Here is a 72,089-nt window from a genome sequence, read left to right on the forward strand (position 1 = left end):
CTTGGTATTTCGAGCCGAGTATATCTCGCCTATCTATATCTCGAAATGTGCGATTGGTAAGCGTTTCGCTTCGACCATGTTTTCTTTACCAAGTGACGCAAGTCATGTATGTTTCGATCATCTTGAAAATTGCTTTGACGAGAAATAGTGCAACAACTATATAACGTCCTCTAAGAATGTTTCAATGATTGGAATAAGAGTTTAGATTACATAACCATGTATTCCTTGAACCGAAGTTTTCCAACTTTGTTGATCAAGAGAAATCGGTAGGATTGTGGAATTGTCTTTTCCAAGTCTTCGAACCCAGTCTGCGAACTCAGTTCGCGAACTGACACAAGTTATCGACCGAAAATTTATGCTGGGATTTCCAAAAACTCGTTTGTGTGCTAAGTCCACGAACTCAGTCCGCGAACCTAGTCCACGAACTCAGTCCGCGAACCTAGTCCACGAACTGGCGGAAGTTCTCGACCCGAGAATTTCTGCTGAGTTGGGAAAACTCAACCGATTGAACTTAAGTTCACGAACTTGTTTGTAAGCTTAAAAGTTTATGATCTAAAGATGAGTTTTGAACATGAGTATTAAATTACTAAGGAATGCTTTATGCAAACCGTGGCTACAATGTTCATGAGCCAATTCAATCGAATCGAATCATCTTTGCTTCAATTGTGTCTTGTGTAGTACATGAGATTTCCTTGCAATTGAAAAACTCTTTAACTAGTTCATTTCAGCCAATTGAACTAGTTATGATGAAGACGAAGAAGGTTAATATGAAAATCTCATATGGTTAAACTTTTGGTTACTATGTTGAACCAACATACACGTACACGTTTGGGCACGGTTTCACAAACCCAGTAAACGTGTATGTCAATTGTGTATGACAAGTTAAGTTTTCGATCTAACGGTTGAGAAATATTAGCTTGAATTTAAATCAGGTTTTCATCTAACGGTGAATATGGATTGCTTTGTAACTAACGAAAAACCCCTGATTTGAAGACTATATATAGGGGACATCTAGCTTTGAGCAAAACTAATCCCCACACGTCTTGTGTGATACTAGTGCGCTCGCTAGAGTTGATCTCCATTAACCTTTGATTTTCTTCTCTAAAATCAGGTTAACGACTTAAAGACTTCATTGGGATTGTGAAGTCAGACCGATACTACTTTATCGTAGTTATGTGATATGATCTTGCATCTTCTATCGTACGAGTACAACCTTTGATTGGCTTGAGATCGTGAGAGTTCTCCGGTAGGCAAGATAAAGAGATCACAAACATCTTCGTCTCTCTGTTTGTGATTCCTTCACAAACTGCCTGTGTAGTCAGGAAGGATTGTTGAGAGGTGATTGATTAATCTAGGCTGTTCTCCGGGAATATAAGACCGGATTATCAATTGGTTTCTGTTCAACTTGATTTCATATAAAAAGACGGAACAAAATTTAGGGTTTATATGTGGGATACAGATTTATCCATTGATAGACTTTTCTGTGGGAGAAAGATTTGTTTATTGTTAAAGCCTGCGAATTTCGGTGTCGTAGCAGCTCTTAGTTGTGAGTGAGATCATCTAAGGGAATCAAGTACGTAGCATCCTTCTTGGATCAGAGGCGTAGGAGCATAATTGTACCTTGTATCAGTGGGAGATTGATAGGGGTTCAACTATAGGCTAGTCTGAAGTTAGTTTGTAGTAGGCTAGTGTCTGTAGAGGCTTAATACAGTGTATGTTCAATCTGGACTAGTCCCGGGGGTTTTCTGCATTTGTGGTTTCCTCGTTAACAAAACTTCTGGTGTCTGTGTTATTTCTTTTACGCATTATATTTGTTATATAATAGAAATAATACAGGTTGTGCGTTAAGATCATCAATTGGAAATCCAACCTTTGGTTGTTGATTGATATTGATTGATCCTTGGACATTGGTCTTTGGTACCTTCCAAGTTATTCCTTGTGTTTGATTTAAGACTCGCTATTGTTTTAGCTTGAGTAAATCAAAACAAGTGAGAGATATTAACTTCTTGAGATACTTTAATCTAAATTGAGTCTGGCAGTCTAGTTGATTCTCTAGCAAAGATATCGGAGTTAGTCCATACAGATTGCTAATCGAATTATTGGGTGGTGTTTTTAGACCACCGCTTTTTCAATAAATAAAAACATACTGCATTGGATTAAACAACCACATCATACATGAGAATAAAATAAATACATTAGATTAAAACAACTACTATATAGGCGTCAATTCTCGTCGGATGGTGGAATTCCTAGGACGATGTAGGGATCGTATCTGTTGAGCACCCTGTGAATGTTGAAACAAGCTTGGAAGTCGAAAGGACGTCCGCTGTGAGATACTTCCCACATCGCTAGTGTTCTGGGTTCCACTTCATGTACAACCTCACCGTTGAGTTTATTTTTATGATTGTGCACTAATACAGCTACAAATTCCGATACATGACAACTAATTACACTAAACGATACGACAATCCGTGAGAATCACACCCATAATTGTTCCCCGTTTCAGCGGCGAACATTCTATAAACTTTCTCCCAGAAACACAACGTCGATTCGGCTACATTCCTATCGACAACATCTTGTGTGTGAAAAACAAAGGCTCTACAGATAGCTAAATTCTCTTGTTGAGTGAATCTAACACCACGAACTGTGCGAGGCATTTTTGTAGATGATTTGATAGTGAAGGATTTAGAATGTGTGAATTTGGAGTTGAAATGAGGAGTATTTATAGAACCCAAAATTCTAGCCGTTGGATCACAAGAGTTTTCAGACGTCCATATTTCGTCGTTGGCGGTTTTGGATCACACGCTGAAGAATTCACCACAGACGCTGGTGTGTGAAGTAAAAACTGGCGGTTTTGGGTCACACGCCAGCGTTTGTGATTCACACGCCAGCGTGTTTGGTTGAACCACCCGGTTTTCTATCAAGCGCGCGTCTGTTCTTCAGTCTCACTCAACAAACCAACAATTTTGTTGGTTTGCCTATCCGTTTTTCATGTTTGTTGAGTCCATAATGGGAGCAAAATGAACAAACTACAAGTTTGTTGAGTCCACAGGAACTGCTCTTAGAAATAAAAAAATTTGCATCCACCAATATTGCACCAGCAAACCAAACATGAGGCATCACAGCATAATTAATACTAGTCGGTGGACTCCAATTAATCTGAGTTTTGTGAGTCAAAGAATTGCTAGTGATAATATCATATTTTCTCGCCATTATACTGCCAGTGGTAGCATCCATGAACTGTCCACTTGAACAACTCCAAGTGGGTATAGTTTAATATCTTGAAATATGCATCTACATCTTGCTTTCCAAATTACCATGTTGTATTATCCATTTTAACAACCCAGACTTCATCAATATTGCAAAAATCATTTGTATACCAATATCTGATCTAATCCCGCACAAAAATGTTTGTAGTCTGCATATTTCTCCTTGCATCAGGGATGGAAACCAAAACACCCCTAAAGAAAGGACATTCACGGATAATGTGTATTGTTGTCTCTATTTTCTGCTCAGACATCTTATAAATATCCCCAGTATCCCATTAATCTTCCCATACGCTCATTCGATGGCACTATATCAGAAACATACTTCCAGATGAAGTGTTTTATTCTTGGGAGAGTCTTTAGTTCCACAGTTTCTTCCATAACTTTTTTGTAACCTGATCTTCAGTTAAGATGGCATTGCACTTGAGATCAACATAATGTAAGTTGCTTTAAACGTGAATTATCCATTTTTTATCAGGGTCCATACCAATATATTATTTTTTGAATTATATTGACCTTCCATGATTTAGTTTTGATCAATGACATCAAAAACAACGTTGAAAGCTTAAACATCATCAATTTCTATAGCAGGAATTGGAGGAGTCTGTATACCAAGAATCCAATTATCCTTCTAAGTGAGAATATTTCACTAATTTCCTAAAACCCAAAAATTATATTTTTGAACAAAACTCATATTCCCTTGTATACTCTGCCATGCCCATTTGGAGTTTTTCTTCTTTTTTACATGCAAGACGGTTATATTTGGATGTATTTCTTTTTTAATGTCGAAGACCGTAATTGGTTTAAGGAATGACATAGCCTCCCCGCATCTTGTGCTAGTAAAGATCGATTGAAATGGTTATAGGACCCGATGACTTCTTCTTACATACTTTCATCCATGAAGTTAAGTAGAAACTCGGACCTTCATGCTTATTCCACAAAGTATTCTAGTGAACTATGTCCACATCTTTGATGGTATTCTGAAAATACCCATATTGTGCGAGGGAATTGTATTATATACACTCTTCACTATCATTGATATTCCTCCATTTGATTTATAAACTTCCCTTTCCATCTTGTAAGCTTCGTTTTCATGTTATCTGAAAAGGCGGGGTATAACAACCACACCCCAATAATTCGTTCGACAATCTGTATGGACTAAACTCCAATATAATTCCGAGAGAACCAACTTAAAAGTGAGACTCAATCAAGAAATATATCAAAGAGATTCATCTCTTTCTCTATACAATAAGCAAAACAAACAGATAGAAATCAATGAGCCTGATTGATATGAGAAATAACTTGGATGGTACCAAAGACCAATGCCCAAGTGTCAATCAAGTTTTATCCAACAATCAAGGTGGGATTTATCAACTGATTGAACTACGCACAACCTGTGATATTTCAATTATATAAACATATATAATGCAAAAAGAAATAACACAGACACCAGAAATTTTGTTAACGAGGAAACCGCAAATGCAGAAAACCCCCGGCACCTAGTCCAGATTTGAACACCATAGTGTATTAAGCCGCTACAGATTCTATCCTACTACAAGTTAACTTCGGACTGGAATGTAGTTTAGCGCTAACCAAGTCTGACACCGATTAAGGTATAGTCGCGTTCTTTATGCCTCTAGAACCACGCCGGATTTTATGCACTTGATTCCCTTAGATGATCTCACCCACAACTAAGAGTTGCTACGATCCAAAGTCGAAGACTTATGAACAAATCTGTCTCCCACAGATATGTCTATCCTTTATTCTTTTTGTTCCGTCTTTTGATACAAATATCAAGGTGAACAGAAACCAACTAATAATCTGATCTTATACTCCCGAAGAGCATCTTAGAAATATTAGTCACCTCACAATAACCTAACTGATTAATAGAAGAAGTTATTGCGAAATCACAAGAGTCTGAGACGAAGAACTGTTGTGATTACTTTTTATATCTTACCTATCGGAGATAAATCTCGAGTAAATCTTAGAGAAGATAAAACTCAATAGATAAAACAAGTAAGATCAGAATACGCAACTATAGAGAAAATAGTTAGATTTGGCTTCACGAATCCCAAATGAAGTCTTCAAGTCGTTAACTTAATAATGGTTTTGGAAAACCTAGGTTAAAGGAGAATTGTCTCTAGTTTGCAACTAGGACACACATAAGTGTTGGGATTAGGTTTCCCAGATGCTAGAGTTCTCCCTTATATAGTATTTCAAATCAGGGTTGCTTACAATCAAAGCTAATATAGCTTAGTAACAAAGCATTCAATATTATTGTTAGATGAACTCCTGATTTAAGATTCAAGCTAAGTCTGCTTAGAAATTAAGCAATTAATCTCCACCGTTAGATGGTCTTATCTTGTTACACATAAATGAAATATACTTGTATTTAGATATGGGTAGCCATACCTAAACGTGTATATTGGGTTGGCTCAATAAAAGTTAACCGAAGTTAGCCATATGAACACTTTTAACTTAGTCATATTCATCTAACACTTCTAGATCAAATATGATGATCAATCAATAATGATAGATAATAAAATGAATCTAATTTTGCTTCAAATAGAGTTGTTCAATTGTTCACTATCTCGTAGAAATATCCATGAACAAATTGAAACGAAATCGATTTTCTTCGTGATTGTACAAAGTACTTATACAAGAATCAATTAATGAACATTAAGCTACGACTTGCAAAGTTAATTTTCATTCCTTATATCATAAATGCTTTAGTTCATGATTATAAGAATCATGCATTACCGATTTTATAACTTAACCACTGTGTGCAAACTGGGTACGCGAACAACAGCTTTGGACCTTGGCCTAGTCAAGCGGTTCGCAAACCCGGTTCGCGAACAACCGTTCCGGACCCAACTCAGGTAAACCCGTTTGCATACTAGGTACGCAAATAAGAGTTCCGGACCTTCTCAGGTAAATCTGTTCGCATACTAGGTACGCAAACAAGAGTTCCGGAACTGAATCATCACAATACAATTCGCATATTGGGTATGCATACCGTGTTGTATCCAGTCATGGGTAATTGTTCTAAACTCTTATTTTAATCATTGAAACATCCTTAGAAGACGACAATATCAATCTTACACATACCATTAGCTTCAAGTAATTTTCAAGTGATCAAACGATCAATACGGAACTTCCCGAGCTAACATCGAATGACTCTCTCACACAAATCATATAAGATGTTCAAGCTAATTTTCACATTATCATCTTTTGACTTAATATTTAGTTTCCAACAAATAAATTGTTTCCAATTAAACTTGTCAAGAATACGATGAACATAACTAAAGCAAAAATCTTCCAACACGTATTTCAAATGTGTATAATGTAAAAGTCGATACAGTTATACGACTTAGTCTCATTAGAAAATAGAATAGAATAGACTTCTGAGTGATACATAAGTTTTAGTCTCCACATACCTTTTGTTAATGAAGTTCCTCAAGCTCCTCAGTAGATCTTCTTCTTCAATCGGTGAACGCCTTGAAGTCTAACGCTCAACTACACATTCTATCCTAATCCGAGACATAGCTATAAGTAGAATAGAAATCAAGTATATATTTTTGATCAAATAAACTTGACAAACAAGATTAAGATAGCAACGCTTGCGAGTTCGACCGAGCAGTGCTCTAACATTATCAACCAAACTAGTGAAAGAAGTGGTTTTCCTTCTGTTTATACAAAGTGATATTCTCATATATTTATCCTCTATGCTCATATTTTTCCTTTTAATAGTCTCCATAAATGAATAATTCCTAAGACGGATATGTTTAGAGAAGGAAACTACTGATTTGTGAAAGTTTATCTGCTGCCCGGAGATATCACTGAAAGAATTAATGAGGTTATCAACATTATGGATGTCTGCTTTGGAAAAAAATAAGACAATAATCGGAGTATAGTGAGTGGGTTAGTTGTGTTCCATTCTTTATTATTTTCATACCTTGTATTTTACCATTTTTTTTTTGCTTGTGAAAGATCCATAGTGAAGACTTCCATTGTAAGTAGGAAAATATACGGTGAAATTCGATCATCTTGTCAAATGCCACTAGTTAAAGGCTTGACAAGGTGAACCATTTAGCAACACTTGAAATTCAGATGTACTAACATACTCATATATAAAGTTGCACCACGTATTGTTGATTCCCAGTTTCTTTATAATATTATCCAAAAATGACCACTCTACACGTTCGAAAGCTTTCGACATGTCGAGTTTTAAAGCCATGTAAGTTTTCTTCCTTTTCATATAGTGGGTTAATTCTTGAGATAAAATGATATTGTCAGCAATTTGTCTTCCTAGTACATACGCTTCTAGCATAGGGGAAATGAGTTTGTCCAGATGGGATTTCACACGATAAGCTAGTATCTTTGAATAACTTGTAGAGTTGCAGAGAGTTATCGTCCTATAATCTTATGGTGATTGTTGGAGTATGCATTTAGGGATCAAGCAGAGGTTTCCTCCATAAGTAAAGAATCTCTGAATCATTCTAATAACTTCCTCTTTAACTGTGGGCCATTGAGCTTGAAAAAAACACTGATGAAAACCATTTGGGCCTGGTACTTTACATGGTTGCATCATCTTTAGAGTTGCAGTGACCTTATCTTAATCTGTTATCTTAGTGAGAGCCTTATTATCTGCATCATTGATGCATCCTAGTGTAGGATCAAAATCTCGCAACGACAATATTTCAGCGAAATTATCAACAACACAATACAACAGCGTCGCAGAACAGTTTCAGGAAGAATATAATAAATGACGTCAGCTAAGATCACGATAAAGATATGATAGTCCTGCGAAAATTAGAGAGCTTGCGAAATTAATTTTTGTAAGGTTGCGACAATGTCGCAAATCATACCCGAAAATAAAGGACAGATTAGCTGTCATCCACTATGTATTTCCCTATAAATAGTCGTTCAAGTTTTAAAGAAAGGGGAAGATCTTTTTTGAGTAAGAAACAAGTAAATAGGATAGAGAAAGTCTAGAGCAAAGGTGATTCTTGATTTCTTTATCTTTTCTTGTAAGAACATTCAAAGATTGATCAATAAAATTAAGAGTGTAAACCTAAAAATGAGTTGATTAATAATGAAATCATATGAGGGGTGTAGTGTAGGATTTCCTGCAACTACATAATGGCGCTAGAAACAGGGACTTTGAAGATTGAAAGTTGAAGATTGTTGTTGAGAATATTCAAATCAAGAAAGTGATTAAATAAATCAGTGAACCAGTTAAAAGAAAGATGAATAGAATTAATGAAGATGACAAAAGATTGGAGTGTAATATGATAACAAAAAAGATGGTTAATGAATTCCATGAAAACATCAAAGGAAGAATACATAAACGAAATTTTGAAGGAAGGAAGGTTATGGCGGTAGAAAAGACATCACCCTTGAAAGATTGGGAAAAGCAAAAAATTACATTCATGGCGGCAGAAATACCAAAAGAAAATTTGAACCACACATCTCCATTGGTTATCACAGTGCCTATTACGAAAAAGAAGGAGAAACGAAAATCCACAGGAGAATGGATATTGAACAGAACTTTAATCGATACAGGAAGTTCAGTGGATATAATATTTTATCACGCATTCCGGGGAATGGGATTTAAAGATGAAGAAATGTCCAGTTCAACATATTTGTTCACGGCTTTGGAAAATCCACAACAAAACCTAAAGGAGAGATAGTGGTACGAATTCCACTTGGAGAAATCGAAACACATGTAACGTGTGCGTGGTGGATATGGAATCGCCATATAATATGTTATTAGGAAGACCATGGATACATGCGATAAAAGCTGTAGTATCAACGTTGCATCAATGTATTAAATTCCCACACCAAATGGAATAGGTGAAATCAGAGGAGATGTTGACAATGCGAAATTATGTCATCAAATTGAAGTAAAGCATTATGAAGGACAAGCAAAAAGAAACAATTTCGCAGAAAGTTGGCAAAGGAAGCAAAGAAAGAAGAAGAATTTAGAGTATATATGATAAGGGCAAAAGAAGGCAAAGGAATACCCAGCGAAATTTCGGAAGAAGGAGAAGGACCTATGAAAACAATAAAAGAACCAACACCAATGGGAGAACCTAAACCCAGTTACACTGCGCGCAACCAACAAAAGAAATAAACGTTGGGACTATAGAAGAACCTCTAATATTGAGAATTGGAACCAAAATGGATGTGGAAGAAGAAGAAAGAACTGTTAACTTGTTGCGAGAATATAAAGATGTTTTCGCAGGAAGCATGGATGAGATACCGGGATAGATCCATCAATTGCATGCCACAAGTTGGAGATTAACAAAAATGTGAGACCATTTAAACAGAGAATAAGAAAAATTGCAACAACTTACCATTCCCAAATAGAAGAAGAACTACAGAAAATGCTTGATGCGGGAATCATAAGAGAAGCTAAATACCCAGAATGGATAGCGAATATGGTCATTGTCCCAAAGAAAAACAAAGGAATCAGGATTTGCATAGATTTCACTGATTTAAACAAAGCTTGCCCCAAAGATAGTTTTCCGTTACCAGATATTCCTCAAATGGTGGAATCCGCAGCGGGAAACGATAGGTATCGTCTTTAGATGGGTACAAAGGGTATAACCAAATCCCTCTCGCTGAAGAAGATCAAGAACATACTGCTTTCTTTGCCCCTAGAGGTTTATATTGTTACACGAAAATGCCATTTGGTTTGCGAAATGCGGGAGAGACATACCAAAGAATGGTAGAGAAGGTGTTCGCAAAATGGATACACAAAACATTAGAAGTATACGTGGATGACATGTTAGTAAAGAGTAAAGAAGCTAAAGACCATGTACAAGACCTGAGGGAGATTTTTGAACAAATGCGGCAGTATAACATTAAATTGAATCCTGAGAAGTGTACTATTGGAGTTGCATCGGGAAAATTTTAGGCTACATTGTATCAAAGGAAGGAATACAGGTTGATCCAGAAAAAGTGCAAGCAGTTCGTGACATGCCAACACCAGCAACAATAAAATGTACAAAGTTGAATGGGCTTCTAGCTTCGCTGGGGAGATTCATTTCGCGATCATCAGACAAAAAATATTTTTTCGATATACTCAAGAAGGGTGCGAAATTTAAATGGACTGATGAATGTGAAAAAGCTTTTCAAGGATCAAAGAACATCTTATGAATACAACTATTTTACAAAAAGCAGAATCAGGAGAAGAATTATTGATCTATCTTGCGACGACGTCGCATGCATTAAGTGTTGTGTTATTGCGAGTAGACGCAGGAGTGGAGAAACCCATTTATTACATTAGCAAAACTTTTAATACTGCCGAGAAGAATTACTCAAAGATTGAAAGTTAATCTTAGCATTAGTTTATGCATCATTTAAGCTCCGCATATACTTTCAAGCGCACAAGATAAAGGTATTAACAAAAGTACCAATTGAATCAGTGATGAAGAATTCTAAAAGATCAGGAAGAGTGGAGAGATGGAATGCACAAGTAGGCCACTTTGATATTAAATATGAAATTTTGTCTTCACCAAAATCACAAGTTGTTGCAGATTTCTTGGCAGAATTTCCTTTAGAAGAAGATGAAGCAGTAGAAGAAATGATGGATGTAGAAGAACAGGAGATCCAAAAGATTTATTAACAGAACCAAATAGATGGGAGATATTGGTAGATGGATCATCAAATGGAGAAGGAAATGGAGTTGGAATTGTTTTAATTTCGCCAGAAGGAATAAGATGGCTTTTTCATTCAGATTGGAATTTGCATCCACTAATAATGAAACAGAATATGAAGCTGTGATACATGCCTTAAAATTCGCAATAGAAATGAAACTAGAAAATGCCAGGATCACTAGTGATTCGCAGCTAGTTATTCGCCAAATAAAGGGAGAGTATACTACAAATGAACCATCCTTGAAGAAATACAAGAAGCTGGTTGAAGAATTGTCAGCGAAAATCCCAAAAAAAATGGAGGCACATTTCAAGAAAGGATAACAGACTCGCAGACGCTTTTGCTTTCATCTCAAGCATGATGACAGATCCAACTGCGAGATGCATAAAAATACAAACACTTCTGTCACCATCAATCAATAAAGAAGAAGAAGACGTGGATGTGATGATAATAGACAATGAAGAAGAAGAACAAATGAACAATATCGCAGACTGGAGAATGGAACTTCATGCATATTTGGCGAAAGGAGAAACACCAAGAAATAGATTGGAAACACACAAGTTAAAAAGTCGTGCAACGAATTATGAATTAAGAGATGGGTTGATATACCGAAAATCCTTTAACGAACCATCACTCAGATGTTTGACACGAGAGGAAGGAGAAAAAGTGCTAAAAATGTTACATAGTGGGGATGTTGGCAATCATAGCGGAGGAAGATCTTTGGCACATAGAGAAAAAACGCAAGGTTATTACTGTCCATACATGCACGAAGATGCAAAACGAATATCAAGACGTTGCGAAGATTGTCAGCGGCATGGAAAGAAAATACATGCACCTGGAGCACCACTATCATCTTCAACCAGTGTGTAGCCTTTTGGAAAGTGGGGCTTAGATATTGTGGGACCATTTTTACCAGGTTCTGGACAAAGAAGATATTTAATAGTCGCAACAGATTATTTCACAAAATGGACAGAAGTGAAGGCAGTACAACATATTCGCGACAAAGATATCTTTACATTCATATTCGAAAATATCATTTGCAGATTCGGAATTCCTGCACAGTTGGTAACTGATAATGGGAAAAAATTTGAAGGACAGAATATAGAAATGCTACTTAATGCATTCAAGATAAAATGTGGAAAGTCTACTCCTTTGTATCCACAAGCTAATGGGAAGCTAGAAACAACAAACAAAACAATTGCAGATATATTAAAGAAGAAATTGGAAGGACATCACAGATCATGGTGCGAACAAGTACATAATGCAGTATGGGCGTATAATACAACTAGAAGAGAAGCTACTGGAATGTCACCTTTTTGTTTAACATACGGAGTTGAAGCGGTGTTACCAACAGAAGTTGTTATTCCGACAACAAAAAGAGAAGCTTGGGAGAAAAATCTTAGTGCAGGCTTGATTTTAAATAAACTTGATGAATTAGAAGAAAGAAGAGAAAAATCTTTACAACATATGGAGAATTATCAGCGAAGATTAGCCCGAGAGTATAATAAACGTGTCAAAATACGCGAATTTCAACCAGGAGATTTAGTTCTGCGAGAAACACCAATATATCAGCGGGAAAATGGTGGAAAATTAGCGAAAAATGGAATGGACTTACATCATTAAGGAGATAGTTGGAACAGAAGCTTATAGATTAATGGATCCAGAGGGAAGAGATGTTGGTCATAGATTAGATAGACCATGGAACAGGTTGTACTTAAAAAGATATTATCCGTAAGAAGCTTTGAGAAGTTATGGATTTCGAAAGAATAATTGGAAGATTACTCATATTAAAACAAGATCATGATGTGCGAAATTTTCGCAGAGATAATCACAGAACAATGACATAAAAGAAAGGGGCGAACCTTTATGGCGTACACCCTAGTTCGCGAATAAAATTTCGCAAGAGGCAAATGTAAGACCTAAAGTACGTCATATTAGGGGGTACCTGTTGCATGGCTCAGGGAAAGGCTACACCGCCACCGGAACCTGAGTCATGGAGATTTGGGGTCAATAAAGCCCATCTGGGAGAGGCACCTTGGATTCTTAGCTTAAGCATATGACTTGGGTTGGGCGACTAAGGTAATAAGGACTCTCCCAACGAGTGAAGATATGATCAAGGCGCCGAGGTACACGGTTGAGTCAAGAGTGCCAGGGACGTTTGAAGCGTACCTTGCCATTCTTGACAAGTCTTGGCTTATACTGCACTCGGCCAAAGAAAACCCCACTTAGGGTGCAGTCTCGTAACCATAAACCCTATAGGTAAAAGGGATAAGAGGCTGCGAAAACAACTGGTTGTTGTTAAGACTGGATGGGAGGAGCTAACCTTGTATGGTAGAAGTACGCCTCCTTGAAGGGGCAACCAGGGGGAAGATAAGGGCCGCACCCTCCATTAGGGAGCTGATAAGTGTCTTAAGACGCAAATGTCATGAGGCTTTCTATTCGCAAGAATATTAAGGCTTGTCATATTTGTGCAACAATCCTGAAGAGGCAATAATACAAAAGAAAAAGATAAGATGAGATCAATGGGTTTTCATATGAAAGTGCGAAGACATCTTGCGATTTCGTCGCAAGACAGCAATGTCATGGGGCTTTATTTTCGCAAGAATATTTAGGCCTGTCATATTGTCGCAGCATTCCTGAAGAGGCCATAATACAAAAGAAAAAGTTAAGGAAAGATCAATGGGTTTTTGCATGAAAGTTCAAGGACGTCCTCCGATTTTGTCGCAATGACAAGAGGTGGCATAATAAGACCTTTAATTAGGAAGGAAAAATAAGACCACATGATAAAACAAAATATTTATAAGTATTCGTAACAGATTATTTTTTGCAAGAAAGATAATGAGAGGCAAGTATGGGAATCAATACACAAGAAGCATTATCTTTCTCGTCAACAAAATATTAAAAGGAAAAGTTGATTCCAAAGTTGGTTGAAAAGTGTAACTCGCAGAAGTGATAAAAATAAGACAGTTCAAGAAGACAAAGCTAGATAAGAAGCTCAAGCTTCAGTATTAATCTCAGTAACAGGAGATAACAGAAATTCTTTGCCAATATTCTCATTATCACAAGCTTCTCCTTTATTTCGGTTCTGATCTTCGCCTTGACTAGCATCTTGATTATCTCCAGCAATTACCTCTTCAGGAGAAATTTCTTTCTCATTTTGATTAACACCAGCAGATGCTTCTTTAGAAAGAATTTCTTCTTCATCTTCCAAGAAATTATCCTTTGCACCGCTTTCGTAATCATAATCACTATCAGCAGGGCGAGGAACTTCATCATCATCTATTTCTAAAGGTTCAATTGATGTAGGAGGAAGAGATTTGGACAATAAAATGTCATTTACAAGGACCTACGGCTAAAGCAAGAAATCCTGTCATGACGTGTAGGATAGATATTTAGGATCGAAATTTAAGAATTGAATTGAACAAGGATTTATTCCTTTTTCCAAAGGACCCACCTGCAACACATGATGCGACATTTAATTTAACTTAATTAGCAGGAAATTGGGAAGTTTCTTTAGTATTGAAAATTGAAGTTTTAACGACAAAAGTTAGGAAATGGATTACAATTTGAATTACATGCTTATCTGCATGACCAAAATATGCAGCCAAGCATCCAATAACCACAGTCGGCATGGGCACTAAAGCCCGATATCCAGTATAAACTTGGCTTCTCATTTATCTGCACACACAGCAAATCAATATTTTTCTCAATTTCTTTCTTATTTGAAGAAAACTGCTATCAAAAAATAAAATTCTTGCCGACCCCTTCAGTTGTGAAGACATATTATGGTTGCTGCTGCACTCATAAATCCAACGATTATTGAATGCGATAAGGAATCCACCAGTATTACTAATGTGCAGAAATTAATCGCATTAAAGAAGCCACAGGGATGAAGGCAGCAAGGCATGGATTTTTACCTAAGAAATCCCAGCGCGAATTGGAAATTTCCAGTGAATGCAGCAGTGAAAACCAAACGAAGTTTATAAAGATGGATTTTCCAACCAATCAGATTGAACACCTACATGTTAAGTGAATTTGTTTGTAATTTTTATCCAACATGTTAGGAAATTGCATCTCTTTGAATATTTATCTTTCAAAATTAAAAGAAGAATGACCTTAGAGGTTCTTTGTTTTGATTTACGAAATGCTATCAAGTGAAGAGCTCGATTAACAGGAAGCAGCCTCGTATCAGGGACTTTTTGAAGCCGCCTAGGAAATTATTGACACGATAAATGATAAATATTCTTCTTCATTGTTCTCCATGAATTCGATCTTCCTAGTATATATACATGAACCCAACACCAATATTTATCGCCATTTTGCCAGAGACACCACTTTGAAGTTATCAATCTTGCGGCCATAACTACATCTATATTGGTAAGACAAACTGCTTACAATATGGATTTATTTAGAAATACAGAAGTGATGACTTCAAAGTAGTGTCTCTAGCTCGTAATGACGACAAATACTGGTGTCACGCTCATGTAAATACACTAAAAGGATCGAATTCATGAAGAGAATTCCTCATAATCTACCGTGTCAAGAATTCCCCCGGAGGGCTTCAAGAAGTACCCGATATGGGGAGGCTTCCGGTTAATAAAGCTCTTCACTGGATAGCATTTTGTAAATCAGGACAAGGAACCTCTAAAGTCATTCTTTCTTTCAATTAAACAAGTAGTCTAGAGATAACATGTTGGATGAAAGATTTTAAACGAATTACTATATATGCAGGTGTGCAATCTAGAGAAGTTGGATAGATATCATCCGACCGGAGACATCATGCATACTCACAACTTCTCACGCACTTGTCTCAATTGCGGTGAAGCAGTATTCATCACCAAAATACTTGTTAGAAGAGAGTTTGCTTCAAGCAGTCCATTTCCAATACTCTCCACTTGACATAAGTGATGCCATCAATTTCACTCATGCCATCTTTTCCTGCACGTAGATCAACAACAGGTTATAGCAAGTGATGAATTACTACGGTTTTACTCAAACAAACAGATACCAAAATACCAACTGACAAAAGATTTTTAGTGGATATAAGTACAAGCATATGTTAAGTATCAAATGCGTTACATTTCCTCTCAAAAACTGAATAGTCGGAGAGAAAAGATAATTTCACAGGAACTTAGTTTGTAACGAGAAAACTTCTAATATCCATTATCCACATACATTTGTTCCTTGGATTCAGATGTTGAACAGTTTTCATGACTCTTAGCTGACACTCATTTTCTAGAAACGAATTATCTGTGTATTCCCAGGTTTTGTTTTGTCTTACATTCTAGTGATACAAATCCAATCAAAAGCCAAATACCAGGAAACAAAATCATGCTATTGTACCTTATCTGAACATTCTTCACGTGCTTTTATAGAAAGCCTAAGTAGATCGGACGAGTAAGAAATAATTGCCAATTTGAGGTGATACACAGCTGAGAATAGAACTTGTATACATGCAGCTCTAACGTCTGAGTATGTAATCACCTGCATTGTAGAAAGAAATGTGGTTATAGTAGGTACTAGTTGAGCTACAAAAATGAAACTCTGGTCTAGAAGATTATGCTTCAAAGTTTCAAGTGAATTATTCTGTCAGTGAAATTATAAAATTAGAATAGAAAAATGAGTTCAGAGATTATACAGTAAATAAAGACTATCTCGAAGGAGGAGACTGATACAAACAAAATCTTGCTTGTATCCGTTATCTCCTTATAAATTCACATTTTTCCTGACAGGTAGGGTTCTAGATAATTTTTATGAAAAAAGAAAAGAAAAAAGGTCCTAGAGAATCCTAGAGAATATGTAAGCTGATCATAATCTTCATAACAAACATACCGCAGCAGAATTACTGAGAACAGGAAGAATTCTTTTAGCCAGTCCTTCTTTCCGGGTTCGAGATCTTCTGGCAAGCAAGGGTAGTAACATGAGCCATGCATAAACGAAAAGAAAAAAAGGCAGGCTTTTCAGGCCCACGGTCATTCTGTTGAATCAACTGCTGGATCACATAATTGAGGACTAATCATTTTCTGCATTAGGAATACCGTGAAGACCCTCCAAATATATAGCTATAAACATCATATGGCCTCACAAAAATATGTCTAACAAAGCGTAAATAAATACTTATAAGTAATAAATCCATATGAAACGTTTCTAACACAAAACAAAAAACAAAGAATCCATATGAAGAATATTGATGAACACAGAAGAGAAGAAAAAGATGAAGAAGAGGGATTGACGGACAAATGGAGAAGACTAGAGAAGAAGAATAGTTGTTGAATGAGTTAAAATAGTTTTTTCTTTTGATGCTTATTTAAGGTTAAAAAACAGTCGAACAGAATCTAGGGCCTATCTACTGGGCTACAAAGCCTTCTTTTTTTTTTTTAACGCATCAGTGTGTTTTTGGGCTGATGCGCAAAAATGCGCACCTCAAGGCACGAGGTGAAGCACTTTTTGTTCTTTTAAAACATTAACCTAAAACAGAAAACATTAACCAACCCACATTATCTTAAAAGAAAGGAGAACCAACCATCAGAACTCTTTTCCTTTTCATCTGTTTAAGTTTTCCTCATAGAGAACTCCTTCGACGAGTCTGAAGTTGTAGCTCAGCACAAATCATCAGTGCTAAACAATCAATGCACCCATGTTGTGCTTTAGAGACTAGAACATGGAAGAAAAGTATCAGATTTTCATAATCCAAGACAGTTATTGCTATAATGACTTGGGATAATTTAGGATAAATTGAGTACTACCTTCATCGCCATCCAAAGACGGCCAAGTCAGAACCATTTCCAATATTTTCCTTATCTCAAGCATAACAGGATGCAGAGACGGAGTACTGCCCCTTAACTATAAAAGAAGCAACCTAATTAGTAAATTATTCTCTAGCATAATTATGTATATCAAAAGAGAACAGTGCCTTTACCAAAAGGGAAGTACAAATTGCAAACATAGATTCTTTTATATCCCGAGAACAGGCGGCAGTCTCCAACTGGGATCACATCATTGGATAGAGAATCTAAGAAATTACAGGGAAAAATTTGTCAGGACAATATATAATACATGCAGTTTTGCAAGCAATTGTTTATTACATTGATGCAGTCATTATACGAATACCAATGCAGTAGGATTTCAATAACTGCTAAAAATGAAAAACAACATACTATTGCAATCTTTACATTGCTTGCCAAGCCACGGGGATATACCTTAGGATGAAGGCGACCACATAATTCGGCTGCAAGCTTTCTGACATCTTCAAGTTCATATTTATTAAATGCTCTAGTGAAAAGAAAAAGGAAAAAAACAAACAGAAAATAACAAAATGAATATGTTACTAGAGAACAGTCTGAGGCCATTTCCAATGCAAATCACTAACAATTCATACACATACATACCTGTTAACAAGAAGAACAGCAATACTTGAGCGGTTCTCAAAGCTGGAGTCTGCTGTACCTGAAGTTGTTCTCGCAGAAGTTAAAGTTGGTATAGATGTTTCTGTAACCATATACTGAATGAGGTTTTGGGTGTTGACAGTGGTGTCAATGACGAATGGCATGCGCAAAAAGTTAACAGTTCTACAGTGGTGGAGTGACCAGAAATCAAACACACCATTTATTTGCAACCAGTGGAACTTTTGCAATTACTTTTTCTGACATTTCTTAAATCATGTTGAACCCTCAGCAAGGTTCAAACTGCTGCATTTGATTTTAGTGATAAACAAAACTCGTTGTCAAATAGATCAACCATGTATGGCTTAAACAAAAGAGAAATTAAAAAACATACCATCCACAATGCCTTTTTTTGAGAAGATGACCATACATAATGGAGAAGTTAAGATCATCAAATACTCTTGATGGAAGAAGCCTGATTATGAGTAGTGGACAGAGACGATCAAACACAGAACCCCTCAATATACAAGAATCATCACCCTTATCTATTCCACTTGCTCCTGTAGCCACCAATTTTACATACATCCTGCATGCATGATAGGTTCGCTAGTTCAAGATCAATGGTAAAACATTACAAACATTAGAAATAAATTACAGAAGCACTTTGCCGGATAGTTTACTTCCATCAACTAAATTTTCAAATGATAATATGTATTTCATCTGGTTCCCAGGTTTGGATAAACTCTTGTGTCCAAGTGGTCTCAACTAGGAAAAGGTCATAAAATGACTTTGGGCTGCCCTCAACTCAAGACCTTCACCAAAGACATTGTTGAGAAGAATACTGATCCTCTAAGCCAAGTTACTTATTTGTGCTTGTTGGTAAGACCAATATATGTAATAGGAGAACCATTTGGAACAATTCCTTTTGACTAATTCAATACCAACTGAAATCTATAGTCTACGCTGAAGTAAATGAAAAGGTGAGAGATTACACTCATACAGCATCGTAGTGTCGACAAGAATTAAAAAAAATCATACACATCTAGCGAAGCATCATTTACTTGCCTGTGACAAGAGATTCTGTGATAACTGTAAACCCTGTCCTGACATTGCAATCTCCTATCCAGATACAGATATGGGCCCTAGCTAACCTCTAGAGGGAATCATAGGAAAAATCAAAAAAAGAAATTATGTCATTCCGAAGAAGTCTTCTACAGAGGGAAAGCTTCGGAAAGATCCTGATCGATCAGTGATTATCCATGGGATGGCGGACTAACCTAAATAGGCTCGGGAATATAAATTGAAGGACATCCGCGGAGTGTTTCTGGCATCATAGGTTTTTTCCCCCCTTTGCCATATGCTTAATAGCGGGTTGGTTACACCTGCAACCGAAATGGAAGCCAAGCGTTTCGTGGTTCAAAATTACCGAATCTCGGGAGTCGTACCCATTCAATGGAAGTGCTTGCCTCTAGGAGCACCATGCCGAATCTCTCTACCATTTTCTTCTCTTCCACTTTGGCCAATATGAGTTTACCAGGTACTAGCAGCTTTATCGGGGAACTTCTATTGATCGGCAATCGCCAGCTAGCCTAAAGCTGAGAATACTCAATTTCGTCTCATTTTTTGTTCGACTGCCCCCTGACCTACCGGATAGACCAGATTCTACCTACTTTTCCTAAGCGTAGATCCAGCTGAAGATATTATAGGGTCAGACAAATACTCTAGGTGGATATTAGACACTACTTTGCAAAATCTTGAGAATATTTGAAGAAACCCCTTTAATCTCAGCTTTAAAAGGCAAGTATAAAATCGAGAGACAAAGAGTACAAAAATGGTGTATAGCATAAGGTGATATAAGTATGTCTTTCATCCCCGTTAATTTTCATGCAAATTCAAGCATGTGCACAATTATAAAATTCATGTTTTTTAGATTCATAGACTTAGGAAGTTTTTGACCTGGATGCCTGATATGTACTGATTCAACATTTCCATGTAGCTCTTAGACAATCTGCAGTCCTCCAACCTCAGAAGCACGCAATAGTGTTTCCCACAAGAAGAAAGTAAAGCCATTCCAGTTTTAACTGTATCTCCACCTGTTTTCAGATGTAGTCGAAAACAAATTGTGATGAATATGTGAATAGAAGTATGAACACAATCTAACAGATCTGTTAATGGTCAAAATAGAGGACCGAGGGTTAGACGTGCCTGCTCGGGAACAAGAGTGTAAAACTTGCTCCAATCCTTTTGCATGTAAAGGCCGGCTTTTTCTGCTCCGCTGCAGGTAAGTTTGCAACATAAAAAGTCAATAAGTTCATAAAGTGTAGACCAAACATCAACTATCAGCCGACAGACAATCAGATGATATGAAACACCCAGCTCTTAGAAACTTGATGCAGCTTAGAACTTTAGTTCGACTCCAAATGGCGATGTTACTCTGCACCAGTTTCCTAAGGTTCAACTAAGTGCCAACAATAACATTTTGGGTGTTGAATATCGTTGACCACTATCAGGGCGAACACAAATTGTAGACATATAGTGCTAAAGTTACACGATTTACATATGGTTACACTTTCCTTAAGAAGATATCATTGATAGACTACAACAGCAATTATTCATCTCTTACAGAAAATTCGATTTGTCTTTGACATGCGCTATAAGTTTTTGCTGCAGTCTTATATATTACTCTTCTAGCCATAAGGTATCCTGAGTCTTCCTTCAAGAACACTACATAAGATGACACCTTGTACTGGATACCATCGTGCATTTTGCATTCAAAAGTCTTTTCACACTTCACTAATGTTTCTTAAGCTTTATACAGATACATGAATGCATCAGACCAATCATCCAGCAAAGAACCATGGTAATATTCAACACTTTTGCATGCCACTTTAAGAGAAAACAAGAGAGGTTAAAGAATTGATAGACGGAGATGTGCAGATAACATACAGCCAAGAGTTTCAGCACAAGAGTAACGAGTTCATCCAAATGAATCTAAAGTACCAATTCCATCTCCACGTTTTCAGTGCCTTGTTGAAGCGTATAAATTGAATTCACTGGCTTCTTAGTACTAGCAGTAGCTGTTGATATAGCAAGTACTTTTTCTTTATCTGCAGACAAGAATGCAATCAGCAACAGCTACTGAAAGACGAGTAGGCAATTCAAATCCGTCCTGCAATTTGCTACAAGAACAGTTGCACAGAGATGAGCCTACAAAATAAAACAAAGGTAAAAATAACTTAATCATGGAAATATTAGCTTGTGAAGCTAATCAACAGGCCCACCGCCAGGTACGAAACAAGGACATGACTTACTACTGTTTCGTACTTTGAGTTTACCACAAGTCAAAAGAATGCCCTATAAGAGGAATTAATTTAGTCTGTACAGTGTGTATGGAAGATTAAAATACAGCTTAGAAAGTCTTTTGGGCAACTACAAGAATTTACAACTTTTGTAAGTGTAGTCAGCACAATTTACAACTTATTGGAGATGTAGAGTTCATACCTTCCACTGCAAACAACAGACGAACGATGTAAAATTGAAGAGGAAAAAATCTTCAATAATTTCTGTCGCTTCACCCCTGTGGTTCAGAAAATATCAGTCAAAAGATATCCTTTAATTTAAGGACCAAATGAGAAAACTCCAATAGTTAACACATTATACCAAAGTTTTTCCCCAAGGTAAAGTCATATAAGTTGCTCTTAAGTCCAAGTTATACATAAAGTTGGAACAAAATGGTAATAAAGTTTAGCCGGTTTACTTAAACATATAATAACAGCCTCAACAATAAGCAATTCCACAATTAAGAACAGCAACCTTAGATTACCGATGCTCAAAGTAACTGAGAAATGAAGTAATTTCATTACCAATATCTGAAGATTGCTTCTTAGTTATCCCATGTTCTACAGGTGCACGTATCAATGTGCACCATCCAAGAGCGATACAGATCATTTTTTCTCTTGATACTGGTCACCAGATCAACTGCAAGAGCTTCAAAAACAAGTTCATCTTCGAATAACCAATTAAGAAGTATCAAAAACTTGGTTTGATCTTCTTGAACCCTTCCACATCAATAACTGCAAATAAAAAGGTAAAAATACATTTAATTAACAAAAAATAAAAGCTAAAACTCACGAACAAAATCAAATTCTAGAAAATGTTTCTTGAGAAATCTCACATTTTCAATCATCGGAACAAGAATTTGATCCAATGACTCTCACTCTTGTTTCCCTACTGCATCGATAACGTACTTTTTAAGGACACATAGTGATTCTTCCAAACTCCCTACAAAACCCTAAATCATTAAAAAATAAATAAATTTGTATCTCGAAAAAAAATAAAAATAAAAAACCTAATTCATACATAAAATTTTAAAAAATGCTACCAGAAGTTCTAAAAGAAGCAGAGCCAAGATAAGAAATGGAGTCTTCTAGTTTTTTGGGACGAGAAGTGAGAAGAGTGTTGATTACCTTGCCGATAGTCGAGGAAATCACAGTTGAATTAGTCAAATCTGATATCCATAAGTGTGGTTCCTCCATTCCATTATGCAAATTTAAGCTTCTCTTTGTTTTTGGAGTTTCAGATTGTAATTGTTAACCTATTTTGCTGCTAATTTTGTGGATTTGCTCTCGCGGGAAAAACAAGAATCGAGCGAGAAAGAGAGAGGGCTTGTGTTTTCAAAAAATAAGAGAGAGAGGGTTTGGGTTCTGGTCTACAAATATGAGAGAACCGAACTCGAATCGTTCTGTAGGGCGCCAGCGTTCTGTATCAAGTAAAAGGCGCCCGTAACCAAAGAAGTTGGGGCATGATAAATTAGCATATTTTGATTTGATTGGAACAGAATTAGCATATACTGTACTTTTCATCATTTATAAAGAAGGTTATTATTGGGGCGTCACACTCCAATAGAGGGGTTTTACTTGGATTTTTAATGTCCAAAAAAGTAGTTATGGGATATCCTAACACATATACAAAATGTCTAGATTACCCTTTAACTAAAATAAAAACTTAAAAACCGTAGAAGTGATTTTACGTCCAGGTTATGATTAATTCCATCCGTAAAATTTTATTTGTACGTAGTTTTACGTCCAGGTTTGGATTAGTTTCCAACCGTAGAAGCTCATTTTACGTCCAGGTTTCTTTTAATTCCAACCGTAAAATCCGATTTTACGTCTAGTTTTCTTTTAATTCCAACCGTAGAAGTGATTTTACGTCCAGGTTTAGTTGAATTCCAACCGTAATTTTCAATTTTACGTCTAGGTTTAGTTGAATTCCAACCGTAATTTCAATTTTACGTCTAGGTTTAGTTTACTAAATTTTCCTTTCGTCAACCTAGCAGTAAATTTCAATTTTAGGTCCAGATTCCTTTTAATTCCAACCGTAGAAATTGATTTTACGTCCAGGTTTTGATTGATTCCCACCGTAGAAATTGGTTTTACGTCCAGGTTTGGATTGATTGCAACCGTAGAAATTAATTATTATCTAATTAAATTAAATAAAATTAAAATTAACGAAAGGATTATTCAGTTTACAAAATTATTTGAGATAAGGGATTTTTAATATTACTTCTGGATGACCAGTTTTTGTCCTATTAAGTGAAGCCCCTCTAATGGAATGTTACGCCCCAATAATAGCCTTCTTTATAAAACATGAAACAAAAAAAAATCCAAATAGGTGGCTTGTAAGACTTGTCTATAGCTATCTTGTAGCACAGTAATAGTTTCCTTTCGTTTTCGATGAAGATTTTTCAGACAATAATGGTTATCAAGTCAAAGAAAAAACATATTTTTCAGACAATATGGTATTTAGATAAGATCATTGAATAATGATAAATTGATAATTTGACTGTTAGTTTGAAATCTTGGGTCATTGTTGCTAGACGTACAATGGAAGCCACATCGATGAAGTTTGAAGATTCAAATACTTTAATCTATATATAAGCTTCATGAGCATGTTTTCGATTACTGCTCTTATCCTAAAAGTGAAAACACATGAATAAGTTAATTACTACTGTTCTTACACTTCTTCTGCTCAGATATGGTGCGATTAATGAAGCCGCCGCATCCATAACCAAGGTACATAACTTTGTAAAATTCATGGATGCATATGTTCTATAGCTAACTGAATTCTGTGTGTTTTTTTTGCATATTTGCAGCACTATATAGTGTATATGGGAGATCATTCGTACCCGGATTCGAATTCCGTTATCACATCAAACCATGGTTTGCTTGCATCAGTTACTGGAAGGTAAATAATTTATCATCAGCTTTGTACTTGTTACAGGATGGTATACCATGGTCTTCTCATGGAATATTTTTTTTTTTTTATAATTTTTGTTGTCGATTTCCGTTTTTATAGTATTCGTCAAGCAATTCACCATTATAGCAAGAGTTTTCGAGGGTTCTCGGCGATTCTCACACCAGAACAAGCACAACAGCTTCGCGGTAAACTCTATTCCTACTCCATTTTTAAAGCGTAGTCTTTGTGTTTATTAATGGGATCCATTACTTTTGCTTTTGGATTACAGATTCAGAATCAGTTATATCAGTTTTTGAAAGTAGGATTAGCAAACTCCATACTACTCATTCCTGGGAATTTCTGGGAGTCGATGCTATTCCACAGTATAACCAATTCACGGAAATTGAATCCAAATCCGACGTGATCGTTGGCGTCCTAGATTCCGGTAAATATGCAACTGAAATTGACAGCTTATTATTGTGTTGTAGAGTATATACTTCAAGAATTGGAATTTTATACTTGAATTTGTAGGCATTTGGCCCGAGTCAGAGAGCTTTAATGATAAAGGATTAGGGCCTGTTCCCAAGAGATTCAAGGGAGAATGTGTTGCCGGTGATCAGTTTACAGTCAAGAACTGCAACAGGTAATTCATAGTTTTGAATCAAAACTTGGAAATGAATCATAAATTCTGCATTTTAACGCATTGTTTGGAATCGAATTTCCGTAGGAAAATAATTGGTGCTCGGTTCTACTCGAAAGGATTTGAAGCAGAGTATGGACGACTTCAGTCCTTCAACAGAACCATTTTCCGGTCCGCTCGTGACAGTGATGGCCATGGAACTCACACCGCATCCACGGTAGCAGGGTCAGTGGTTAATAATGTGAGCTTATCTGGTATGGCTAGTGGAACTGCGAGGGGAGGCATGCCGAATGCAAGACTTGCTATATACAAACCATGTTGGTTTGTAGTTTGCAGCGACGCTGATCTCCTTTTGGCTTTTGACGATGCTATTGACGACGGAGTCGATATAATCTCTCTATCTTTAGGCGCTGCGCCAACAAGTTTCTTCACAGACGTTTACTCAATTGGTTCTTTCCATGCATTTAAGAAAGGAATTCTTGTTTCTGCTGCTGGTGGAAATGGAGGACTTCCTGGCACCGCAATTCATCCTGCTCCTTGGATCCTAGCAGTTGCTGCTAGCACTATTGATCGAGACTTCTATTCCAATGTCCATCTTGGCAATTCGAAGATTTTGAAGGCAAGTATTTGGATAGTATGCCACATAGTACATCTATATAGCATGCTGAACTAACCTCAAGGAACATAACATTTCAGGGTTATGCAATAAACCCACTTGAGATGGATAACTATTACGGGGTTATATCTGCGACTGATGCTGCTGCTGCCGGTGTTCCATTGAGGAATGCAAGGTCTGCATTGTCACATGGACATGGTGTTTAAACGTACAGTATTAGGACTCGTGCGTCGTGATATGTAATTGGTTTTGCTTTCTAACAATTTCCTGTTTACTTTTAAGCTTTTGCTACAAGAACACTCTTGACCATGTCTTGATTAAGGGAAAGATAGTGGTGTGTTTGGGAGAGGCAGTCACAAGCGATATCAGAAGTGACAAAGCCATTGTTGTAAGAGATGGCGGCGGTGTTGGGATGATTCTTATTGACCCAACAATTGGGAATGATTTCGGCTTTCAGTACGTCATTCCAACTACTCTTCTTGATCCAAAAGAAGCTGAGCTTCTTCAGGAATATATGACCACAGAGAAGTAAGTTCTTAAACCGCACTTTTCAAGCCATTTTTCTAATTTAAAGGGTTCAACAACACTAAGGTTGAGAGCAAATATTTTTGTTTTCTTATCAGGGAACCAACCGCAAGAATTTACCCAACAAGAACGACAACTCTCAACACCATTCGTGCACCCAAAATGGCCGTGTTTTCTTCTATAGGACCGAACATTATCACTCCTGACATTATCAAAGTAAGTTTTGTCCTTGACAATTAGAAGGAATCAAAATTTTGCCTAAGCGCGGCACATAATGAAGTTAAAATGATGGGTTTCATTGCAGCCTGATATAACAGCACCTGGGGTAAACATATTGGCAGCATGGTCTCCAGTTGGTATTGAGTTCACTGGCGATCGATCCGTTGACTTCAACGTTCTTTCAGGGACTTCCATGTCTTGCCCACATGCTTCTGCAGTTGCCGCTATCATAAAGAGTCACCACCCTTCTTGGAGTCCATCAGCTATAAAATCAGCAATAATGACAACAGGTTAACGATACTCACAACTTCACAATGATTGTTTCCCCAAAATTTCTCTTTTCAGATAAAATTTTGCAGCTTTTATATGCAATTGCTTTTAACATTGATGATACAGCTACAGTGATGGACAATAGTTGGAGACCGATAACAAAAAATCCAAATGGTACTCAAACCACACCATTCGACTATGGATCAGGGCACATAAATCCTGTGGCAGCAGTTGATCCTGGACTGGTATATGATTTTGGAGTCAGTGACGTAATAAATTTCCTATGTGGTACCGGCGCCAGCTCTGCACAAATTCAAAATCTCACCGAAACACCATTAGTCACATGTAACAATCCACCAATTCCAGCCTACGATCTAAATTACCCTTCAATTAGTGTAGCTAAAATGAACGGAAATGTTTCAGTTCTACGAACAGCAACATACTACGGTAATGGCCCAACAGTTTTTAAAGCCGCTTTCAAGAAACCGCCTGGAGTGAGAGTTGTGGTGGAACCGCATGAACTTAAGTTCCAAAAATCTGGTGAAAAGATGTCATTCAGGGTTCATCTAATGCCTTACAAGAGTAGTAATGGAAGTTTTGTGTTTGGTTCCATGACTTGGAGCAATGGTATACACAAAGTTAAGAGTCCCATTGGAGTAAATGTGACTTCAATCTAGTTAGTAGCTAAAGTTTTAAATTCCAAATACTACATGTCTATTTAGTATTTATATTAAATAACAAATCTTGATATTTAACAAGACAAGGTACGAATCTCATAGGGTGTTTGTTTTCTGTTTACTCTGGCCTAAGACATCTGATTCGTGTCTGACTCACTTGACTCGCACCGGGTTAGATACTTTTTTTTTTTTTGTTAATACGAAAGATTAAATTTATTGATCTGATAAAAGTTACACATTTCTATCCTCTTGGATACTAGTATTGATCCAAGAAGGAGTATTGTTTCCCATTCTTCATCATACTTAGCTCGTCTGATTTGGAAGCTTTTGAGTCAGGTTGTATCCAATTTGCTACACCTGAGACAACTGAGTCAGATTCAGATGAATCAGCTGAGTCATCTGAGTCAGCAGCAATACCTGGCTATTAGAATGTGTCTTACACAATTTTTTTACCAATTTGTTTGGCTTGACATGATCCACCGGAGAAGACAAAGGACTCGTCCACTTTAGTTCGAGAAGAAGATGAATCGAAGCCCATATCATATGAGCACTTGCAATGAAAAAGTTACATACAGCTTTCAAGCTTTTCATGCCGACTCATTTAGCCTGACATTACAAACAAGAAAAAAAGAAAATCCTTATCTATCATCTGTGCTCTATACAATATCATTAGTACTATTCTCTACTTTATTTATCGTATTCGTCGTATCACTTCCATCAACTTGTTTCTTAGAACTTCTAAGATTGAAACGGCATGCTTCAACTGCATCATTGATCGACAAGAATATGGAATCCTTGCCTATTGTCTCAATAAGGTTTGATAACATTAGCTTCTCCATCACTTCTATCTTAGGATTGGCTAATACCACGTTAATTCCTTTTCTTTCGATACTTTTCAGAACTTCAGTCAGCATTCCGATGCCAGTAATATCAAATAGTAGTAACTCCTACAAATAAAAATATTATCATTCAGCGGCTGACCAAATGCAAGAGTAAACAGCCCAAATCCATTGACTAAATTAGATTAAGCGCTTGTTGTCAAATTTACCTCCCATATCTAAAATAATATTCTCGATGTCAGCGGAGTTGGAATCACGCATGCTTTGTTCATGGTCCATCCACCTCGAAATCCTAGTCGAAATTTGGAGATAAAGCTATTTAGAATTTGTGGTCTACATATACGTGAGGTAAGCAACTATGTTACTTACATCAAAGCTTACCTTTCTCGTACGTATGTACAATTAGCAAAGTAAATGGGAGATCCCAGCTGTAGAATTAGTACACCGGGAACCTTTTCTGCAGAAGGATATTGTTCAATGTCGCGGTACATTTCTGAGTTTGACATTTTCCCAAGATTAGATATTGGAGGCCTAGCAACGCATATAAGTGCTCTGATGATGGATAATCCTATCTACAAAAGCAAACAAGTAAAAATGAAGAAAAGTTTTTGCTAGATAAAAGACATCCTTATATATTGCATTTCTTACGTAAGTTTTGCAGTTTTCCGAAGAGAAAATTACCGATATCATGAGGCCGACATCCATACATAGAAAGATTACTCCAAAGTATGCGGACATACAAATGCAAAAATCATATTTATCAACTTTGTAAATGTGATATGCCTCTTCATATTCGATTAGTCCAAGCATAGCAGCCATGATGATTGCAGAAAGGGTGACAAGAGGAGTGTAACTGAAGGCAGGAGCGATAAATAATAATGTTAACATCATGCAAACTGCCATCACAACGTTGGACATTGCTGTTTTACATCCCGCGCTGTAATTCACGGCAGTTTTCGAAAATGGCCCTGAAAAACAAAGAAACAATCTGTACCACATGAGCAAAATTTCCATTGTTTGCAATATTCAACAGAACGTGACTTCACTGAGCATACCGGTGGTCAAATAGCAGGAGGTAAGTGAGCCGACAAGGTTCATCATCCCAAATGCTAGCATCTCTTTATTCCCATCTATTTGAGTATTTTTCATCGTGGCGAAACTTCTCGCTATTGCAATACCTTCCTGTATATGCATGCATGGACAGTTACAAAAAATGCTATCCAGAAAATTCTGGAGAATATGGAATTGACGTGCATAGAACTTACGGCTAAAGCAAGAAATCCTGTCATGATACCGGCTTTTATGGTGTAGAGTAGATATTCAGGATCGAAGTTCAAGAATTGAATTGAAGAAGGGTTTATTCCTTTTTTCAAAGGACCCACCAGCAACACATAATGCGACACTTAATTTAGCTTAGCTTACCAGGAAATTGTGAAGTTTCTTTAGAATTGAAAATTGAAAATGTTAACAGATAAAAAAGGTTGGGAAACGGATTACAATTTGAATTCCATGCTTATCTGCATGACCAAAATATGCAACCAAGCATCCAATAACCACAGACAGCATGGGCGAGACAAAACTATAGACTGTAGGTTAACTAGAAGAGACTGAATCGTATTTTATTAATTGAACTGTACGAGTTTTACAGACGCTGGACAAAGTGTTTATATACACAGATTTTCTTGATCAGTAAGGAAAGTCTGTTTCCTAACTTAAACTTGAATTCCTAAAATACAGCTTTCTTGAGAAAGAGGATACCGTGTGTTATTTTACACACGTATCATATGTTGAGTTAACACCCTACCGCAAGCGTAACGGGTTATCCTGGACCGCTAGCTTGAACCTTAAAAGAGAAAACCGATCTTTAGAGAGTGGTTTAGTAAAAATATCCGCAATTTGATCTTTAGAGGATATAAAACGGACATCAAGAAGCTTGGAAGCTACTTGATCACGAACAAAATGATAATCAATTTCTATATGTTTCATCCGAGCATGAAATATAGGATTAATTGTGAGATAAGTTGCACCAAGATTGTCACACCATAATACTGGAGGAGAGCGTGTAGAGATACGAAGCTCGGAAATAAGTGATTGAATCCACATAATTTCGGCAGTAGCAATGGCAAGTCCCCTATACTCAGCTCAGTACTAGAACGAGAAACTGTTTTCTGTTTACGAGCACTCCATGAGATAATGTTACCACCTAAATAGACACAATATCCACTTGTAGAACGACGATCATCAAGAGAACCAACCCAATCAGAATCAGTATATGCACTGAAAGATAGTTGTAAAGAAGGAGATGGCCGAAGAAGTATACCAAACGTACTTGTATGCTTGAGATAACGAAGAATACGCTTAACTAATCCCCAGTGAAACTCTGTAGGAGCATGCATAAATTGACAAACTTTATTGACAGCAAACGCAAGGTCTGGAAGAGTAAACGTTAAATATTGCAAAGCTCCAACAATGCTACGATATTCAGTAGCATCTGTTAATAAAGTACTACGATCAGAAGAAATATCACCAGAGGTACTCAGTGGAGTAGTAATTGGTTTTACTCCATCCATTTTGGCTCGAATGAGAAGATCATGAGCATAACGTTGTTGAGAAAGAAATAACCCCGAAGAAGTACGAATTGCCTCAATTCCAAGAAAATAAGACAACTGACCAAGATCTTTAATTGCAAATTCTTGTTGTAAACGAGTGAGAATAGAGGAAATACATGTAGTACTGGAGCCAGTGACAATAATATCATCCACATAGACCAACAAATAGATAACACCATGAGTCCCATTGTAAATAAACAAGGACGAATCACACTTGGAGGTAACAAACCCAATTTGCAACAAAAAATTGCTAAGTCTGTGGCACCATGCACGAGGAGCCTGTTTAAGTCCATAAAGAGAACGATGTAACTTGCAAACATGTGTAGGAAAACGAGAGTCAACATAACCTGGAGGTTGTTTCATGTACACCTCTTCTTGAAGTTCTCCATGTAAGAAAGCATTCTGCACGTCAAGTTGATGAATAGGCCAATTGGAAGACAAGGCCAATGTAAGAATAATACGTATAGTACACGGTTTGACAACCGGGCTAAACGTCTCAGAATAATCAATCCCCTCTTGTTGATTGTAACCTTTTGCAACTAGGCGAGATTTGCGACGTGCAATTGTACCATCGGGATTACGTTTGATTCGAAAAACCCATTTACATCCAATAACATTCATAGAAGGATCATATGGAACATAAGACCATGTACCATTTCGAAGCAATGCATTGATCTCGTCGTCGGATGATGCACGCCACTGTGGATCTTTAAGAGCTTGAGAAATGCAAGTAGGTTCAAGAGTTGAATCACATATAAGAGCATATTTTGAATTTGGCTTAAAAATACCATCTTTAGCTCTTGTGACCATTGGGGGCGCTGTCAGAACAGGAACTGACGCTGGTGTAATTGCTGATGCTGGAACTGAACCATGTAGCTGATCATTAACAGAACTAAGTGCAGGTGCTGGCATCCTATCATTAATAACGGTAGGGGACGGCTGATCATTAATGGCAGGTGGCGGTTCATCATTAAGAACATATGCTGTCGGTTGTAATGGATGACTTGCAAAGATAGGTGGCGGCTGTATTCCACGTGTTGGAACTGTCGGCTCATCATTGAGAACAGATGTTGTTGGCTGCCGTAGACTCTGACAAAGTACATGTGATGTCGGCTGTTGTGGCGGCTGTTGTGGATGCTGACGAAGTACAGGTGCTGTCGGCTGCTGTGGCGGCTGCTGTGGATGCGGACGAAGTACAGAAGAAACAGGATATCGAGAAGAAGAAACTAGACTTGAAGAAGTTGATGATGTTACCTGTGAAGAAGTCGACGCCGGTGAAGGTGATGCGGATGCAAAGGGAAAGATAGTCTCATCAAAAACAACATGACGACTGACGTATATTCGACCTGTAGGAACATGAAGACACTTATAACCTTTATGAGATGGACTATAGCCAATAAAAACACAAGGAGAAGACAAAGCATCCATTTTATGAGATCGATATGGATGCAAGTGAGGATAGCATAGACAAATCAAATACATGAAGAGAAGTGCAATCAGGTGGGAGATCAAAAAGAACTTCATATGGAGAGGAATTATTAACGGAAGTCGAAGGAACACAATTCATCAAATAACAAGCAGTGTAAAACGAATCATAAAATACAGCTTTCTTGAGAAAGAGGATACTGTGTGTTATTTTACACATGTATCATATGTTGAGTTAACAGGGCGCTAAAGCTGATACCCAGTATAAACTTGGTTTCTTCTTTTTCTGCACACACAACAAGGAAATCTTAACACAGAGCCATATGAGGATTACCACTTCCTTTGTAGCGAGGAGGAAAACAAGGAAACAAACTCCAGCCAGAGCACTTTGCCATCTCCACTGCCGAAAGGAAAGAAAAAGAAAACGGAATACTCATTAGAAGATATTATCACCATGCCATTTGGTTTGAATTCATTCCAACGTGGAAATGAATAACTTACATGATGCCTTTGGCTAAAAACTGAGCTCAACACAGAGATAACATCAGTTTTACAAGTAAAATGAACAAGCCCAAACATTCCCTTCAGTTGTTGAAGACAAATAATTGTTGCTGCTCCACTCATAAATCCAATGATTGTTGAATGCGACAAGAAATCCACCAGTATTCCTAATCTGCAGAGATTAATCATGTGTCATATTGTCTTTAGTTACAATGGAGGCAGCATTGCAAGTTTTCAATTGGCCAAGTCTAGATATCTCAGTAAAACTTACCTAAAAAATCCCAATGCGAATTGGAAAATTCCAGTGAAGAATGTAGCAGTGAAAACCAAATGAAGATATAAAGTTGGATTATCTTTGGCTGAAACTGCTTGGTCTATAATTGAAGCAAGTAATACTGATGCTGATGCTATTGTACCTACAGCAATATCTTTTGAACTGCCAAATATGGCGTAAATTAATGGCGGGATAAAACTTGAATCTGCACGAGAAAAAAGAACCGTTTTGTTAAAAGAATTGCAGCTCCACCGGATTCTTTCACAATCTGACAAAGTCAAAGTCCAGTGACTTTGGCATGAAGTGTAAGCTCAAGGAAAAAAGACCTATTCTAAGATCCTCTATCCTTATCTATTTGGTCGCCTACAAAGTTGAACTGATTAAGGAATCAAATGCTCATATATTTCTCCGAATTAAAAATCTTCATCTTCATCATTTATTTAGAATGAGAACAATTAATTAAATATCCTTCAAATGGGGCAAATAACAGTGTGCATAATGGATAAGCATGCATGTAAATAACTTGCTTATAATAATGTTATGAGAATAAAAGCAATGCAGATTGCAGAGAAGTTGTACGTACAAAGGCCAAGAATTGGAGTAGATTAGCAAGCTTGGCATAACTGATTCCTTGAAGAACAGCAAGACAAGCAATGGTGATTCCTGCTAGTATATCATACCGAAACAATTTGAAATTATATTTCGGTAACCATTCGAACACGGGTAAGAAGTATTGTATTGTTTTTGTCGCCTTATGAAGCGCAGAAGGTTCGTTCTTGAATTGTCGAAATGGATCATCGGGGAAGAATGTTTCTTTAAGATCTGATTTAACAGTTGTTGAAAAACTTCTTGGATTTGAGAAGTTCACCTTGTGAACAAGATTAGTCATGGCTGCTTAAACTTTAGATAAGAGGACAGAAAGTTATTTTTTGCTTCCAAATTTATTGAGAAATGACGTGGATCTTGCATTTATAATGCTAATAAATGTATAATGTACATAGGAAAATCGTGATAATTTTAAGGCTAGTTTGGTATTGTTGTGAATTACAGAAAAGCGCTTTTCTGTTGTGCTGTAATGTGCGTTGTTGTGTTGTGTTGTCGAAATAAATCGGCATAACGTTTGGTAAACTATAATTTAAAAAGCACCGTGCAATTAACAAACTGTAAATTTTGTTTGGTAAACTGGTATTTAAAAGTGCCGGTGATGTAGTTAATGACGAAAATAGACATATTTCAAGAACTAGTTTTAAATACAATTTTATTATAATAAATTATATTTCTAATTTTAACATATTTAATAAAATATAAGTAATATTTATTTTATTTTTTTAATAAAAAATTTTTGATTATGGTTTGCTTAGAAAATATCATTATTTTAATATTTATTAAATTTTTTATTATTTCAATAATAATTTTTAATTATTATTGTATTTATTATATTAAACAAAAAAATGAAAAGAAAGGAGAAATAAAATAAAATTTAGAAATATAATGTTAAATGTACAATATTTGAGGGTAAAACTTGTCTTTATAATAAATTAACAAGGTTAAAATAGAGAATCAATTAAATTGAAAAAAGCACTTGTCTTAAGACTCTTAACATGCTTGTCTTGTTGTTCTTCAATTAATGTTAAAGTGCTTCTCTCCAAAAGCACTTTGAAAGAAATTTACCAAACACAATTTTTAGTAAAAATTTTTACAAGTTTGTTACAAAGTGCTTTTGGTTGAAAAAAACAATCTCAAACGGGGCTTTAGCTTAATTATCCGTTAGTATAAAGATAAGTTTGGATAAATTAGGATAATTAATTACTTAAAATTAGGATGATTTCTGAAGCATGTAAAGAAAATTACATGTCTACACGTGTATTTGGTATCAATCCGTTAGGTAAGACCTTATTTGGCAGTAAAATTAAATCTGAAATCTGAAAAATTCTTTATGTACCACAAAGACGACAACAACAACAACCGTTTTTATCTAAAACAATCCCAATAATATGAAAATCTCCCTATAATTTGATCCATTAGATACATAGAGAGCAAGATAAAAAATGGTAAGTATGATATTTACATAATTAAATTTTTTTTTTACACAATTTAAAACTTGGAGAAGCGAGTTATGAAAAAAAGAAGCATACGATCTAATAGTCTGGTCGGATACATATTCACACGTAGTTTTTTGAATTCTAAAAGTTAAAAAAACAAAAAATTAGTTTGGTACGAAATTTCAGAACGATTTCTAAAAGTGAAAATATCATCTTTTCGTGAAGCAAATAGCTTTGTTTCTGATTTTTGTATCTGGTATCCAAGCACACTAGGTTATTCCGATCCATTTTGGTAGTTGTTGATTCTGCTTACAAAATAAAAACCGGTCAATACCTAGAATACAAAACAAAGCTTGACTAAGTTAGGTTAGGTGAAGAACGGTCGAGATTTTCCTAGGAGGGGAGATAAATCTACAGTCATGATTTGTTCAACTTAATTATTATAAGTGCTCTATAAATCAGTGTTTCACTAATTGCTCATAATAAATGATATATTAATTTTTTTCATTATAAAGTGTTTTTATTAATTAGTGTTTCCCTAATTGCTCATAATAAATGATTAGTTAATTTTTTTCAATATAAATGCTTCCTTAATTAACCGAATCCTTAATTTGATATGTATTTCCATTGATAAATACTTTTGATAAAAATAAATTACTCGATATTAGTGGCGGTAGTGATGGTGGAAGGGGTGGCGGCTCTTAGAAAGTGGTGGAGGTGGAAACATTAGTGGTGCTCTGGGGCGGAGCCAAGCCCTATTGTAATTATTTTGGGTCTTTTAATCATAAAATAAGCTACTAAATTCATTTTACACCCATATCCAACTTGCCAAGAATTTTTTCTCCCCTTCTCAAAATCTGGTTCTGCCCATGGTGATGGTGGTGGAAGAAGTAATGACGATGAGTGCTGGTGATTATTGGTGGACAATATTTGTTCTGTGTCGTTACAACACGAATAAAATTATATTGTGAAAGATGTGACTGGTTGTTTTTGGCAACTTAGTACCATCATGTATAGACGCTCTTGCAACTTTAGTTACTCGTGTGTCACATGGCTTACAATCAATCATATTTTCCTTAACTAGCAACTCCAAAGTATATTTCTTTTGTGTCAAAAGAATAGAATCAGATGTCCTGACAGCTTCAATACCCAAAAAATATCCTAAATCACCCAGTTCTTTCATTGCAAACTCTTTCTTAAGAGAGGTAATTCAAACTATCAATTAACTGAGATGAACTTCCAGTCAACAAGATATCATAAACATACAACAGCAGAACTAGCATTCCATGTTGAGAGAAGATAATAAACGTAGAATTATCTGAAATTGCTTTCTTCAAACTATAAGCAAGAAGAAAAGAGCTAAATCTATGAAACCAAGCTCTAGGTGCTTGTTTCAATCCATACAAACTTTTCTTTGGATGACAAACATAGTTCGATGGAAAATCTGGATTTATGAAACACTGTGGTTGTGACATGTAAACATCTTCATCTAAAAACCCATGTAAGAAAGCATTACTTACATCTAATTGTTTTATCTGCCAATTATAAGATATAGCCATGTACAAGACAACCCTCACAGTAGTGGACTTTACTACAGGACTAAATGTCTCATTATAATCAACACTATCTTGTTGATTATAACCCTTTGCCACTAATCTAGATTTAAACCTATTAATAGTTCCATCTGGCTTTCTTTTTATCTTATAAACCCATTTTGAACCCAAAATATTCATATGTGATTCTGGTGCTACATACTCCCAAGTATCATTATTCCTTAGAGAAACATACTCATCCTTCATAGAATCTTGCCACTTAGGATCATTCATAGCTTGCTTAAAAGTCTTAGGCTCGGTTAGTGTAGTTAACAAAGATGCAAAAGCAGTGGAAATTGGATATTTTATGGAAACATGTGAAACATGATCTGGGAATCGTTTGGGCTTGGAAATACCTTTCTGACCTCTAGTAACCATAGTAGTAGATGGAGTTATATAATCAGAAACAGGGGGATGTTTGTGAAGACCCTAAAAACTAGGGTCTAGTTTAGATGTGCCAAAAACTAGACCCTAAAAACTTAAAATATATCCCTTAGGGGTGTTTGTGAAGACCCCTGTAATGGAGGGGTATTTATTCAATTTCCACTATTAGATAAACATATTGTGTGTGTCAAGTCAATGACAATTGATCAAGTCGTATCCAACAAACAAGGATGGATGTATCTACTTTAATTGATTTACATACAACCTGTGATATTTCAATTATAAAGATAAATAATATGATGCAGAAAAGAAATAACACACACACCAGAAAATTTTTTAACGACGAAACCGCAAATGCATAAAACACCCGGGACCTAGTCCAGATTGAATACCATACTTTATTAAAGCCACTACAGACACTAGTCTGCTACCAATTAACTTCGGAATGGAATGTATTTGAAGTCGAATCAAACCCTCACGGAAATTCAGTTACAATCGCGCTCCATACGCCTCTTGAATCCCAGCAGGACTCTGCGCAATTGATTCCCTTAGCTGACGTCCATTACATCCTAAGAGTTGTGTTAGAGCATTGCTCGGTCGAACTCGCAAGCGTTGCTATCTCAAGCTTGTTTGTCAAGTTTAGGTGATCAAAACTATAAGTTTAGATTTCTAGTCTACTTATAGCTATGTCTCGGATTAGGATATATTGTGTAGTTGAGCTTTAGACTTCACGGCGTTCATCAATTGAAGACGAAGATCTACTGAGCAGAGATTGGAGGAACTTCATCAACAAAAGGTATGTGGTGACTAAAACTTATCTATCACTCAGAAGTCTATTCTATTCTATCTCCTAATGAGACTAAGTCATATAGCTATATAGACTTTTATATTATACACATTTGATATTTCGAGCTGAGTTTAACTCGGTTATCTATTTCTCGAAATATGTGTTGAAGCCTTTTTCTTTATCTACGTTCATCATATTCTTGACAAGTTTAGTTGGAAACAATTTCTTATTTGGAAACTAATTAATAAGTCAAAAGATGATCATGTGAAAATCGGCTTGAAACATCTTACATGATTTGTGTGAGACAATCCTTTGATGTCAACTCGGAAAGTTTTGTTTGATCATTCAATCACTTGAAAATTACTTATAAGCTAATAGTTTGTGTGAAACATCTATTTTCGTCTTCTACGGATATTTCAATGATCGAAATAGGAGTTTAGAACAAATTAACCTTTGTATGGATACAACACAATATGCATACCAGTATGCGAACTGTTGTAGTATGATTCAGGTCCAGAAACCTTGTTTGCATACCAGTATGCGAACAGTTTTAACTGTTAAATTCCCGGAACCAAGTTTGCATACCAGTATGCGAACGGTTCTACCTGAGCTAAGGTTCGGGATAATAGTATGCATACCGGTATGCGAACTGCCGGACAAAGACCAAAGTCCGGAATTATAGGTTGCGTACTCGTATGCAAACTTAGTGGTTAAAGCTCTAAAATCGGTTAAGTATGTTTTCATACTCATGAACAAATACATTTATGAATTAAAGAATGCAATCTTTGCAAACCGTGGCTTAATGTTCATAAATTGATTCTCATGAATCAATCCGATTTTGATTCAATTGGTTCATATATATTTTTGTGAAATAGTTAACAATTGGACAACTCTATTTGAAACACAATTAGATTCATTTGATAAACTTTCATGTTTGATTGATCATCATAGTTGATCTAGAAGTGTTAGCTGAATGTGGTTAAGACAAAAGTATTCATATGTCTAACTTCTGTTAACTATTGTTGAGCCAATTCAATATACACATTTAGGTACGGTTACCCATATCTAAATGAAGGTATATTTCATTTGTGTCTAACAAGCTAAGACCATCTAACGGTGGAGAGATATTGCTTTGGTTTTAAGCATACTTAGCTTGAATCTTAAATCAGGTTTTCATCTAACGGTGAATATTGAATGCTTTGTTACTAATCTATCTTAGATTTGATTGAAAGCAAACCATGATTTAAAAGACTATATAAGGGATAACTCTAGTAAGTGGAAAACCTAATCCCGACACTTTCATGTGTCCTAGTTGCGACTAGAGTCAGTTCTCCTTTAACCTAAGTTTTTCCAAAACCATTATAGGTTAACGACTTGAAGACTTTATTTAGGATTCGTGAAGCCAGACCAAACTATTTTCTCTGTAGTTTTTCCAAAATCAACTGCGTAGAGTCCTGCTGGGATTCAGAGGCGTAAGGAACGCGACTGCACCTTAATCGGGGTGAGACTTGGTTAGGGCTCAACTATACTCCAAGTATGAAGTTAACTTGTAGTAGGCTAGTGTCTATAGCGGCTTAATACAGTGTGGTTGTTCAAATATGGACTATGTCCCAGGGTTTTTCTGCATTTGCGGTTTCCTCGTTGACAAAACTTCTGGTGTATGTATTATTTCTTTTCCGCATTATATTTGCTTATATAATTGAAATATCATAGGTTGTGCGCAAATTAATCAATTGGTAAATCCAACCTTTGGTTGTTGATATAAATTGGTTGACACTTGGGCATTGGTCTTTGGTACTGTTCAAGTTATTTCTCATATCAATCGGGTTCACATATTTCTATCTGTTCGATTGCAGATTGTATTGAGAAATTGAGATATAACTCTTTGATATATTTCTTGATTGAGCTCGCTTTATAAGCTGGTGCTTCGGAATTATATTGTAGTTAGTCCATATAGATTGCCGAACAAATTATTGGGTGTGGTTGTTATACCTCTGGTTTTTCAAGTTGTTTCAACTCAATTGAAGACTTTAAACCAATCTGCCTCCCACTGATAAGCCTATATGATGATTTCCTTTTTGATCATAGATCAAGGTGAGACTGAAAATCTATAGCAGTAGACAAAGTCTAGCTATCCTCAAAATCCGTACTTATGCTTCCCCAAGAGCAGCCTAGATTATTATTCACCTTACAAGTATGAAACCTTTGGAATCACAAAGTATGAGAAGAAGAGAATTTTGCGATTTCTATATATCTTGTTCAAGTGAGAAGCTCAACAGTCGAACAAGATAAGGATACACGAACTATCAAGATAAAAGATAGTTGGGCCTGGCTTCACGAATCCCTAGGTGAAGTCTTTTTAGTCACTAGACCCTAGAAGGGTTTTAGGAAGCGGAAGACTCTAGTTTACAACTAGGACACACAAGAATAGTGTCAGGGATTTAAAGATCCCTGTTGCTTGAGGTTCACCTTATATAGACTTCCAAAGTATAGGTTGCTTTACGTTTAAGCTAAGATAGCTTTAGAACCAAGAAAACAATATCCACCATTAGATGAATCTTTGAAATGAGATTAACATAACAAGATATACACTCTGGTTAGGATAAACTGTAACTGAACTATGTACAAAGACATTGTTCATGAACGGTTAGCCGAAACTAGCTGATTGAACTATAGGCTTAGTCATTTTCATAAACACTTAAGACTTTTAAGCTTGAATCACAACCATAGGTTATAATGTGATGAATCATGTATATATAGTGTTTTTAGAGATTTAATCAAATACTAATTATCTCACAGAAATAATCTTATGTGCATCTGAAAATATTCGACAGGGCAAGTATGTGTACCAGTTACGTGTACCCTACCTTGTTCATGGCTACTTTTGTCACGGTACATGTACCTGGTATGGGACTCTTAATACAAAAATAAGTTACGGATCTTATAGGTTTTTTCGGTTTGCATATCAGGGATGGATATCAAACTGGTTTCAAAACTACAGTTCTTTTATGCATACTAGGTATGCGTACCAATCCAGGTTCACGAGTTCACAGACTTTTTGTGGTATGGATACCGGGTATGCGTACCACTAAGACACTGTCGACATATAGGTATGCCGGTACGTGTAATGGGTACATGTACTACGGCTGCGAACCTAAAACAGTTTTCCCAGTTTGTGAAACTGGTATGCATACTGTCATTTATCCAGATTTACATTAGTTCAATATTTCTTTCTAAATTAATTCGAAACATTCCCAAACACTTTTGTTATAGGGAGGGGGTATTGGGATCAAGGGAGTGGGAAAATCGTGGTTAACTCATTAATTGGAACCGAGTCTAGACTATCCACTGAAACGGACAAATCTACCCCCGAAGACCACACAAATATATAACATGATTCCTCCAAATAAAAAATTTCTTGTTCTTCCGAGACTCCTCCCAGAATAAACCCCAGGGAAAAAAAATCAATTCTTTCGTAAAAACTTTCGTTGTCATAGAGTTTGGTTTATTTAGTGAGGTCTTTCACACAATCTTAATTGATCTCATTTTATTTCTCGAATCATTTGCTTGTTCTATCAACAACCTGATCTATCAGCTAATTGTGATGAAGAAATGCATTATCAGATGAACTTGCGATAAGAACAAGAACAGAACCTCATTTGAAATCGGTAAACCAAAATTTGAAACCTGCCAGGATTTTTTTGTTTCCATGTTTACTCAGGGAAAGAAGAATTCTCGTTTCGTCTAAATAACGTGAAAATAGGGTTGCTCGATATTCAGGGGAACGAGATTTGAAAATGATTGTCACAAGGTTGCGTATTTAGCTGAGCCATCGGGGATGCATTATAGAGATGGTTATATGAGATTTCATTATGTTCTTTTTGAACTTTGTTACTATTATATTACTGGCAAGTTCTTGATGATTGGCTTATAAGAATTTAAGTGGCTAACTACATGAAACGAAGCTGAGAAAAACTTATAGTCTTCTTAAAGAGTGGGCTAATTCCAAGACTAATGTGAACATAGATAAGTTTTTTTTTTTTGAAAGCAAAGACAATTCATTAAAAGGAGAAAGTTACACAACAAAGCGGTAAACTTCGGGAACTACTTCAGAAGGATACTCACCCCACTGCTTAGATACATGATTTTTTTGTGCCAGGAACATAGCAAAGTTTCAAGAATCGTGCATTTTGGGTTGTGATGTAGATGATGGAACACTGGTTCACTACGGTGCATGAAACATAAAGTGGAGAAAGTACAAGAAATAAAGAACAAGTGTATAGATTGAAACCTAATAAAACTCATATCATTACTCGGCATCTTTAACTTCTTGCGCACTAATCAACACTTTACAGTGCATTGATAATTTATTTATATTGCTTCCCGGGGCATTGCAAATGCTTCTCGTCGTCTTCTTTCATCTCAGTTGCATCCATTATTATGCATATTGGTGGGCAAGCTTTGTATATTTCACCATCAATGATATGGCAGTGAAATGATGTGTTTCACCGTCAATGATATTGCAGTGAAATGATGTGTTTCACCGTCAATGATATTGCAGTGAAATGTTGTATTTCACGTCTCTCCGGTGGTAGTGAGATGTTGAATTTCACCGCATTCTGTATTTTAGAGAAATTCGGGTTTCACGTTTTAAATTGTGAACGTGAATGTTTCAGTTCTCTTCCACTGATACTAACGAACCAAGGTTTTAAAACTGATTTTTCTTATTACACGTACATAAAAACAAGAGAACCATGCTATGATCAATTTGGTGTTTCAGATTTTTCTTTCCAGCTAGCAAACTCTAGTCCATACATTTGAAGACCTAAATTCAAATTTAATGATCAATTTGAGTCATCTTCCCAACCTTTAAAATCCATGTATTCACCGACATGTATTCCCAACCTTTGATAGTTACGACTTACTAAGTATAACTCGTGAATCTCAACCGAGTTAACTTGAAAGGATATATTCGTCTGGAAAATATTAGAATCCAACTCATTTGTAAATCGGTGGGTTGAATCTTAGTTTTCCACTCCCTTGATCCAAAAACCTCATCCCTATAACAAAAGTGTTCCCAAATAACATCAATGACACATATAATTGTTCCAGGCTATTTTCGATTGATAATATTGAATCACGATTTATACTAAGATCAATTAATTGTTCTTAACTGAAATTCATCAAGTATGAACAAATGTTCATTAAGCTTAGTCATATATATTTCGAGAACTAATTATCAAGATAAACTTGAATCGAAAATCTTGATATGCTTGTAATAATATAATTAGTTATGCGACAACATCTCATAGATAAAAGGATGAATATAACTTGAGAAATAGGTGGTTCAGTTTTCACTTACCTTTTGTTGAAGAAGTTGTCCAGAAGCTTCGGTTGATCTTCGACTTTAAATGGTAGAACGCAGTGATATCCGATTCTCAACTACATTTCTATCCTAATCTGAGACATAACTAATTGTAGAATAGAAATCAAGATATAGTTTTGATCAAATAATTTGAAAACAAGCTTGATATAACAACATTTGTGAGTTCGACTGAGCAATGATCTAACATGTACATGAAATTTTTCCACGATTCCCTTGTACTCTATTGGGTCATGAATTTCACTGCCTTAGATGATAGTGAAAATGCAAGGTATACGAAATACACCTGAATTTTTCGTTTGACAACCTGTATAGACAAAACTTAATACAATTGAAAGTATACCAACTAAATGATCCTTGATAATATGTATATATAGTTAACATCTCAACCTATACTCAATCAGTATGTATATAGACACAAGGTCCGTGAACCTGATTGTTAAGCAGAGTACTTGGACGATCTCAAAAATCAATATCCAAGATCAATCTAATTGTATCCAAATATTTTAATCAGAATTCTGCCTAGTGATTAAACTTGTTATCTATCTTTCAAGATACATATTCTTCAAGAAACTAGTTTAGTAATCGATTACAATTAAGCGGACATATCTACTTAGATTGGGTATGTACAAACCTATGTAAATCCAATTATAAAGATAACCAATATAATGAAAAAAGGAAAAATACAAGACACCGGAAATTTTGTTAATGAGGAAACCGCAATAGCAGAAAAACCCAGGACCTCGTCCAGATTGAACACCACACTGTATTAAGCCGCTAAGGATACTAGCATGTTATCATACTTGGGACTGGAATGTAGTTGAGACCGAATACACCCTCCAAGCGATTCAGTTACAATCGCACTCCTTACGTCTCTTGAACCTCGCAAGGTTCTACGCACTTGATTCCCTTAGATGACGTCATTTACACCCTAAGAGTTGCTTCAGCCGAAGTGAAGGCTTTTGATACCAATCTGCCTCTAACAATTAAGCCTATTTGGTTTCTGTTTAATCAAAGATCAAGGTATGGAAATATGTTTGCAATAAACAAGCTAGTAAACCTCATAAATACAGAACTTACGACTCCTGAAGAGAAACCAAGATTCTTAACCACATCTCAAGAACAATCGTCGAAAGATCAACTAAGATCAGTCTTTAGACATCTATCTTGAGGAGTCATAAAATATGAGACGAAGAGAACTTTGTGATTACTATCTATCTTTCCTAAAATAGATTACGAAAACCTCGATAACATAATATCAAGACCAGTATTCATGAAATATCAAGGTAAATATAGTCGGACATGGCTTCACGAATACCGAAGCAAAATCTTTTTATTCATAGACCTAAAAAGTCAATAAAGACGACCCTAGAATCAACTAGGACACAAAGTATCAGGGATTGATTTTCCCAGTTGACAAAGATGCTCTATTTATAGTTTTTAAATACCATGGTTAGATTATATTTCAATCTAATATAACTTGAGAATCAAGCAAACTAATTAGGTCTTCAAACTATAATAAAAGACTATACACATAGGTTCGGTTACTGAACCATGTATAATGACCGTTCGGTTTGGCATGTTAGCCAAATAACTAAAGGTTATTTGATGTTCATTTAAATACCTAAGAAGTTAATCAGAGTTCACATACATAAATGTTTAAGTGATCAATGAAAAGTTAGAAGTGTTTAAGAGAGTTCTATCTATGCTAAACATATATAAATAATAAATCTTTGAGCATCTGTTAAATATTATCAGGACAGTTGGTGCGACGGTTCGCCCACCGATTGTTCACGAGTCAGGGTGCTAAAGTTCGTGAACCGTGTTCACCAACCCTACTAAATTACCGAACTCAGTTGATCTCGGTTCGTAAACCGGGTTCACCAACCTCTAGCCAATTAATCTAACTTATAAAATCAGTGCACCATGGTTCGTCAACAGGGTTGGTGAAATGCTCCCAATTGAATTTGTGGTTTGCGAACTGGTTCGCCAACCTTCTTGTATTTTTTTATATCTCAGATATCTATGGTTTGGAAACTAAGTTCTCCAACTTATCCTGAGTAAAAATTCCAGTAAGTTCATAATTTTCTTTTATAATGTTTGAAACATTCCCAAATGATATAATCATTTACATGGGAAATTTTCAATTGATCCAAAAGTTAATTCATAAAACTAATATTTTTAAGGACCTTTGAACATCTAATCGCTAAATCATATTTCGATATTTTTCACAAGATGAGCTTGACTCGAAACATCTTCTTTGTGATCTACTATAAGTCATACGACATAGTCTCAATTAGTATAATGATGGTATAGTGAGTAAAATAGAATGATTTAGTCTTCACATACCTCATACAGAAGTTCTCCAAATGTCTTCGTCGATCTTCAGTCTTCAAGGGTGATCTCTGATACTCAACTACAATTCTAACCTATCTGAAACTCGACTTAGTATATTATAAATCAAGATATAGTTTTGATCACGTAACATTGAAAACAAGCTTGAGATAGCAAAACTTATGGGTTTGACCGAGCAATGCTCTAACAGATAGGTATATTTGGCCCACACACTTGCAAATAAGAAATTGACTCGAACCATTGCTTGTATTCAGTAGTTGCTCCAGTACCTTCTGCTAACCCTTCCACATCCATGCAATTTTCGGAAGTGTTGTCCATCTCGGCCCAGTCCTTAGACTCGACTTCATGTTTGTATCGAACCAGGCACTTCTACATTTTTATTTTTTTAAATTTTCTTCATATCAACTTCAAACTTAATATATACTTTATGCTGGTGGTAACTAAGTTGGCACATGACTTTGGTTGGGTTGTAGAGTGTGTACCCACCGCAATAAAATAAGGGTCCACCGTACGAAGAAATTGGTTCTTTTTCGTGCGCATCTCTCAGATCAACAGGAGTCAAATTTCACATTCTTGGTGTTATCCTACTTCAAGTTATCCAAAGATAACTTTATGCGTACCAACTCTCGATCTTGATGATGCGAGGACACATCCCCTGGTTTATACCGCATTACAATCGGGACTCCCACATACCATTATGTTTCGTTTGTTACAAACCTCTGTCTCAATACAAAATGTTCGTATATCCAAATCTATGTTCATATATGTACACGTACGACATTAAGCTTACCATCAAATACAAGTTACCAAAACTACTAAAAAAAAGTGGCCTAATCGGTCTTGTCTCTAAGGTAAAACAAAATAAAACCACAGTATAATTATAAAAAGGGGATCAAAATTTCTTACTTTGAGAAGAGTTATATGACTGCCAATTTGCCGATACTTCTTCCGAGAGGCTTTTCTCAAATTCTTGACTAAAAAGGCAATGCAAGTAGTTTCCCATGAATACCGAGAAACATCATTGACATTTTTAAACAACTGCAGGTATTTGACGTCCACTAAGTTTCATTTATGTACGAGAATATCATCGTACCAAGCACAAACATTAAGAACGCCATAACAGTCTACTTGATATCTCCTGGGGATAGACGAATTGCTCTTTTCGCGCTCCCCTTAAAACGGTCCCTCAATTCTGTTATCCTGAAGAATTTCAATATATTATCTTTATTCTTAGGTTTTCCATCTGGGTTATATTTTAGCAATCTAGCAGCAGCCTTGAACTGAACCCCCATTTCAGCTCATCACATCCAATCAAATTCAAACCCAACTTTTTTAAGGGTTTCCAATCAATTTTGGCGTCGTACATGGCATCTACAGAATATCCAACCATGGGTAAATCTGAAATATGGACATCATCCTATGAAATTATTGCCATTTCTACAATGGGTAGATGAAAGGTATCAGTCTCAAAATAAAACCTCTCCACAAATGCAGAGATGCCAGCTTTATCAACCTCTTGATGAGCAGCTCTAACTGCGCTATATAATCCCGAGTTGCGCACAATTTCCTGAACTTCCACACATTCCTCGTCTAGCGGCCAAGTTGACATTATTTCATGTAAATTGTGGAGCTTCGAAATTCTAGCGTCATGTTCAAGATTTTGCACAGTAAAAATACATTGGTGAATACGTGTAATATTCCTACACAATTTTACCAAAAACTACAACGTCGTTATATTATCCTATGACGCCAGATTTCGGCAGCCATGTGGTTTTCGTATCCAAAAAGTACTTCACGATTATCCCTGGGAAACCCGTGACCGACTTCTTGAATTGGCAGTAACAAGTTTACAATGTTTTTCTTAGTATTTTTATTGATTTTACTGATTTTAATATGTTTTCCTCAGTCAGTTCCTTTTGAACTTGGTAATCAAAATTATCGGACTGTTGTTCCTCGCTAAATACTTAAGTTTCACCAAAATTATGTCGTGAAGGTTCAACACCATTTGGAGGATCGGAAGGTTCTTCAATTAATTCATGATAACATTTTTTCCTCATTTGATACAATTTCTCCCTCATTTAAAACTATTTCTCCTTCATTTGAAACAATTGCGTCTCCAGAATTGCTAGTTTTACCACCAGATTCTTCAGTTCTATTTCCTTGCTCCTTCATTCTGAAATTGGAATCAAAAGATTGGATTTTTTTTTTAAATTACTATCAATAGATTAGGAAATGTCAAAAATAAACAAAAACTGACGTAAAAAGACTACAATCCAAATAGAGGGACTAGTAGTAAATTGGTTCCACTGGCAAAATGGGGGTATTCAAACGATTTGGTCTCTTCTGAGAAAGGTACTTTCAAGTTGAAATCCCAGAAATACATAAGAGAAATCTCGTATAACATAGATAAATTAGTTTACCCTAGAAGAAACCATGGCCGAAATACTACCACGGCCAGCGCCCTAAATCAATCAACCCACTTTTGTTTAAACATTTTGAATGAATCGATGACTTGGGAGTTGGGATGTACAAGTTCTAAATATTCATCCTATCTCTTTTAACTCTGTTAACTAGTCAAACTTATGAGTCATAGATGATTGAAAACCTAATTGGGCCAACATAGCATTCCAAACAATTTCAGAGACCAGTTGCTTTTCATGTTCAACAATGTTCTTTACTAAATAGGAAAACTACCTGCAATTGTTCATGGCCGCCATTAACCAAATTTTGGAGAAATTTTACAAAATTACTGAACACAAAACATAAATTAAAGAGATGAAATAAAATCATCCGGGGCTTCGAATTGGTGCCATTTATTCCTTTTTCTTTTATTTACTCGCCAAATAGGGTGTTTCTCCAAATCTTTTTCGGGCCGACTACAAAACCAATATGGAGTAGTATTTCATTATCAATCTGGATCGTTTTTTCCATGGTTTTAATAACAAAATGATGGATGGTTCGAATTATTTTTTATCAACACAATCCTTCGAATCAAAGATAAATTAAGAAGAATTGGATTTTTCCTACAATGAAAAGGTTTGAGTTGTGGAGATCCGTGTGCAATAAAATCAAAGTGAATATATACTATTTCAGATGAAAAGCCATAACCGGGATTGTATCAGAAAAGATGCAACTACAACCATAACTCTGAATCTTTTACCAAAGCTACCACATCTGGATGCTCTTTCTCCAACGGCCAAAACCTTCCTTGTTGGTGCTTTTGTTTAGGGACCGCTCTATCAGGAAACTACAAAGAATATAAAGTTGTTACAATTAAATATCCATAATAAAATAAAAATAACATATATTAAGTTTGATTTATTACCTTTGCGGCACAGACCCTAGCACCCCATGATGACTGGCAACCAAACAAGATGGATCTATCTTTTGTCTCACCCCAAGGTCTTCCATTCTTCTTGGGAGTTAAAAACACCATAGCATCTCTGATTTGTCTTGTCGTTTCTTTTGGTGCACACTGCTTCTTTTCCCTCTTCTCCTCCTCAATTACAGATTTACCTTTATCAATAGCAGCACCACTTGTTTCGGGCAAGTTTTTTTTTTTTTTTTTTTTTCTTCTTCTTCTTCTTCTTCTTCTTCTTCTTCTTCATTTCTTTTAGAAGTGCCAACTCCAACTTCAGTTCCTCCAGTAACAACAATTCCACCTTCACTATCTCCACCAACTCCACCTTCACTTCCTCCACTAGTCACAACTCCACTTGCATTACTTGCGTTTGCACCCAATGGTTTTGTGCGACGAGGTTGCGGAGTCGGGTCACTACAAGGAGTTACTTCTTGTGATCTTTTCTTCCTCTTTTCTTTTGCTCTGTTCAAAGACAAACAAGACCAAAAACCAAAAGCAGATAAGTAAAAACGGTTGGGAAATCTAGACATAACCAAGACATGACACTGAAAACGGGCAGGAAAAATAAACAGTACAAAACGCAAAAACAATTACGGATGGGATATTTAGTAATCGACCTAGACGTAAAACAAATAACGACTCGAAAACTTAAATTGCGGCTTGGTTACTCAAATTACGGATAAGAAAACCTATACGTGAAAGATATAGATGGTTTAAGTTTCAGCACAATAAAAGAAACGGCTAGGAAAAACCTAGACGCTACACACTAAACGGTTGGGAAATAAAACTAATGGTTCGGAAAGAATATTACGGATAGGAAAAACCTAGACGCAAACACTACCGCTGAAAAAAAGTTTCGAACACAGAAGAATATACGGCTAGGAATAACCTAGCCGTAAACAACTTGTTGCGGATAGGATTTCTGAAATATCATACGCATCGACTCATTTACGGCTGGGAGTTCTTATAGATCCCAACCGTAAGAAATATTTACGGTTTGGTATTCTTAGAGATCCCAACCGTGAGACTCATTTACGACTGGGAAAACAAGAACTCCCAGCCGTAAGCAGTTTCAGAAACTATTTTTTCATACCTAAATTTTTCGAAACCAACTGAATAATCAATAAAATGCTTAAATAAAGAGTAGGTTTTGCAATTCATACCTTATTGAAGTCATAATAGGAGTCTCGACGGCTGGTTCATCTCCTTCATTCGCTTCGTCTTGATCTTCAGTTTCATCTTCGGTTGATGAAGTTGATTTCACTGCTTCAGGAGGAGGTGGATTCGACGAAGATTGACCTAGCTTTCCCTTTGGCTTCATGGTTTTAGACAATGAATTTAGTCGACAACGATTTTTTTTTGGATCGACGATTAATCGTTTCAAACGAAGAAGGAAATAAGAAGAATAAAAAAAAAGAAGGGAAGAAGAAGAAGTGGAGAAAATGAAGGCCGACCATTTTTTCTCTTTTAATAATTCTTCAGATTTTTTGTTATTTTTTATTAGATTAATTAGTTAATGGAAGGGTAGAAGGGTAATAAGTTAAAATGCTTGAGGATATTTTTGAACTTTTACATAAGTTTGATATCCCCATATCCATGTTTTGGTTGCAATTAGTATTTTAAACCCCCAAAAGTACAACCCCCTACAGCCCCTGTAAAACTGACTTCTACTAACCCGTAGAGTATACATACAAATGTCAAGCTACTTTCACCCTCGACCAAAATAAATCCCCAAAATTTTGCAAATCTATCACCCTCGACCATTTTACCTGCGTAAAATAATGGTATCCAAAATAACTCCCACGTGCAGAATCAGTAGCGGAATTATGGGTGGGCTAGACCCGGCTCTAGCCCCCTAAAATCCCTAATTAGGCCTTAAGTTTTTGTACATTTTAGGTTTAGTCCTCAAATTTTTAGAGTTTAGTCCATCAAAATTCATAATTTCTTTCAACCCCTTACATCCTAAGACAAGGCTCCGCGGCTGACAGAATGTACCATTAAGATACATTATGAATCAATTCAAATTGAGATCTGACGATGGGTCTGTGTTACTAACCTCGAACTCGAACTGAAGGATGATGTGTTGTTGATGCCCATACGTCTTCAGGTTCTTTATGAGTAACAAGAATGAGTATCAACATTTTATGTTCCTAGTCTAACGTAACGGAGTTGATTCTAGTAATCAAATCAAGCCTCTTTGAGTTTTAAAATTAAAAGATGACAACCAAACTTTACATACCAATACTTGGTGGGTTCAACAGAGCAATGCTCTAACAATTTCCCACTTTGTCGATTTTAGTGACAAAATTCGTCACATATAGAGAATAATCACATTACTGCATATATCGAAAAATATACGAGGATTAGACGGATAATATGGTTGAGTTTGATTGTGGCTGAAAGGCTTACAAAATTTATTCTTTTTACAAAAAATTGTTATATATAAGGATTCGCCCACCTCAAAATTTTCACCAGAGTCGCACATCTTTGTTGAATGAATCAAATTTTAAATTTTCCAACATGAATCTCCATTTTCATTTCCTTCTACATCTTCTTCCCTCCAAAAATCCAAAATTCTAAACCTTGTTCTCTATCTGTTAACTATAATCGAAATGGTCAAGCTCAACTGGAAATGTAAGCCCCGTATATCATGATTGCTACAGGCTGATGCCAATTCTTTTACGGGGATACCATTCTATATAAGACAAAAAAAAATAAAAACCGACATCGCCCATTGGATCACTTTAATGGTCTCCTGAAAGAATTGGCATCAGCCTTTAACAATCATGCCGTATATGAGGTTTCTAAAACTGCCTCAAAGTAGTCCACCTAATTCACTTGATGGTCCAGGGGCCGGCACGTTCTTAAGCAACGCCAAGACTATGGAGTGTCCAAACACTTTTAAACCATGAACCACTAAACCCGGACACCATTAAGGCACTCCGACAGTCCGACTTTTCTAAGCGAAGAAGAGGAGGAGGTTAGGGTTTTAAAAATCAAAAGTATTTGAGTTTCTCTTATTCACAGAGCTTCGATTTCTCTCTGGATAGTTCTTCGATTTTCATTTCAAAGATGTCTTCTTCTTCAGCGAAGCAAAGAAGAGGAGACGATGGAAGAAGAGGAGGTAACATTTCTAATGAAATTAACAACTCATCATCATCAATTATAGGTAGTAATGTTGATATCTTGACTCTGATTCTAACTCGATTACCTTTAAAATCACTACTTGTATTCAAATCTGTATCTAAACAGTGGTTATCTATGATTACTGATCCCCAATTTGTTCACAGACATTTCCTTCAAAACCCTAGCTTCTCTGTCCCAGGATTGTTCGTGGGAGAGGAAACTTTCTCTGTGGAATACCCCAACTATGACTATATCTCCCTTGATGGAAACATTAGTAATTATATTCCTTTTGAAACCCTACCTTTTGATGATCAGAGATCAAGTATAAAAATTGTGCAATCTTGCAATGGCCTTCTCTTGTGTAGTAACTTGTGTAATAGCTGGGAATACAACAAAAGTGATTGTACTTTTTACATTTTCAATCCATTCACAAAGCAACAAGAACCTTACCTCAATCTCAACTGCTAAGACATGGTTTTGCGGATCTTAGGAGTGTTAGCTTAGCGTTCGATCCATTCACATCTCCGCATTACAAAGTTATATCTATTTGGAGTACGACTCCAAATACAACTAACTATAGAACTGAAATATATGATTCTGAAACATCCTCTTGGAAGTTGTCTGGATTTGATCCGCATACTATGCAGGATGAATGCATACTATCTTGCCCAGGTATCTTCTGGGATGGTTCTTTGTACTGGTGCTACAGTGGAATCGGAACTGTGGTTTATTTCGACATTGATCGAGAATTAATTGGGACAGTGCCTAGTCCTGTGCAATGTGATTATAAGAAAAAAATACAAAATTGCTGAGTATCGGGGCAATTTCTATCTTGTTGTTGCTTCAAAATATACCGACCGTTGTTTCGACGTATTCAGAATGGATGCTGCTTACACTAGTTGGAATTTTAAAGGCCGGGTTGATCTTAGGTTAAATCCACATCGTGAATTTGACGGCTCTCCTCCTAAGTGTTTTTATGATTATCTCTTGTTCATCGTTGAGGGAGAAGAAGAATCGACAAAGATGGTGTTGCTAACGAGAGAGAGTAAGATTGTCTCGTATGATCTGAAAGAATTGAGCTTTGGAAAAATATATGATCTATCACCAGAACAAGATTTACCTGTACGTCCCAACTTTTATCAAAGTATAGAGTCGCTAGCTTGTGTTTAGTCATCAATTAGCTTGAACTTGAGTAAACGTTCAAGTCTAGGTATGGTTTAGTTAGGATTTTAATTTCTCTTGCTGGTCATTTTTTAGGTTTAACAATTATCCAGAGAATTATATTTGTCTTAACGTCTCTCTTCTTTTCTTTTTTTTTGACCTCTTGATGGTTACGCCCTTTTGGTTTTTATCAAGATTTTGAGGCAGTTATTGTATGGCTTATGATCACTGGGATGGAAGAAGCAGGGATCTGAACTCTTACATTTGCCTCTTCGGTGCAGTCAAGCAAGGATGTTATGTTGCTCCAATCTGAAGGTATAATAGCGAGTTCTTGAAAGAGCGATGCTATTGTGGATGTGTAGGACACAGTGTTAGTTATGAATCTTAAATGAGCTCACCAAAAATCTGAGAAGCTTTCACAATGATTAGGCTACAATCTTTGCTGTGGCAGTGACTGTTCTGCTGGTTCTGTGGGTGCTTGTATGAAAATGTATTCAGAAATTGGTGAAATCTTAATGCTCGAAGAAATTTAGAAAATACTTACTTGATTGTTTCTGTTTTAGTCAAGCCATTTACCATGAAGTCTGGATCCTATAACCATTGTAGCATGTTTTTATGATTAGATTTCCTTTTCGATTTCAAGATGAAAGAGCGTAAAGTAACCTTTTCGATTACAGCTATTTAAATTCCTGGTACCGTTTGTGTTTGATGGCTTAAGTTAATTACTCCCTCTGGGTAACTTTTTGGGGCAACGATCATTTACTTTTGGTCAAGTTCAACTGTTAATTGCTTGATCAAGGACTTGAAATCATCATCGGACTGTTCGGACATATGTTAAAGCAAATTTTCCCAGCCACGGGGCCCACCTGTCTGTGTGGACAGTTTTTTAAGCGGTCCGTCCAGAATTACAGGTTGCACACAAACAAGACTGGAATTCTCATACCCTACCATACAACACTTTAGTGTCGCTCGCATCCTTTCTTTGGTCAATCCTCCGCACATCATAGAGCGCTCAAAATCTTCAGAATTCAAAATTCAAATTGAACCGTACAGTGTCAGTGTCTGAATGATACACCCTTGCTAGGTGTCTCCTTTTGAATAGTCCCACTCCATCTTTATTATCACTTACACATAGTTCCTTACTGATAATCAATGGCGTCTAAAATAATAGGGGTTTCTTCATCTTTTAAGTTCGATTGGAAGATTGAGCAATTCTCAAAGTTGGACTCTCACGAAGGACATACCTCTGATGTTTTCTCTGTAGGGGGTTGTCAATGGAAAGTGCAGATCTATCCAAAGGGAGAGAGGGAAGTGTATGATTACTTATCTTTGTACCTTGTCCCTGTGGAGTTGACGAAAACAATGAACATGGAGTTCAATTTTGCAGTGACAAGTCAAATCGATCACAATATCAGTGTGCGAATAGGTATTACCCTGATTTAGAGTTCCATTGGTAATTTGGTTAGATATGTAATTGCTGCTAGTTAATCACATCACGTTCTTGTTTGGTGCCATTGGATTTTGCAGAAGGAAAAGACAAATTCGGCAAAGAAGATAAGCTCGGCTTGGGTTGGGCAACATTCATGCGTCTTACTGAACTCCATGACCCTGCTAAAGGATTTATTGTGAACGATAAGTGTCTCATTACAGTTGAGATTGCTGTGAAAGAGAGTGAACCAGCTGACAAGATTTAGGAGACTAAACGTTACAAAATCAAAGACGAATGGCAGTAGGATGAGATTGCTGTGATTTATCATGTCATTTCAGTTTGTGTAAGTGAAATGCGATAGTGATAGTGATTAAACATAAATTTGTGATTTATCATTTCATTTGAATAAAGTACTGGATGCTTTGTGTTAGTGATTTCATTCACTGTTATTAACTGGATGTTTAATATTTTTCAGGGAGGTTAATGGACGATTCATCGACTCCACCTTTGGCTTTGGCTACGGCTACTTCCAGTCAAATGTCAAGTGCAGCACCAACCTCAGCATCACCTCAATCTGAACCTGATGGGACACCCCAATCTCAATATGTACCTGCTGTGTCTGAAACTGAAGTTTGAAGTAGTCTGGTTAAACTTGTTTTTATTGTAAGACTTGTGTAGTTATGTTTGGTTTTTTAAGTTATGATGAACTTAAGTAAAACATGTGTGTGTGAATGTCTACTGAATGATTATAGAATATAAAGCGGGTTTAAACCCATACCCGTCCAACCCGTAGAGGACGGGTAAAAAAAACCGCCCGCTATTTGTGGGTGCGGGGTTGGTTATGAAAAAAAACCCGCAGTCTGTGGGTGCGAGGTTGGTTTTAGCTTATACCCGCCCATATGCAGCCCTAGCTCAGCTTTACTGTTGGGCGTGAGATAGCCGCCTATCTAAGCCCAAATCTTTTCTTCCCCCTCACAAAATTTTACTGTAGGTAGTTTGAAATTTCGAAACCTCTTTATATATCTGATCATAATAAGAGAGGAAGTTGGGCAAATCCATACTCTAGTCCAGCTACCACATGTATCGTAGGCAAAATACGTTGAGTAACTCTATGTGATGAAGTCATCACTCAACAAACCCTTATTTTCCTGTGCATAATTTCATGATTCCAACCACTCCTAGAAGAAAGCATTGGTAAAACGGAGCTAAGATTAACTTTCTTCCAGAATACTTGTGACCTACGCTTGAGGGTGACTAACGTAACCAACCCATCTATAAATACTATTGAGTTGATCAACATTTCTCACTCATTTTGTAGTTGCAGGAAAACCTACAACCACACCCCCAATGTATCTAAACAATAACCTAAGTAATCATAATGAATTCTCTTATTAATTATCAAGGTTTATAATTGGATTACAATGACTTTACTTGCTCTCCAAATAAACTTTCTCTCTCCTAGTTTCTTGTCTCACACACACTAAAAGATCTCTCCCCTATGTGATGACCTCTTTCCTTTATATAGGATTCCTCATAGTAGATGACAGCTAAGAGATCCACTATTTTCGGAATCACTGTGCGATACATTCGCTCATGTACACTCACTCATTCTCGCACAACTTATACCTCGCATAGATCATCATACTTTACTCGTGACTTTGCTGACATCATCCAATACGTCACTTCATCTTTGCCGTGTGCGATAGTCTTCACTTACTTATTGATATGTGCGATATTTCATTCCTACATTTTGCCTCTTCTCATGTCGCTCACTTCAAAATGTAAGCGAAATGAGAAATTTCCATCCTATAATATCGCATGTATATATCTTTTCATATTCTATCTTGCCGACATTCCTCCAGAATTCCAGTTTTCCTTAATTACACGTGTGTTTTTAACCACTTATTATCTGACACGTCTTTTTAACCGCCTGTTTTTATTCGTTCATTCCTCGCATTAATGAAATGAAATCTTGAAAAATTGGATTAACTTTTCCTTATATGTCTTCTTTCGTCTTCTTCTTTCTTCTTTTTACTTCCTACTTTCTTGTTTCATCTTTTATGCTACTGCTTTCACTGATTTTGATTTTTCAAAACTACAACTTATTTCACCAAATAACTTACTTCTTTTACTCATCTTCATTCCCATTTTAAAAATGGCTCCTGCTGGTAAGAAGATGGAGACAGAATTCAACAAATTAAAGGACGAACTCCATTCGAGAGATTACTCACTTTCTCTTCCTTCATCATCTGCATATTCATCCAAACTCGATCTGGATTTGATCAACTCCGAACAATGGAACAATCAAAGAATTATTGTTTCATTGGGACAACTTTCTATTCTTCCCATTCCCTTGTTCAACCCAGAAATTCCCCTATTCTATGAAATTTTTGCTGATGATCGATTCGCACGGGGAATATTCCAACTATGTGGTGATGCGATCAGAATAGCATTGGAATATTCTCGTCGCGCAGCTGGTTTAGAGTCCTCTTATCCTTATGAGGTGCGAAACGAATCACATCGTGACAAGGTCATCTATTCTACCGAATATACCCTTGAGATTTTCTTCAAAAATTATTATGTTGCAATTATGAAAAGCAATTCAACTAAATGGGCCATTCGCTTAAGAAGAAAAGATGGTATCGCTGAAGATAATAAGATCATGCGAGATGTTGATTGGAATGACAAGTCTAACAGTTCTGGTCGCAGATCTAATGACTCAAGTTGTCTTAATTGCCCTGTCATTCTAGAGGGTCCTTATATTTCTGGCAAAGCTGAGGATGTCTCTGATATTCCTCTTCCCGAAAAGTTTTCTTCTTACCAACCTTGGAAATTTGTTCCTTCCGAAGCTGAGACAAAGAAAGTGGTATGAGGGCTTCGCATGAATGTTCTCCATCTCGCATAATTTCCTTCAAATTTCTTATAATCGCATAAATATTCTCAATCTCGCATAATAGTCCCATTTTTTGCAGGCTGCTAAGAGGGCCAAGACTTCACACAATGTATCAGCTTCGCAGACATTCTTTTTAACTTTAACAATATTGTTACCTATGTTTCTTATCTTGATTATTCGCGTAGGTGAAGCCTTTGTGTGATAAGACTTCAGGTAAAGGTAGGAATATTCCTAAAAGGCCTACGTCTTAGTCTTCGTCAAAAACGACATCTTCAATGGATGATCTCTCCAGGAAGCGTAAAAGATACGATTCTTCTTCAAGTTCGGAGTCTAGTGAGGACGACATTCTTGCTCCTGAGGATTTATCATTTCCCTCTTCTTTGAAAGAGCTATCCAATCTTTTTGCTGGATATCTTTTGACTGCTGTTGACAATGAAGAATTGAATCGTGCCTTTGAAATGGTCTCTAAAATATGCGATGCTCCTACTTTAGATGATCCATCTCTTCGTGGAGCTGCCTCTGCGATAAATCCTAACCTCCAATTCACAATTGGCTCTTTGGTAATATTTGCAACTTTACCTTTTGTTTAGTCTTGTTTTATTCCTAACCATAATACTTTTTTTCGTTTTCGCAGGGAGCAAGTTTATCTTATGTAATCTCCTTAGACTATCAAAGGAGACTTATTAAGCTTGAGAAAGAAAATGCTGAGCTTAAAGCTGAGAATTCGACCAATTCTGGGTTGATTCCCAGAGCCCGAGAAAGAAATGATGAACTCATTGGTACGTAGACTTTACTTACCTTGTTCTTCTGTTTTTATGTGATAATTCGCAATTCTTATTTTTTTATATTCGCAGACCTGTATAACCTTTCGGATGAAGCTTCCAATCTCCCTGATGATGAAACACTTTTATAACACCTTAATTCTTCTTTAAATAACTATCCCAACCAAGGATTTGAAAATCTGAGTTCGGAAGAGTTAAGACTGAAATATGCTGCTCTTAGAAGAAGCCATAGATCTTTATTGACTTCATTTAATAACTTTAAACATAGTCTTCATGAGAGCCAAGAAAAAATTCAAGTTTTGGTAACGAAGAAGAATAAGCTTATTAATGAGAAAGATGAGATTGCTCTTAAGGGTGCAAAAGCACTAGAAAAATTCCATGAATCCATTATTGAGGTTCAAAAAGAACGTGATTTAGCTTTGAGCGAAAAGAACATACTTGTCGAAGAAAGAAATTTAATTCTCTCTCAGCTTCTCATAGAAAGCGAAGCTGAATTTAGTTGGGCTGCTAGGGTCCTGAATGATGCTAGAGAGGATTTAACTATAAACGCGAGTCTTCAAGCTGAACATTCCGCATTGGTTAAATATATTGTTTCCAATTATGAAGGTCAAATGTTGCTCTTTTAATACCTGTCTTTTCTTTGAGAATAACATCTTCTATTTTTTTTTTATATATATATATCCTAACCTGCTTATTCATATTTCGCAGACAAGGAGAAGAATTATCTTCAGAGGATTGGAGAATTTGAAACTTGCTTAGCTTCTGAAGAAAAAGATTTATCTGCTCGCAACTCCAAGTATCGGCAATTAAAGAAGAATTTCACCACCATGGTTTCAAATAATAGTAATGATGCTAATCGTGCTCGCGAAGTTGCTGTTAAGAAAGTCTGCGTTGAGAGTAACATTCCTCTTACAAAGTATAAATTTCCAGAAATTCCTGACAATGAACATATTTCTGATATTTCGGATAGTGAGGGAGAAGATGAAGAATCTGAAGAAGAATCTGAAGAAGAAATAAGTGGTTCTGAGGCTGAGCGAGACGAAGAAAATGAAGATTAATCATTTTCACTTGTTGTAAATTTTCATGTAATTTTAAAAACATGCACTTTTTTGAGCATTAATTTTCACTCCTTTAATATAAATTCCCTTTGTTCGCATTCGCGTCCAAAATATCATTCTCTCGCATGTATATGAGTCTATCAAATGGGGCAAATAACACTCCCTTTGCATTCCCATTCTTGCCTCTGTTAGTTGACACATCTTGATAAACTTAGTATGATTAATGTTATTTTATAGTTCTTCATGCATTTGGTGCGAATGCGTTCGCAATACTTTTTTTTCTTTGTGAATTCCTGCAAAACAAAATTAGTTTAAGAATTTATGTTTCTCATGAGGTCTTATTTTGCCTTCCTATATAAAGGTCTTATCTTGCCTTATTTCTGTGCGATGAGATCGTAGGCGGTCTTTACACTGTAGTGTATCGACCCATTGATCTCATCTTATCTTTTTTCTTGTATTATTTCCTCTTCAGTTTTTATCGCATAAATATGACAAGTCTTAATACTCCCTTGAGTAAAAAGTCTCATGACATTTACGTCTTTTGACACAATTCAGCTCCCTAACGGAGGGTGTCGTCCTTATCTTCCCCCTGGTTGCCCCCTCAAGGAAGCTTACCTCTACCGGGTTAAGGTTATGGCTCTTCCCATCCGATAGTCCAACAACCAGTTGATTTTGCAGTCTCACATCCCACTACCGATAAGGTTTATGGTTGTGAGACCGCACCCTAAGTGGGGTATCTTCGGACCGAGTGCATCATAGTCAGGACTTGTCAAGAGTGGCAAGGTACACTCTAGAATCCCCGGGCACTCTTGACTCAACCGTGTACCTCGGCGCCCTGATCGAGTTTCTGCACTCCTTAGGAGATACTTTCTCACCTTAGTCTCTTAATCTAATATCATTATCTTAGACTAAAAATTTAAGGTACCTCTCCCGGATGGGCATTTTCGTTTATTCTCACCCCAAATCTCCATGACTCAAGTTCCAGGGTCGGTATAGCTTTATCTTGAGTCATGCTTTGTAGGTTTCTCCGACTATGACGTGCGATAAGTCTTATTTCTTGCCTCTTGCATGTATGTGAACTAGGTTGCACGCCACATTCGGATTCCTAGTCTATCTTGATAAAAATTATGATTTCTGGTACCTTATATTAAGGTCTTATTATAAAGATTTTAATTTTTCTTTTCTTGACACGATATTACTTCAAGAAATTAGAATTTGTCATTCCATTTTCAACTTCTGAGTTGATACAACTCTAGTATATAGATTTCTTATCAACTTGTTTCTCATAAAGAAAGACATGTGCATTCCCCATATTACTCACTTATCCCCTTCAACATTTGTATCTCCTTAAGCTCGCAGATGCTTTTCAGAATATTATTTCGCATAACCCTTTCAATCTCCTCTGTGCGATCACCACCGCACCCTTCATTTTTGTCTTGAGAACACAACTTCTTCCTCTGCATTCTTCCTCCTTCTGTAGAAGTAATATTTCTGGTTCGCTTAATATCGTTATTCGCAGAAAACCCTGCTTCAGTATTCTGCTTATCTGTTTGTCCAACTTGATATACTGCGTCCACAATTAACCTCTCAGCTCTTTGACTATCTGCAGCATGCTTTTTCCAATTCCTTCATTTACTCTCTCTTTCTTCGCACTTGTCAATGTCAATTTCTTGACAATTTCTACTTTCAATTGTATCCCCTCTTATAATACCAACACCCTGGGAGTAAAGGAAACTTTATGCACTGGTGAAATGTCGAAGCCACTCCCAAGATACTATGCAGCCATGGTCTTCCAACCAGAGCATTATAGGGTGATTCGACATCCACAACACATAATACAATTTCTGTTGGCATATTCTGAAGAAGAATCCTCGTTGTAACCTCACCTTTTGGTTTGTTCGCAGTTCCATTGAAGCCATAAATTTATACGTTGAAGGAATCAATTCGTCGTCCCTTCAGCCAATGGTTTTGTATGTAGGATAAAAGAGAATGTCGACAGAGCTTCCGGGATCTATAAGTATTCTATTTATTCCCCAAGTGTTTGCTTCATCTTCCTCATCATCTTCTACCTTTGCTTTCGGATTAATTCCTAATTTCACATTCATGCGATTCCCCTCCTCCTGGTGTCTCTTGCGCACTAAATGAGATAGTCTGTTTTTTCAATCCTTCAATGGTGATACTTTCGCAAGATTGAGAATTTCTCTTCCATCCGAATCTCTCGCATACACCCTACTTAAGACATTGTCATGGAAGTATTCTATGTTTCTGAATGAATGTACAATTTAATTACAATATCGGTTCTTCGCTTTCGCGCCCACTTCAATTACAAATGTATTTTTTCCTTTCTCCTTTGCATATACATTTCCTCCCGGTGGTGGTGGTGGTAAATTCTTTGGTTGTTGTGCTAAGAAATGATCCAATTTTCCTTGTTCAATCATTCGCAATATTATTTTCCTCACATTTCTGCAATTACTTGTCGTGTGACCATGAAAGCGATGATATACACAAAATTCTTTGCTCCTCCTCCCTGGTGGTGGTTCATCTCCTAAATTATGTGGTTCTGGGGTTTCTTCCATTAGAATGATAACTTCCCATACTTTATCTACTGTTGTATTCAGATTCGGCAGGTTTATATGTTCCCATATTATCCTTCCAGTTCCTTGTCTTTTATTATAATATGGTTGTTGACCTCCTGAACTTTCTGGTGGATTATCCATTGTTTGAATCTTATTACTACCTCCATGATTTTGAAATTTTCTGTCTCTATACTCTTTGTCAAATTTTGCTTGATCTGCACTACCCATGGCTATTAGCTTTTGTTCCATTTATGCAATGTACTTTCCTTGATTTCACTGCGACGTACTCGCAACAACATTTGTCAGTCTTGGGAGTAAACTTGCATTTCCACCTTTCACATCAGGTACTGCAATGGGTATGACTCCATATCTCTTTGATTTTCCTCAAGTGTTATATACTCCTCTTGAAATTCGCGCAATTCTGACATTGTTATTGTATCATTTATCCTGAAGCTTTGTGTATATAATAAATCTCTAGCGAAAAGAGCATTGATAAATGCAAAAATAAGGTGTCGCTCATCCAGTCGTCTTCCCATTTCTCTACACATGGTTCTCCAGCGTGTTGTTAGATGATGCAAACTCTCATTTTATCTTCTGTGAAGTCCAAATGCCGTCTCAATCCCTGGTCTTGACAGATTATTGCTGATATATTGTCCTAAAAAGACGTTCTTTAAATGGTGAAATGACCCAATGGATTCTATTGGTAATCCTTAAAACCATTTCAGAGCTTCCCCTGCCAGGCTCGCAGCAAAATATTTACACATTACTGCATCATTGTTTTCCCACTGCAATAGAGATCGGGTGTAAGCTTTCACGTGTTGTATTGCACAGGCGCTTCCATCAAATATGCTAGTGAACGCTGGTAAATTGCACTTGGATGGTATGACTGCCCTTTGAATCTTCCTTGTAAAGGGATTTTTCTCAGCTTCCTCCACTGCTTCCTCTAGTTGTCTCCTTCCACCATTTCTTTTCGCAGTCATCATTTCTCTTAATTCCGCCATTTCTTTAAGAATTTCTTCACTGAAGCTTTGATCTATATCTTCGCGCATATGTATTATTAATCTTGCTTTCCTCAGTCTATTATCATGATTATTCTGACGTATTGCCTCTTGTATCTCATATTCTTCAGATTCTTCTCTTCTCCTCCTACGCCTTTCAATGTTCGTTCCGATCATGTCGTTCCTCTTCACCTGTGCGATCATGTCGATGTCTTGACATTTATCTTTCTTGTTGCGCAACTCATCCTTGTTCTATATCATCCATGCGATGACGTTCGCGCCGCCTTACTCGATTATCATGATTATATTGACGTAATGCTTCTTACAATTCTCTCTCTTTAATTTCTTTCCTTATTCTTTGTCTGTCTCTTTCATTCCTCGCACGTGTAACTTCCCTTTCGCGCTCGTTCTGTTCTCTCAACATTTCTCTTCCATGCAATATCATCTGTCCTTGCCTCGGATCCTATTCTTCTCTTTCAACATTATTATGTGTGCGACATAGAAGTTCACATGGATGTTCATATCGATTAGTTCCCAAATCTTGAACTACATCCCTTCTCCTTTGTTGGTCCTGTTGATTATCATCCACTTGCATTTTTTCTTCAATGGCTTCCATGCATTGTCTTCGCCTAGTATCTTCTTGATTAGATCGACTTTGTCTTGATGAACTCTTGCTTGATCTTGACCTTGATCGTGTAGCGCTTCTTGATCTCTGTTCTTGAAATTTAAGATTCTCTTCTCTTAAGTCATCATTCCGACGTATTAAATTTGCACGCTCTTCACCTTCTCTTTGTCGTTCTGCAATCAATCTTTGTCTAAGTTCTGCAATTGTCATATTCTCATCATTCTCCTCAATCCTTCCTGCATTCCCAGTTCTTTGTGTTTCCTCTTCAGTTGAACTTGCTTGCGAAGTATGAACGCTCACTCTATCATAATCAATATCATTGTTCCGCTCTTGTTCACGCTGAGGTTCAATTTGATTTTCGTTTCCTTGATTTTCTCTTACTCTTTCTTCTTGTTGGTCAAGATTTGTAATTCTTATTCTTTCAGCAATTCTATTGCTCTTTCTGGCTGTTGTTCCCTGTTCAATAGTAGATCCAAGTCTCACCATCTCCAATTTTCAGATCTTACTTTTTCCAAGATTCTATGAATTTACTACCAGGATTTATCACCCAAAGCTGTTTCTAGCGCCAAAAATGTAGTTGCAGGAAAACCTACAACCACACCCCAATGTATCTAAACAATAACCTAAGTAATCATAATGAATTCTCTTATTAATTATCAAGGTTTATAATTGGATACAAAGGATTGCAATGACTTTACTTGCTTTCCAAATAAACTTTCTCTCTCCTAGTTTCTTGTCTCACACACACTAAAAGATCTCTCCCCTATGTGATGACCTCTTTCCTTTATATAGGATTCCTCATAGAGGATGACAGCTAAGAGATCCACTATTTTCGGAATCACTGTGCGATACATTCGCTCATGTACACTCACTCATTCTCGCACAGCTTATACTTCGCATAGATCATCATACTTTACTCGTGACTTTGCTGACATAATCCTATACGTCACTTCATCTTTGCCGTGTGTGATAGTCTTCGCTTACTTATTGATATGTGCGATATTTCATTCCTACATATTTCTTCTCCCTCGTCTCTATTTTATTTAATTTTTGTTGGAAAATTAAATGGAATTTTCGTATGAATGGAAAATCCATTGTTTAGTATCTAATGGAGCTGGGTTTCTTGAGTTAATTGGATTTGTCCCAATTAGAGTTTGGTCCGGTAAGTTAGGGTTTTTCCAATTTGGAAACCAAGGGAACCGTTAATGAAAACATGAAAGGGCACAACCTTTCATAAGAAACCTTTGGAAACAACTCCATGAAGCATCGTGATGTTTCAACGAAGAGATATGATTGACTTCTATAAATACCCTGCACACACTTAGAGAAGGATATCAATCAGAAAACTAGTAATCATCCATTTGTATTCAATAGAAATCTTCTGAGTTTGTGTCAATTAAGAGAGTTCATCACTTCAAGTTTTTGATTCGCTGTTTCTCGAAGTTTTGGAGTGCTAAAAGTCGTTGTATCCTGGGAGACAGACATCGATAATCCGTGAACACCAGTGCGGGGTGAATCTGTCTTAAAGCTAGAGAATATAATCCTTGCCTCGACTTTGGTTTGATCTAATTGGGTTTGCCTTTCTGTCCTTCTCTGTTTGTTTTATTGCAATTTATATACAAGATTGCCAACAATTTTCCTCTCGCTCTACGTTTCCACCTTTTCTAATCCACCTACTTGCAGTAATTCTACCACCAATCTCGCCATAATGGCTTTTTCTCTCAAAATATTATGTCATATGAACATGCGGTATGATAACAGTCATAGTCATGCTTTGAAACTCGGATTCTCATTAAAATTAGTTTCAACAACGCTGTGCTCGTTGGAACCACTGTTTGATGGAACCGTGGAGAACGCAATTTGGGCAGTCATGACCGTTGTTGAAGGTGTGAATTTAGCTACTCAGATATTCTAATGTTGTCTTTGTTGATAAATTTTAGATTGTTCCCTTATTAGTTATTACAGGGTTCTTATATTTTTGCAGCTTGTGTTGACAAGTATTTCGAGGATTCTGAGATGACCGAACACGAAAAATTGTCATCAGATGATGAGATCCTATTAATACGTTCTGCAAATCAAAGCAACGGAAATTTCCTCTCCAGGCACCAAGATCTGTACGTGATGAATTCAATTTCCCATGTACTAGAGTTGCAAGAGAAATCTCGTATACGCTCAGAGAATTTGCACAGTGCATTCGAAATAGACGTCTTCTAGCTCCGATCTTTATTTCCGGACATCTTCACGAAGCAATACAAGATCTTAACAGTGCCATCAACTCTCAGTTACCTTTACGACGTTGCTTGTAAGGATTTCCACAAGACTCGATATGGTCATGAAACAAGTTGACAAGTTAGAGCGATCATCTAGGTTCGAAGAGTGCGCACTTGATAAGGTTGAAATTAGTGTCTCCGCTGGAGAAAGCGAAACTCTGGAAAAACAAGCTTGATTCTAGCTACTTTAAGAAAAATTTGCCACGCTTTCACTTTGATCAGCAATTGTGTCTTACACGTTCACGATAAAGAAAGGACACTCCCTAAAATACCAGTTGCAACGCCATGCGTACTGCGTAGTAGTAAACACAAAACTAAATTTGGTTATTATCTTCCTGCATTGGTGGTAGGATATTATTTATTGGATTCCTCTGTTCGGAATCATAACTTGAGCATTTTCAAGTTCCTTTTCTGAATTGACTGTAAAATTTACAAACTTGGTATAGAAATGTGGACATTTTTGAAGTTTGTTTTTCATCTTTGATCGTGGCTTTTGTACAAAATGATAGATACTCTTATTTTATTTTCTAGTTTATATTGCTTCTCTTAAATATAGCCCATACACTTATTAACCATAACCCATCCAGATAAGTGTTTATGCTAACCAAACAGACTTTTATAATTATTCTACGTAGTCCACAAAATTATATATGATTACTATATATAGCCCAAAATAATAAGATAATTATTAAATTCATAAATCAACATCAGCAACAACAACAAAAAGAAGCTAATTATCTAACTAAAATTTATGTAAGATATTTGACGTAGTTAATGTTTATGAATAAAAATCAATACCCTTAATCAAATTTTAGTATAATCATGATTGAGAAAAAAAATACATCATCATAGAGATTTTATTTTAGAGATTATGTTTATGGAGTTCTTGGAGAATGGTCATGGGAAAGAACAAAATCTTAGTATTGATGTTGTTGTGGATTTTTTTTAAGAGAACAAATAGAACATATATCCGATCAATTTTAATGTAATCATGATCAAGAAAAAATTATTTTAGTGAAAATTAGAATTAGAATTATTTTGTTTTGGGAGAAAATAGAAATTAGGGTTTATAAGAATTTCTCAATTTGTGAGAATACTAAAAGAACAATGATAATTAATTTTAAGTATGATTAAGAAAAAAAGTTAGGGTTTATTTTGATTTTGAGTAAGAGGGAGAGGGAGATTTAAGTTTAATTGTTAATTAATAAAAAATTAAAACTTGTTTGGCTTTTCATTTTAACTTTTGACTTTTCATGTTAACATAAACTTTTTAGGTTATGTTTAATAAATGTGTGGGTTGTATTTAAGAAGCCTTTATATTTTTGTTCTCCAATCGTAAGAAATTTGGAATTTCACATGACATAAAATCACATAGTCTTTAAAAAGGCAATAAATTGCTTTCTTAACCACAAATCTTGTAGCGCTTCTCTTATCAGTGAAAACCCTTGCATTCCTCTCATTCCAGATGCTCCAAAAAACTGCTACAGGTATTAAATCCCAAACTGCAGTGCTAGCTTTACTGTATTGCAGTAATTTCCAAGTATGTAAGACTTCAGTGGCATTCATAGGCATAAAAAAGAACTAATTTAACTTACTGAAGAATTCCTCCCAGACTTTCCTAGCAAAACTGCAATGAAGAAGCAGGTGAGAGCAAGATTCATCTTCATTACAAAATAAGAAATCTGCTGGCACAGTTACACCTCTCCTGATTAAGAAGTCTCTAGTGGACAATCTCTTATGAGAAATAAGCCAAAGAAAAAAGCTTATCTTTGGTGGGCATTTCAGTCTCCAAATATGAGCAAAAATAGTGTAACTGGATCAGAATTCTCCTCCATAGTCGGTTTATCATAAAGAGATTTCACTGAAAACTTAGCATTCTTTGATAATCCCCATTGCAGTTCATCATCAGACTCAAGATTAAATTTGAAACAAACCAAATCAGCATTGAGCAAAGCAAGCTCCAATTTAACAACATCATTTACTCTATTAGGGAGAAGCAAAATCCAAATAATAGAGTTACCCAACTGAGTACCTACTTCATCTACACAACAATTCTTTGATCTAGAAGCAGCATAAAGATTAGGATAACATAATATGATTGGAGAGTGATAGAGCCAGCTGTCATCCAAAAATCTAACCTGAGAACCATTGTTAACCTTGAACTTCACATGTTTTGTGAAATCAGAATTATGTTTCATAATAGCTCTCCAAACTGAAAACCCATAAAAACATTTTGGAGTCTTAGAGACCCAATTTACTTCCCCAAAGCCATATTTTTGAACAACAATGGACTTCCATAGAGGGTTATCTACAGTTGCAAATCTCCAAGACCACTTAGAGAGTAAGGCTTTATTGAACAACTGCAGAGTTTTGATACCAAGACCACCCATTTTCTTTTTCCTGCAAAGAGCATTCCATTTTACTGGATGTATTTTCTTTCTTCCTTTATTTTCATGCCATAAGGAATCCCTTATGATTTTCTCCAACTTCATTATAACTGAAACAAGAATCTCATACAAAGACATATAGTAAACAGGGAGACTGGCTAAGATACTATTAATCAGAGTTAACTTACCAGCTCTAGCAAGAAGAGGTTTTTTCCAACCTGATAATCTTGCAATGAACTTCCCTATAACCTTATCTCATTTTGCAATGCCACCACATTTATCACCAAGAGGAAGACCAAGGTAAGTTGTGGGAAAAGAGCCATTATAACAGCCAAGATAGAAGAAAATTCAGAGAGATCACCATCATAACCAACACCATAAATTTGAATTTTAGCAAAATTGATCTTCAATCCAGTAAGGAGTTCAAAAGACAGTAAAACAAATATGAGATTCCTGACCTGCTCCACATCAACATCTAGGAAAATTAAAGTATCATCTGCAAATTGTAAATGGATTACAATCGTACCATCAGACTTGACTTGAAAACCAGTGAGAATTACTTGGTATTGAGCTTGCTTGATCATGAAATTGAGAGCCTCTCCTACAAGAAGAAATAAAAAAGGGGAGATTGGATCTCCTTGTTTTATACCCTTCTTACTTTTGAAATAACCTGCAACACTACCATTAACAAGAATCTTGCAAATTCAACACATCTTCTTATCCAAGTTCTCCAATTAACACCAAAACCCATAAGAGATAAAATTTCATCAAGAAAATCCCAATTAACATGATCAAAAGCTTTTCCAAAGTCAATTTGCATAGAATACCTGACTTTACACTTCTTATTCTTGAATCAATAAATTCATTAGCAATTAGAAAACCTCAAGAATTTGCCTTTTCTTAATAAAATTTGTTTGATTTGGAGAAATGATATGAGGAAGGCACTGCTTGAACCTCTCAGCAAGAATCTTAGAGACAATTTTGTAAGCACCATGAACCAAGCTTATAGGTATGAGATCTTTAATCTCCTCAATAGTATTCTTTTTAGGTATTAAGGCAATGAAGATATTTCTTAATATCCAATCAAGAAAGTTATTATGCTGCAATTCCTGAACAACTTTCATGAAATCTTCTTTAAGAACTTCCCAGCATAAATTGCAAAATATAATTACATGTGTATGTGGTATGGGGCTGGGTGGGGCAAGAATTGTTGACCTTCGTGAAAGGCAAGTACATTATTGTACCATCACCAAGTTGATGATTAAAGCAAAAACACCAGTCCCCACGAGCATGTTGGCGACGAATGCCCATTAAATCGTAGATTCACCTATTTGATTTTCGAAGTGAACGACCAAGTTTTTATTCCCTAATTCATCTGAAACGATACCCTTTTAAGGCTGAGTCTAGTGGAATAATTTTGTGACATGAAAGTGATCAAAATTCGTGGTCTATCCAAGTGGTCGTTCTCTCTCCTCGAAAGCAAAAGATATGAGAGGGGATTTTGACAGGGCCGAGGATTTGATCATCGCTAAAGAAAAAGAGAAAAAAGAGGATGCAATCCTCGCTTATCCTGTGTATGTCTTTTTTAAAAATTCTAATAAATATATTAAAATTAGATTTTGGCACAACTTTTAGCATTTTATATGCATAGAAAACCCTGGAGCGAGGACGGATCCTCGCCTATACCCAAATCCCCTCCCTCACCACTATACTTAGGTCATCCCCTGTGCTTACGTGTCGCAACTGTTGATCTCTCACCATACTACTACTTCACTAACTCAGCCTAAGACTGGTGGCTTAACTATATGCATAATTAGACTTATAAGTCTTTAATATATTCAAATTTAGTGTTAGAAAAAAACATACATTTACATAGGTAGTCGCTACTGTTTATGATATGATTCCAAATATGATTTAATTCCTTTGATTCTTAGCTAGCGACAGCTGAAAATTATAGTGTCACTGTAGTTACATGAATCTTGCTGAGAACATCAAAAGTCAAACTCGTACGTGTTTAGTGATATATTCAACTAATTTTTGCTCTCCACGATTAGCTAAGCATATATGGAATGTCCAAACATATCTCAGGTGAACTCAAAGATAAATATAATAGCACACGAGGTATCTTCCCCATATGAACTCGAAGACAAATCTCCTTTTTGATCTCAGGTGCTCAAAAAGGAGTTTAGTTATGTAACTTAGTGGACTAAAACTAGAAAAATTCCATATTTAATACTATGCACCACTAGTGTGGATTCATAGTACTTTTCTATTCTTTTTTTGTAACATGGCGAGGATAAGGAAGAGAAATGAACGAGTTCTTCGCTCTCAAAGAAGATAACATCATAAGCAAAGTTTTTAAAGCGCGAAGTGAAGCGTGACTCGTTTTTTCATTTCTACGAAGCGATGTGTATGTTGAAGCGTGAAGCGTCGCTTCATGATTTATGTTTGAGAGTGTACTTAAATAATATTAGTTTTTTCTAGTTCGTTATGAAATTTAAACTTACATGCCTAACTAAGAAGATAATATTGTATAAAAGTAATATAAGTCTGATTACTGTCAAAATAATAAATCTTGGCTCAGTGATTAGGCCTAATGTGGGTTTGTATGAGGAGGGAGGTTCGAATCCTCTCAGAAACTTGGTGAATTTTGAAGCGAAGCGTACGCTTCGAAGCGTCAAGCGTACGCTTTTAAAACCCATGATCATAAGTGAGTATACGTAATCTTTCACATTACAATCCTGATGATGAGTGATCATATTTGAATAAAAGTATTTCCTTTATAAACTCTGTAAAAGTTAATTAAGAGATGGCACACTTTCTGAATAACGGATAAAGTCTAAGCAAATTACTTAATTTTTAATTCTCATTTTCATAAGAATAGCGATTAAAAACAAGTGCAACGCCGATGCCGCTGTATTACAGTGGTAAAGTCATTGGGTGACGATACAAGTGACCTAAACTCGAAACTTGCCAGTATCAAATTTCTTATCGATAAAAAAAAAACTTAGCAAGTGCAGCACGCCTTTTAAACCCCATGGATCCCTAGTACACGAGTTTAGTCCCGTGGGACGTGAGGGTTCACAGAAGATATGCTCAAAAAATCTGAACCGGTACAGTTGTCTTAATTTTCTCTTCTATCTTTTGGAGGTTTGAGGTATAAATTTTCGGGATAAGCTCCGAAAAGGGGGCCTTAATGATTTTATGAATGCTCTACCGGTCTTCCGAAAGTTTCACTCATTCCAAATTCCCCCTATAAAAAATTACACAATTATGAACTAGTTCAGTGGTTAAATGAAAGAAAAATAGTATTATAAGATATATAAAGCAAATTAGAAACACTTATAGTGATTTTAACTGTCATTGCAGAAGTTCTGGTCATATACAATTATTTTTGAATGCCAATGTAGACTCTACTTCCTTTTTAATGACAGTAACCCTACTTTGGATAACCGCCCTAGTTCTTTGATGTACATTCACAAACTCTTGAATATAATTGTTGAACACTTGTTCCCAAAAGGTAATAGTCAGAACTTAGTGATATCTACATCAGGTAAAAGTGCACCATTAACCAAATCTCTGTTGATTGCTACATCTTCTTTTTCGGAATATAAAGCCATACTTGTAAAGCTATATTCTCAAAAATATTAAGATGAATGCAATGTGATATGGAAAGGAAAAATGTTGTGATTTTGGTGTGTGTTTTTTTGTGGAGAGAAACTCAATTTTTAGTTTAGTATT

The 72,089-nt window shown here is 36.3% G+C and overlaps 1 protein-coding gene, 3 long non-coding RNA genes and 1 pseudogene across 4 annotated transcripts; 3 read left to right on the plus strand and 2 right to left on the minus strand.

Annotated features, from left to right (window-relative positions):
• Nucleotides 1-14,193: 14,193 nt before the first annotated feature.
• LOC113299777 lies at nt 14,194-22,996 on the minus strand. The gene is made up of 18 exons (XR_003335185.1): nt 22,777-22,996; nt 22,485-22,591; nt 22,174-22,383; nt 21,812-21,887; nt 21,257-21,517; nt 20,267-20,403; nt 18,705-18,896; nt 18,531-18,616; nt 18,317-18,374; nt 18,128-18,200; nt 17,848-17,940; nt 17,675-17,771; nt 17,452-17,582; nt 16,761-16,827; nt 16,272-16,412; nt 14,846-15,866; nt 14,492-14,606; nt 14,194-14,382 (listed from the first exon to the last, which is right to left on the minus strand). It is a non-coding gene; the product is annotated as an uncharacterized LOC113299777 (long non-coding RNA).
• Nucleotides 22,997-24,145: 1,149 nt separating this feature from the next.
• Nucleotides 24,146-27,590, plus strand: LOC113299778 (subtilisin-like protease SBT5.3). The gene is made up of 11 exons (XM_026548866.1): nt 24,146-24,381; nt 24,462-24,553; nt 24,665-24,750; nt 24,834-24,989; nt 25,076-25,187; nt 25,272-25,803; nt 25,881-25,975; nt 26,083-26,328; nt 26,424-26,541; nt 26,630-26,834; nt 26,941-27,590. Exons 1-11 carry the CDS (start codon nt 24,298-24,300, stop codon nt 27,489-27,491), a joined length of 2,277 nt encoding a protein of 758 aa, XP_026404651.1. The 5' UTR covers nt 24,146-24,297; the 3' UTR covers nt 27,492-27,590.
• A 551-nt stretch (nt 27,591-28,141) lies between these two features.
• On the minus strand, nt 28,142-34,028 carry LOC113296085 (annotated as a pseudogene).
• Nucleotides 34,029-51,987: 17,959 nt separating this feature from the next.
• LOC113299780 lies at nt 51,988-53,974 on the plus strand. The gene is made up of 2 exons (XR_003335186.1): nt 51,988-53,379; nt 53,526-53,974. It is a non-coding gene; the product is annotated as an uncharacterized LOC113299780 (long non-coding RNA).
• A 569-nt stretch (nt 53,975-54,543) lies between these two features.
• LOC113293861 lies at nt 54,544-55,367 on the plus strand. Its single transcript, XR_003332623.1, has 3 exons — nt 54,544-54,756; nt 54,858-55,102; nt 55,235-55,367. It is a non-coding gene; the product is annotated as an uncharacterized LOC113293861 (long non-coding RNA).
• The last annotated feature ends 16,722 nt before the right edge of the window (nt 55,368-72,089 follow it).

The sequence above is a fragment of the Papaver somniferum genome, chromosome 7 (assembly GCF_003573695.1).
Source record: "Papaver somniferum cultivar HN1 chromosome 7, ASM357369v1, whole genome shotgun sequence".
NCBI lineage: Eukaryota > Viridiplantae > Streptophyta > Magnoliopsida > Ranunculales > Papaveraceae > Papaver > Papaver somniferum.

Excerpts from the sequence above, each read along its gene's own strand:
- LOC113299778 (XM_026548866.1), top strand. The coding sequence starts at position 24,298 with ATGAATAAGTTAATTACTACTGTTCTTACACTTCTTCTGCTCAGATAT. Across the intron at positions 25,976-26,082 it reads GTTCCATTGAGGAATGCAAG|CTTTTGCTACAAGAACACTC; the intron begins GTCTGCATTGTC and ends TTTACTTTTAAG. Across the intron at positions 26,542-26,629 it reads TCACTCCTGACATTATCAAA|CCTGATATAACAGCACCTGG; the intron begins GTAAGTTTTGTC and ends GTTTCATTGCAG.